This window comes from Arachis stenosperma, chromosome 3 (assembly GCF_014773155.1).
Source record: "Arachis stenosperma cultivar V10309 chromosome 3, arast.V10309.gnm1.PFL2, whole genome shotgun sequence".
Taxonomy (NCBI): Eukaryota; Viridiplantae; Streptophyta; class Magnoliopsida; order Fabales; family Fabaceae; genus Arachis; species Arachis stenosperma.
In genome coordinates, this window is record NC_080379.1 from 158,641,214 (window position 1) to 158,713,302 (window position 72,089).

A 72,089-nucleotide genomic window follows, 5' to 3' on the forward strand; every position below is an offset into this window, starting at 1 on the left:
TACTAATTCGAAAGGGAAGGACAAGATTAGGTCTGATCAGGATGAAGATGAAATTATAACCCCTTCTGATGCTGTTGTGGGTGAAACATGTGAAGGGGAGTCTAAAATGGCAGTTAACGATGCAATGAATGTTGGCTCGTCAACTGTATCAGATCCCCACAAAGCTGAAGTGATGCCAGATGTATTGCCTGAAATTAAGATATATGCTGATGAAAATGTGAGAGATTGCGTTTTTACATCTGAACTGGGGACTAGTTTGAAGGGAAAGGATGAGATCAAAACAGATGTTGAAGAAGTTGAAATTATAGTCCCTTCGGATACTGGTGTTGGTGAAAATGAAGATGACTCTGCAAGATCAGTTAGAGATGCAGTTAACTTGGATCCTCAAGTGGCTGGTGGAGTTGTTAATCTGAAGGAAAAAGACAGTGCCGAGTTCCCTTCTGTGCTTGGCCAAGATGATTCCCCACTTGGTTCAAATTCTGTTGTAATAACAAATGCTTCAATACGTGATGTACAGTTAGAGTCTGCTCATGTTCAGTTTTCTAATTCTAGTGATGCTCAGACTTTACTTGAAAAGGAAGAAGAAAATACTAATTCTAATATCCTTCCTACAAGTGTTGATAGAACTGAAGAATCGCCTTCAGCTCAAGCTCTGATAAACGACGCTGCAAAAGAATGGAACTCACCGGCAAGATATCCTACGGAAATGAAGAGGGAAAAATGGAAAGCCAAGAGCAGACCATATTGGATACAATTAGTATGTTCCTCATCAGTGGATCTTCAGAGAAGGCAAAAAACTGTCATATGATGGTTATGGTTATAGTTATAGTTATTTTCATGCTATTTGGGGTCTTGTCTGCTTCTAGAGTTGAGATACATATTTTGATCATGCGTCTCATTCTATTGAACTGGGTAACCTCCTAGAAGTTTGGTTGTATATTTGAAACATGTTCAGTTGCCATTACTGTTTATGTTATTTTAATGTATCATTATCATGGCTTTGGTGCTTTTTATATATTGAAAATTAAGAAAACGTTGTGATCTTGTGAGCTTTACAAGTAGGGAGGATTTTAGTCGAGTATGTAAGGAGTCATCCTTTTATTATTGTTGTGTTTTGAACTTCCATCCAAAAACTGATAGATGATTTGAAGTACATAAATAAATAAATACTGTCGATAATAGGCTCGCTATTTGGTCCATAAAAATACATGTGAGTATGATCCTTAAAAGTGCAGTACGACTGGGTATATCATTATCCTTGAAAGTGTCACTGTCAAATGAAAATTATGCAAAATTGGAACATTCTCCTTCCTAAACTTCAGATGCGAACTCTGAAATTTCATTATGTAGTTTTCAGTCGATTGTCTTCAAACCCTAGATACTTCCTCTCCCTATTCTCCACAAATTTCGCTTCTCAGCCATCCCAATGCTCGAAGCAAATCTGCCCAATGACGACCATCAGTTTTTCTTGCAACACTTACAACAACATCAAGGTACTCCGGAAAATTCCTGATAAGATCACAGGTTTTCTCCAAAAGTTATCTTTTGGCATGTTTGGGAACTGAGAGCTGGTTCTTGTTTGCATTAGGTCTGGGGTAATCAGCATGAAAAATAAACAGCCAGAATAAACATTAGAAATGGACACAGAAAATTGTATTTGTTGATGAATTAAAATGATAGAGTGGATATTAAAGAGACCTCTCAATTCTCAAAACAATCACAATTACTCACAGAATTTGAAACCCTTCTCTGTATCCTATCACTTCTATTTATACTAATCAAATGACTAAACCATTGTAACCAAGTACTCCTAGCTAACTCTTACTAATGGTAATCAACTCATATACCAATGTGATCCTAACACTGAAGGGAGCTGCATACTTACACTGCCAACAACAATTACGTCAACTGAACTACTACGGATTAAGGTATCCACAAGACTAAGTGCTTGTTCACCACAATCTGTGGTTCTCAACTCATCCTCTGCCTCTTGTCTGAGCTTTACTTCCTGTGCATGAGCAGATTCAAAAAATTGACCTGAAGAAAAAACATACAACCCAAGTTGGAACAAACACCATGATGAAACTCTAAATCTATCTATTTAATATTATCATTTGTCAATAATTTGAAGATATGCAGCTAAATCACATAATATGGTGTCAAGAAATTTCTGAACAATACATTTGTAGTTTCACAGTTCTGACAAGTTTCGGAAACATGTACATAGGATCCCAGTAATTTGTCAAACTTCATTTAGCACTATATTTCATCCCTGACCCTCACAGCAGGCAAGATTGTGTTTGGCTACATTCCTTACAAGTTACAACAAACACAAAGTGAAAAAATAAAAGCACAAAAACAAAAAAACCTTTTGCTACACAACTCTGAATCAATCATTAAGTTATCCTTACCTTCCTTATGGCCTCAGTGGCTTCAGCTTCCAACTTCAATAGCTCAACAAAAGACTCATCTGCTGCTTCATCAGCTTCTTGTTTGACTTCAACAAGTTGACTATTAACTCTTTCTTCTTCAGCCTCTAAATGAGTATCTGAAGAACTCTCAGCAGAATTTTGGGGCAATGGACCGCTGGATGTAGTTGATTCGGCGGCAAAAGTGCCTTCTGTTTCAATTGTTTCACACGGTGATAAAGAACAAGGTTTTTCAGAAGCTTCTCTTGTCCAAATATGTTTACCTCTATAGATAAACCATATTTTACAGAAGGGGGGGTGCATTTTTGGCAGCATAATTTGCTTTCCTGGAATTCCTTTTGACTTTCATCCAACTGCAGTTTTCCATTATGGTTTTGTAAGAGGAAAGGTTATTCATTCATCCCTCCAATGAAAGAAAAAGGGAACCAAAAAAAGAAACGGAAACAAGCAGATACTGTGCTTCTAGCTATTAGTTGTAAGTCTCTAGAGCAAATAAAGAGATGGAAAGGAAGAAAAAGGAAAAGAAAATTCTCAGACAGTTTCCACAGAATATTGAGATTCAACAGCAAGTTAGCTGACAATCAAAGCATTACTTACCCTTCGGGTATTGCTCCAATAACAAGCCTCCTAATATTATGCCCGACAACCAAAGCAACAATCCCTTTCTGGACTTGATCAGCTTCTGTCATCATAAAGCTTGCCTTAACCTGGGAAAGAAAGTTACACGAAGACCGTCACCATCAATGATGGATCTCTTTCCCACAGCTTGCATATCACATATTTGTCTAAAACGAACATTTTAACAACACATACATAGAAGGCAGTTATAATCATTCACATATTCTGCAGCTACAATACATAAAACAGAATGGCAGCCAATAAGATTTGATAGGTCTTGCTCAATATGATTGATTCCTGAGCCACATTTCCCAGGCGGTAAAAATAGTTCTCCTTTAGAAATATAACTAAGAAAAAAAATCACCATAGTAGTGTAAATGAACAAGCAGAAATCAGCATCAAAAGAAATACCTTAGCTGCACGGCAAATTCTCAAGTAATTGTCCAAAAGCCTCATGGCCTGTTCTTTTTCCTCTCTTCTAAAAGCAGAGACCACTTCAGGATTAGCCTGAGATGCTGGTAACTTCCCTACTGCTCAAAGATACCAACTTTAAACCAATCAAATTCATGGGATACCACCAGAATTTAAAAGCAATCAAGATAATCGAGTTACAAGACACTGGGATAGGCATTCATTCGGTGTTACAACAGAGAAGAATACATCCACTTTATTATCACAATGTATACAGAAAATCAAAGGGAGGGAGATTAAAGCAAATGCCTCTTGTGATTGACAATAACATATTGACAAGTTGACAACTATAGGGGTTATGGTCACATTACAACCAAAAACAATATAGACATTATCATCAGGGGCAAAAATTAGCATCTATAGATAACCTCCTTGCTTCTGTGCCTCTGAAATCACATGTAAAGCAAGAGTTGTTTTCCCAGAAGCCTCTGGACCATATATTTCCACAACACGTCCCTACAACAGTTATATATAACAATCAGCTTACAACTATCACCCAATGAAACAATGAACCATGAACTAAGAGACAGATTTCTTCTTTATTTCTCTCTTATCGTATCAGATGAAATTGTGGAAGCATAATTGTCATGCAGTTGCCAAATTAACATAGCAAATTAAACGTGGAAGGAAAATCAGAAGTCGGAGCAAAGTAGAAAATCTTTTCACCAACGACCAACTAGATTAATCTATAAAAAGGGTTCAATGTTTGCAAAAGCAGAATAAATTAGCAAGAAACTTCTTTATACAAGGATTTAAAGATACCTTTGGAAGTCTACCAATTCCCAGTGCTATATCAAGAGCAAAAGGGGAAGAGGAGAGAAGAAGATGAAGAACACTGAAACATTTAGAGGCATGAACGGGAGGGTTTTTGAACCCAGATGAAGAACAATTTTAGTTTTTTGTATTTTTAATATGTTTAACTCAGACGAAGAATAATTTTGATTTTTTGTTTTTTTAATATGTTTTTGTTTTGTTGTTTCAATTATTTGAAACTATAAAATTAGGATTAATTGAATTCTAAAATTTGATTAATTTAAAAGGATATTTTTGTCTAATCAAATAAAGAAATGATGTTTAAGTCTTTTTCTAAAATTAAATAAATAAATATTTTTTATTTTTATTTAATTAAAAGGGTGTTTTAGTAAAAGTGATGATATACTATATATTTAAAAAAGAAAAAAATTAAATGCTGACGTGGAAAATAAATTCCACATGTCTTATTGTTATTTGTCCATATTTTAAATGTATCGGTACGTATGAATTTATCATTGTACCGTAGCAATCACCAAATTTATTTTAGTTATTCTGAGATTGAAGAGTAAATACTATGTTTTGCTGTGTTTTATTCACTGATTTTAAACAGTATCGGAATAAACAAATTAAAACAAAACATAACATTTGTTCTTGGAGTAGACAAATTGACCCTAACTCAGAACAAAATTTTAAACATGCGAAACATACAGCTTCAGAACTTATTAAGATTTTGGTGCACATGTATAATTAATGAAACTGCATGCATGGATAAAGCTATGCTAGATGATCATATAATCCGTAGCTTCATAAATCTAGGTGGCTGGATATGGCGGCAGGAGCAGCAAGCACCAGCTTCTGAAGCTGATCAATGAGCTCAGTCAAACTGTTGTACGAGGACCCACCTTTCTGGACCGCATTCCAAGCCTTCTCCTTCATTTCTTTGGCCTTACTCTTTATCCTCTCCGCTTCATCTCCACCGTCCATCAACTTCTTCACCGCCTTTTCTATCCTCTCCGCACCCACCACCTTCGTCTTCGGCTCGAACGGCGATATGCTCCATTCTGCTGCACCAACCTCCACTCCAAAACCATGCACCTGAGTTATCAGCTTCTCGTTATAGTATTGGTCTGCAAAAGCAGGCATCGTTATCATCGGAACCCCCGCACTGATAGCTTCCACCGTGGCGTTCCACCCACAGTGCGTCACAAACCCTCCAACAGCCGCATGATTCAAGATCAACGGTTGTGGTGCCCATCCTTTTAACACCATCCCTCTGTCCTCCTTCTTCATCCTCTCTTCAAAACCATGGGGCAACCACTTCTCATCACCTTCACCTTCATCATCATTGGTTTTCTTCCTATGCACCACCCACAGAAACTGGTGTCCAGAGCTCTCCAGACCCAAGGCTAATTGGTAAAGCTGCTCATCCGATAAAAGACACATACTCCCGAAGCAGATGTAAACGACAGAGCCGTTTTCCTTGGTAGAAAGCCACTTCAGGCATTCATGTTCTTCTTCACTAACGGAACTTGTAGCCGTCTTTTGCACCATGAGAGAAGTAGGACCAATAGGCCATACTTTCCTTCCGGTGTGATTCTCGTAGTGCTCGGTGTACTCAGCGTCGAGCTCTCTGAAGCTGTTGGCAATGACGCCGAGGCTGTCCTTCTCGGCCTCAACGAGTGGCTCCGTGACTCTAGCGAAACCCGGCGATGGTTTTATCGGGATCGTTAGAGAGTGAGGTAACCCTGGGATTTCGTACGGACCTGAATTAGATTCGAATACTTCTGGGTGAGCCTTAATGGCTTCGATCATGCAAACGTCGAAGATAGAGATAGGGTTAAAGACGACCCTCGGGAGGTTGAATTGTTTCGCCGAGGCTACACTCCAGGTGAACATGATGTCCGGGATGAACACATCCGGCGGGGATTCGGAGATGAAGGAGTCGACGGCAGGCTTGATGAGATGTGCCGCCATGTAGATCTTGCTGGCGGTGACACTGTCTGAGACGGCGAAGAGATTCTCGATGCCAGCGGGGATGCCGAGGCGATCTGACGGGAACTTGAAGATGTGGACGCGGATGTGGTGGCCGGCGGCGGTTTCTTCGTCGATGATCTTGTCCAAGAGTTGTGCGTTGGAAGGGGTAGTTAGGATGGTCACGTGCTGGCCACGTGATGCGACGAGGCGGGCAAGGTGCACGAGTGGGATGAGGTGTCCCTGCGCGAAGAAGGGTAGGAAGTAAATCTTCAACGGCCTTGATATTGGCATCCTTCGGTAAGCCTCGGTTACAGGGTTCACTTTAGTTTTGACAGCTAAGTTAGGTGTTGTGTTTCGTTCCATTTATAGTCATGTCATGTACAGGATGAACGAAGCTTGTCCACGAGGCCACGAGGTGCTCGCATTTAATTATTTTATATATTACTTTTAAAATATAACAAAATATGATAGACTGCATGCATGGCTTCAATCCCTCGCTTTTGGCGTGGTAGGGAGTATTATATTCGAGATCCAATTATAGAATGACATAGCATGTTTTTCAGTGTTCAATTGAATTTCTTTTATATATGTCTTCTTTATCTTGCTTCAAATAATTGTACCTAGTGCTGTATTTTTTTTTTTTAATTGTGGCTTTCTGCTATAGTGCATCCAACAATGCATGATGTACATATTAGAAGTTTATACCGTGACATACACACACTAAGGACTATGGCTGCTGTGCAATTATATTATAAAAGTCCATCCAAATCACAATAATTTTAGCTATATTTAAATTGATATAATGTAAATAGTAATTATTTAACTAAAGTTGGATTAGAGTAAAAAAGATCACCACTCCGATTTTTTTGAATTTCTTCCCTCTGCATACAAATATTTTTACGTTAATTGATTTTAAAAATATTTGCTTTTTTATTTTATTAATATCAATTATGATATATGATTTTTTTAGTGTCATTATTTTTTAGTTTATTAAGTTTAGTCCTATTTTTTAAATTTCTTTATTTATTTATAATCAAAATTGAACTTTTTGTTCCCTGCATACATGAAAAGCTTCTCATACCACTACCATAAAAGTGGAATTTAGCCATCAAATTCTAATTACGAACACTAAATTATGGTAAAAATAAATAAGTATGTCTTCTATTTATCACGAAACATTGTCATGGTGGTTAAAATATAACCTTTTGTTACAAACAATATTTTTCGTAACTATACTTATTGTAATTATACTTCCTGTTTATATTAATGTACTATGATTATACTATCTTGAATAAATTAATTTTTTAAATAAATTTATTAATGTATAGTATTATTTTTTAAATATTTTGACATTAACACATATTTATGAAATTAAATCTAAAAATATAAAAAAATAAATTTGGATAAAATAAAAATTATAAAAATAAAAATAATATTCTAATATTTGAATTAATTATAAAAATACAATTTATTTAGCTAAAATAATATAATTTAAATAGATAATAAAATGTTCAATCATTTTTAAGTATAAAAAAATTTCAGTTTTTATTAAAAATAAATTATTTTATTATTTTTTAATTAAAAAATAAAGATAAATTAAAAAAAATTAGTCTTTATTTACATGGTTTAGTATTCACTGTATATTTTTTTATGAATATTGTACTCTTATTATATGCATAACTATTTTTTTAAAAATTATTTTGTGAAATTATGAATTAAATTTTTTATATATACTATTATTTAATTGGTATATTCCATTAATTAATTATTTTACAATTATTTGTAGTTATAAAAAAATTAATACTAATTAATTTATGAGTCACCTAGATAAAAGTTTACAATTTTATTAAATAACAAAGAAATTGATTTGTAATTTTTTATAACAATTTTATGTGATAATTAATTTGTCTAATGTAATAAAATTTTAGTAACTAATTTAGTAATTAAAATTTAGGACAATTTACTTATTTAAATTTTTTCACTCTCAATATTACGCAAATACATTGTTTCAGAAACTGATACGTAAATACATTGTTTCACATATCTATATAAACCGCTACTGTCAGTAGTGGTTTACAAGAGAACAGAAACCGCTAGTACCAGCCGCGGTTTACATGTACGCTAGGTTGTTCATAAACCGCTGTGCCAGCAGCGGTTTATGTTGGTTGGTATGCGTGCATAAACCGTTGGTGCCTATAGCGGTTTACGTTTAGTGTGTGTCATTGGGCTCCCTATATAAACCATGGAGGGGCCAAATGTGGAGAGGTAGAGTGTTAGTAAGCAGATGAGACACAAACTTGAAAAACACAAAAGAAATTTAAAACGGTTTGAAAAAAGCATAACTCATACCTAGATGCCAGTGGAAAAGAGAAAACATCAAACCCGGACGGCCTCAACGAGGGGAAACGCCAGAATATCCAACTCTGTAGCAACTGGAGGGACCCGCAAGGTTAGTCACATTTTTGTTCGCTACCCGACACATACATCGGTACAACCAAGCCAACGCAGTCGAACCCCAGCTATACCGCCCCATGTCATCAAGGTTCGCCACAAATGGCAACCACCGTATATGTACCCGATTCGCACTCTTGTCCTCAAATAACTGAGTAGATAAAAGCATCATGATGTAGGCACGTGCGTAGATGCGGACTGTCTCCTCATTCGCATCTGGTGGTAGCACACTAAACCTCTCGTGAAACCATGTAAAATGGACCGTCATCTGCTTGACCTTATTCGGTGGTGGTAGTTCACCGAATAGGTCCTGAAACCACTCCCAGGCTGGTCGACCACCCTCCATGTATGTCTCAAACTCACCAAGGCAACCACTCACAACCTCCCCATCGACAGGCAACCCAAGCTGAAAAGCCACGTCCTGCAATGTCACTGTGCACTCTCCAAAAGGCATGTGGAACGTGTGCGTCTCAGGACGCCACCTCTCAACGAACGCACTAACCAATGACTCATCCAACCAGAACCATTGGTTGTTTAGCCTGGCCAAATGGTACAATCCAATCCTCTCTAAATACGGGATGATCCTTTCATGCATGGGCATGTTCTGTTGCCGTCTCACACTGTATATACACCTAGTGGGCTGCACATAACATAAAAGAAATGCAGGATACAATTAAATTCTCCAATCCATAAGAAAATTCCCTATCTAATAATAACAAATATCTTAAACCGTCAACAACTTTTGAACCGATAAACAAATTAATCCCTAAATCCTATAACTAAGTCGTCAATAAACCAGTGAGGTTCAAATTATACATACTTATTACAAAAACAAAAATGACAACACACTAAACTGATTAAATAACAGCCACAATTATAAAAGTATAACAAATCTTTAACAATAAAATTCAAAACAACAAGCCAAACCAATTAAACTAACATCCTAACATGCGAAGCCTAATTTAAAACTAGAGGTACTAATCTATAAGCTCTGTATATTCTACCTTACATACCATTTTTCTAACTAAAAAAATCCTAACCCTAAAAAATATCTAAATTATTAACTAACCTCGTCACCAATGGTACCGGCAACATGCGCAACACCGTTCAGTCGATACATGCTCCTTCTGTCTGCCATGATATCCCGCCGGAAGTCGCAACTCAAATACCTCGGACCCGCTCTCAACTTTCTCTGACCTCTCTCTAGAATTTTCTCTCTCTAATCAACCTTACAAAACCTCAAAATGAATAATCCGCGGCTGGCTCCGCAGTTTATATAGGCAGCCATCCTCTACGTAAACCGCTATAGGCTCCAGCGGTTTACGCACACACACCAATGCACATAAACCACTGCTGGCAGCAGCGGTTTATGACCAATCCGTTTCAAACATAAACCGCGGCAGGTCATCGCAGTTTCTATTGTGCAATTTTTGCTTGTAAACCGCGGCTGGTGCTAGCGGTTTCTGTTCTCTTGTAAACCGCTACTAGCTGCTAGTAGCGGTTTATATAGATATGTGAAATAATGTATTTACGTATCAGTTTCTGAAAGAATGTATTTACGTAATATTGAGAGTAAAACAATTTAAATAAGTAAATTGTCCTACAATTTATTAAACATTAAATTTTTCAGATAAAAATATTTACAAAACTTACTTAATGTATAATAGATAAATAATTAAATGATAGTGCATTGTTTAAATCTTCAACTATCAACGGCATGAAATGAGAGATTGTGAGGGTTATATATTTGAGATTGTGAGGATTATATATTTATTAAAGTAGTTTTTTGGTTATTTATTGTTATAGTAAAAATTAAAGATAAAAATAAATAAATAACTATTGTATTAAAAATAAAATAATTTAAAGTATATTTAGTAAATAATAAATAGTAGAATAGAAAGAAATATTCTTAAGATTAAAAAAAGTTAAAAGACGATCTAAACAACAATGATTAGGCTAAATTTTCAAGATTTAACATCTTAATGTGAGCTTAACAACTTTTGGCAGAAAGTTAAAGTAATCACGGACAAATTTCAATATAACTTTCCATCATTCACGTTGTCTTTTAACTCCTACTTTTTTGCAACACTTGAAAACACTTTCTTTAACCACACTATATGAATAGTTGTTGGAACCGAACAAGTGATTTAACCGATTAAGTTACTAGTTCACTGGTTTATTAGTTCAATCGATAAATTACTGGTTGAACCGATAAAACCGATGTCACGTAAATAAAAAATAAAAAATAGTTAAAAGTTTAAAATTAAAATTTAAAATGCATATCTTCACTAACATTTTATGAAAGAATTAAGTCTCAAATTTTAAAAATAATCAATATAAAAAATATATACTTTTTCAGTAATACTACAATAGTGTTTTAATTTGACACAATAAAAATAATCATTAATTCACAAATTAACATCAAAATAAATAACCTTAATCACAATATTAGCATTGAAATAAATCAAGCAGATTAATAAAGTTTTAGTAAAATTTATATTTATATTAATAATGGTATATAATTAAGATATAATTAATTTGAAAAATAGAGAATTTAAAATTAAATTAAATTAGATATCTATAAAATTATGTAATTGAATGTATATTATATAATTAATATTTGCCATTTATAATAGCAAGAAGCTTTATATAAATTTAGATTTGTATTATCAAAATATAGTGGTGTATTTAATAAATAATAGTTGAAATTTTAAATATATTTATTCTATAAGGAATTAGAATTTATTTTATTTATGTTAAACTTTTTCTTATTTCTTATTATATATAAATTTAGATTTGTATTATTATTATTATATTGAATCTTTATTAGTATTTTTCACAAAAAAAATTGTGGCTGAAAAATTCGACATGCACAAATTAGCTACGGATGAAATGTGGTAGAATTATACTTTTCGATTTAATTATTCTTATTTAGCCACGGTATTATGCGTGGACAATGATATACAAATTATGGCTCTTTGAAGATCTTCACAATGTTTAAAACGGTAGTTAATAACACTAAAATCGTGACAAATTGAAAATACAATCTCTCAATTAGTCATAAATATTTTTTCGTGACCAATGTATAGTTGCTACGGTTATCTTAAAATTTAGCCACAATTTTTTTCGTGACTAAACCCTTTATTTCTTGTAGTGGACATTGCGAACAATACCGCCGTCGTGAGGCTCACCATTGCGTCGCACCTCATCCTGCCGTAGGTGGAATCCTTCGTTGAAAAGGAAGTGGATAGAAAAGGCCGTGAAGAGGTTGATGGGCGGCTTTGATGAAGCGGAGAAGATCAGGAAAAAAGCCAAAAAGATGCAAGAGAAGGCTTTGAAAGTGGTTGAGGAAGATGGATCCTCACACAATATTTTGATGGAACTTAGGTTGTGTTTGTTTGTTGAGACATGAATATTAATTAATAGATATAGTAGTATATGTTTAATTTATTATTTGTTTGTTGAAATATGATGGTATATAAATATACACAATATATATATATATATATATATATATATATATATATATATAATTTTGTTTTAAATTGCAACACTGATATCCAATACATAGAACATAAAATTTGATCTTTTTATTTTTATTAATTATTTTAAAAATTATCAATGTATAAAACTCGGTAATGCATAAGATACAAAAAATAAAATTAACATTTAATTTATACATGTGTGTCTTATACATTATTATCAAACACATTACAAAATACAACGTATTAATTAGCTTCAGAAGTTCGTGATGCTCAAAGTGTTTTTTTGTCCACTCACTTGGGGAACCTGCCACTTATAGTGCTAAAGTATTTGCAAGTGGGAGCCATTCAAATAAAGACGTTTAAAATGTCTTTTTTAAAGATGTTTTTTAATAATTAAAATTTAACACATATAATCGATTAAATTATGTTATTTTTGTTAAAATTAGGTTACATAAAATAATTTGACCGCAAAAATAGTGAATCAAATTTTGAATTAGTCTAAATTAATTATTTTTTTTTATAGAAAATGACTACAATACTCCTATTATAGAAAATGACTAAAATACTCTTATTATATATATTAATTTTGAGAATCCTAAATTGTAGCCCCTTTTCTTCTCTGTTGTCATAGGGTTAGGATTTAGAGTTTTCAAAATTAATATACATATACATACATACATACATACATAATATGAGTATTTTAGTTCTTTTTTAAAATAAGGATATTATAGCCATTTTTTATATAAAAAAATATTAATTTAGACCGGTTTAAAATTTAATTTATTGGTTTTTCAGTAAAATTGATTTGTTTGGTCAAATTTTAATAAAAATAACACAATTTAATCGGTTATATACGTTAAATTTTAATTATTAAAAAATATATTTAAAAAAAGACGTTTTTGATATCTTTATCTAAATGACTCATTTTGCAAGTACTACCTAGCTTTAAATATTTTTTCTATCATAAAATATAAAAAAATTAATTATAAAAAAATTAAAAAATATCATTTTTCAGGATTTATCTTTTTTTTTTTGATAAAGTTCACTTAACAAATAGGCGAACTTTTGTAATACATGCCAAGTGGATAAGGATACTGTCGTGTATTCTAGTGGTCTAAAACAGATACCCATCCACATAAATCTTTTTTTGAATGTCTGAATTACAACATGAATTTTTTTAAAGATTTGTGTTGAGTTCTTTTATGTTAACTGTATATTTGCTATATATATACTAGTAAAAAAAGATAGTGTAATTTTTTTTTTGGTTGAGAATGTAGAATAAAATGATAATGGAATAGAAAATGCTGCTCCCAATAATAATGAACAAGCAAGTGTCAATCTAGCTTTCAAAATTGGTAAGTTGAGAGTTGAAGTGAGCACTCATGTATAATATAATTGTTAGGATTGTTGGTTTTTCATGTTAGTTATTATTTTAGTTGTGATGGTAAAAGTTTGACAATATTAAATGTTGTATCGTTGCTCAACCCTTGGTCTACAAATTGTATATATCTCGGAGTCTGATATAATTGGCAGACACCTTCTCTAACAAGCTCCCCACTCAGACTACCACCATCCTAACAAACCGGGATGATAACAAACCATGAACCCCATCAAACTTGCAACAAAGATACGAATAACTAACCTAAATAACAAACCACTCGAACAACTCATTATATATACTGATGAGCTAACAATCTAAAGGTGCACAATTCATTCCAGTCTTATTCTGAACTCTCCCACACTCATACTTACTTGAGCGTTGGAGTCCCTTTGCAGGTACCCAACGCCGCCTCCCCAGGAGAAGACGACGTTCCATTCCCTTTACTCCAAGAAAAGCCAGTTCAAGCCTCACCAGAACGAGTTATACATCGGAGTTCACTTTCACACAAGAACATTTGGTGCTCACCGTGGGGCCAAAATTTCTCTAACCCCACAACTTTTTACTCTGCATATTTTTTCATTTCTTTTTGTAGGACACAGACATGGCGGATGAAAACAGCCACGCCCCTTCCGACATCAATCAAGCCGAAATCCTGGCGATCAATGAGGCCCTCAGGGCCGAAAATCATAGAATGGCCGAGCTCCTACGACAGATGGAGCATGACCGTACCAAAGAAGAACACAAAAATGCTGAAAACAAGGACGACAACGACGAACACACCTCGGAAACTAAACACACCGTCCCCAAAACCACAAAAAAACCACCAGAAGAACTAACCCCTTCACAAAAGAAGTTATGAGCTTTGAAATGCCCAAAAATTTCACTTTGCCTTCAACCCTAAAACCCTACCAAGGAATAGGAGACCCAAATGTCCACGTCACCAAGTTCCATGCCATGATGTTCATGTATAAGGAGTCTGACCCCATCTTATGCCGAACCTTCCCAACCTTCCTAGATGAAGCCACCCTAATTTGGTTTTCCAACCTACCCAGAGTTCCATCTCAAACTTCGATGAGCTGGCCGACCAGTTCGTCAATCATTTCGCTGCATCCAAAATATACGTCCACAATTCTAATTACCTGAGCACCATCAAACAAGGGTCGAATAAAAGCCTAAAGGACTACATGACTAGATTCGTTGAAGCAACCAACGAAATACCCAATCTAAACCACGAAGTACATCTTGACGCCCTAAAAAGTGGCCTCCGGCCAGGAAAATTCCAAGAATCCATAGTAATAGCGAAACCCAAGACCCTGGCCGAGTTTCGAGAAAAAGCGACAACTCAGATCAAAATTGAAGAATTCCGAGCACTGCGAAGGGCGGAAAAACCTACACCAAACAGAGAAGAAGAAAGACGAAACAGGCACTCAGCCAGCAGGACAGATCTGAAATCATTCAGACTAACTCCTAAGTTCGACAGCTACACCCCCTTTAACGCAAAAAGGGAGGACATTATAAAAGACATGCTACATTCAAAACTCATCAAACTCCCAAACAGAGCCGGTACATATCAGGACCAACGGCACGTGGACAGATCCAAATATTGTGCTTTCCACCAAAAGTACGGTCACACTACAGACGACTGCGTAATAGCAAAAGATCTCCTTGAGAAGCTTGCCCGCCAGGGACTATTAGACAAATACATTGACATCCGAGGACGAAGGCGGAACACGGAAGACCTCGGCCAACAACCGAAAGCAACTGACAATTCCCGAGATAAAGGGGAAAAGGTAGACAGTGATATCAATCCACCACGTAGGATAATAAACTGCATTTCTGGTGGTTTTACAGGTGGCGGATGTACGAACTCGGCAAGAAAAAGGTCATACCGAGCTATGATGACAATGACAGAATCAACTCTATCTCAACCTATCAACAGGGACAAGCCAGAAATTTTTATCCCCAAAGACTATAAGGCAAACAATCAAAACCTGGACGACCCAGTCGTCATCACAGCATAGGTCGGAGAATCACTGGTAAAGAAAATCTTGATGGATCTAGGGAGCAGCGCAGACGTGCTGTTCTATTCAACATTCCAGAAGATGAAACTGAGTGACAAGAACCTCCAACCTTCATCCGGAGAACTGGTAGGTTTCTCAGGTGAGCGTGTCTCCATTCGAGGTTATATTTGTTTACAAACAACTTTGGGGGAATATCCTAACAGTAAGACAATAGATATACAGTACCTTGTCGTGGATTGCAAAAGCCCTTATAACATCATTCTGGGCAGACCATCTTTGAATGCATTCAATACTATTGTTTCTACTGTGTATTTGTGTGTTAAGTTCTTTTCGCAGGACAATAACCAAGTTGTGACTATCCACGGAGACCAAAAGGAAGCCAGGCACTGCTATAATGCCAGCCTAAAGACCGAACAACCAAAACAAACTGAGCAACAGTATGTTCAAGCAGTATACAACTCGGAACAACTGCCCCCCTGGCCGAGCTGGACCCGCGAACCAACCATCAAGAACGACCGATGCCAACAGACGACCTTGCTAAAATCCAGTTAACAATCGACGAAGGAAAATATACATACCTCGGCAATGCGCTACAAAACGATAAACAAGGTCAACTAGCCGAGCTATTGAGACAAAACGTCGACCTATTCGCATGGACCCCAGCAGACATGCCAGGGATAGATCCTAAAGTCATCTGCCACAAGTTGGCCATCAACCCATCAGTCCAACCTATAGCCCAGAAAAAACGACACCTTGGCACAAACAAAAGGGCAGCCTCTCTGGAAGAAACCTAGAAACTATTCAATGCCGGTTTCATCAAAAAACTCAGATACTCCACTTGGTTAGCCAACGTGGTAATGGTAAAAAAGAACAACGGTAAGTGAAGGATGTGTGTGGACTATATAGAGTATAGACTTTAACAAGGCCTGTCCAAAGGACGCATACCCCCTCTCATGCATTGATAAACTTGTTGATAACTCCTTTAGTTTTCAATGTTTAAGTTTCATGGATGCTTATTCAGACTATAACCAAATCCTAATGCATGAGGCTGACCAAGATAAAACTGCTTTCATCACTGACAATGGTAATTTTTGTTATAAGGTCATGCCATTTGGACTAAAAAATGCAGGTGCTACTTACCAAAGACTCATGGACAAGATTTTCATAAATCAAATTGGCTGAAATATCGAAGTCTATGTTGACGACATGGTAGCAAAATCCAAACATACAGCAGAGCACATCAATGACTTGAAAGAAATATTCCAACAACTTCGAAGATATAACATGAAACTCAACCCAGAAAAATGCGCTTTCGGAGTCCAAAGCGGAAAATTCCTCGGATTCACGCTAACCTGCCCAGGTATAGAAGCCAATCCCGAAAAATGCCAAGCAATCCTAAAGATGATAAGCCCAAAAACAATTAAAGAAGTCCAACAATTGACCGGCTGACTTGCAGTATTGGCCAGATTCCTACCCCGCATAGCGCACCGATCACATCATTTCTTCAAAAGTCTTAGGAAACAAAAATAGTTCCATTGGACCAACGAATGTGAAACAGCTTTTACGGAGCTCAAAGCCATACTATCAACACCCCCAATCCTCCGGACTCTAGAAGTCGGTAAACCACTTTATATTTATTTATCTATCACTAATTACGCTATCAGCTCTGTCTTAGTAACATAAATAAGAAAGCAACAGTACCCGGTATACTTCATCAGCAAATACCTTCAAAACGCCAAAGTCAGGTACCCGAAGCTAGAAAAACTAGCTCTAGCCCTTGTAACAATCGCCAGACGTTTGCGACACTACTTCCAAAGCCACACCATCGTGGTCAGAACAGAACAACCTTTAAGACAAAGACTGACGAAGCCTTAGCTAGCAGGAAGACTAATCAAATGGTCGATCGAGTTATCAGAATACGACATCTAATACCAATCCTGAGGAGCCATCAAATCACAATCACTGGCCGACTTCGTCGCAAAATTCACTTTAGCAGAACAAGATCCTAAAGACAACATATGGACCCTATACATCGACAAAGCCTCAAACAGCAAGGGTTTCGGAGCAGGAATAGTCTTCAAAGACAAACACAAAACGCAACTAGAACAATCCCTACAATTCACCTTTCACGCAAGTAATAACCAAGAAGAGTATAAAGCTCTAATACCAGGACTGCGACTGGCTCACACAATGGGCATAACACATCTAAACATCAAATGCGACTCCCTCCTCGTGGTACAACAGGTAACATGTAATTTCCAGGTAAAAGAGCAACTATTAAAAAAATACAATACCATCGTTAATAACCTCGTCAGTAATTTTCAAAAATTTAATATATCCCATATACCTCGGGAACAAAATGGTCGAGCAGATATCCTTTCAAAATTAGCAACAACAAGTCAAACTGCAACACCCGTCTTATCCCAACTAACACTCGAAGAACCTAGTGTTATGCTAACATCAATTTCGAGTATTTCACAGGAAGAGGACTGGAGAACACCTTTCATAACTTATTTGCAAATGGGTAACATCCCCAACAACATCCAAAACCAACGAAAGTTTAAACGAAGAGCAAGCTTCTACACCCTACTCGGCAACGAGCTATACAAAAGAGGATTCACAAGACCTCTACTATGGTGTTTAAACACTGCAGATGCCAAGCTAGCAATGGACGAAATCCACGAAGGCGTCTGCGGAACACACATAGGCGGCCGAAGTCTAGCTTAAAAAATCCTCCAAGCAGGTTACTATTGGCCAACGTTACAACAAGACTGCATGAACAAAGTCAAATATTGTAATCACTGCCAACGCTATGCACCAATCATCCACAACCCGGCCGAGCAGTTATGCGCATCCGAGATATGCTGGCCTTTCAACAAATGGGGGCTAGATATCCTCGGACCATTTCTACCTGCTTCAGGCCAGGTTAATTTTTTAATTGTCACCATTGATTACTTTACAAGATGGATAGAGGCAATACCTTTGTCAAAAATTACATCTGAAAAAATGATTTCTTTTGTATGGAAAAACATACTATGTCGATTCGGTATTTCTCAATTCATTATAACTTACAATGGTAGACAATTTATAGATCAAAGATTTACAATTTTTTTAGAAAAATTTCAAAATAATCCAACAATTATCTTCTGTCGAACATCCACAAACTAACAGTTTAGCAGAAGCAGCAAATAAGATCATTTTGCAGGGTCTTAAAAAGAAGCTCCACGACTCAAAAGGAGAATAAGCCGAGCTCATCCCCGAAGTATTGTGGAGCTATACCACAACTGAACAATCATCGACAAAGGAAACACCTTTCAAGCTAGTCTACAGATGCGACGCCTGATACCAATTGAGGTATCCATACCAAACACCAGAACCACAAATGCAAACGAAAGCAACAACGTTGAAAACATAAGAGCCGAGCTCGACCTCGTCGAGGAAGATCGAGATAAATCAGCACTACGACAATTAGCAGCAAAACGAGCTATAACTCAAAAATACAATAAGAAGCTCAAACCAAGGACATTCTTAGAAGGAGACCTGGTCCTCAGAAAAGTCGAAGACATACGAAAGCCGCAAGGACACGGCAAGCTAAGCGCTAATTGGGAAGGTCCATTTAGAATACATCAAGTCATCGGCAAAGGAGCGTACAAAATACAGAAACTCAATGGAACTATTCTACCAAATACTTGGAACACATATGTATTTTAGCTAGTCTATAAGTCGAACATAGTGATGCACTCTTTTTCCTACTACCAGATTTTATCCCTAAGGAGGGTTTTGCTGGAGAGGTTTTAATGAGGCACACCACCCCACAATCTTCCATTCCAACATAATAGAATACAAACAATTATTTATGCACCATCTCATACTCTAACAATACTAATGAAACGACAAATTCAAAACTTTTCGCCGAAAAATATATCAGGGATATAGCACAAATATGAATTCAAACCCTGCACATTACCAAGCCTGTTTGGCCAAAGGCCATCAATTCAAAACATCTAATATCAAAAGAGCTATAAGCCTAAAAGAGTTCCAAAAACAAAAGCCAAACAGTTAAAAGTCAAATCCTACATATCCAACATATTTCACTATAATTCAAACATCAGGGTTTTCACCCTCCCCCTCCACACCATCCTCATCCTCAACCAACTCATCGCCTACAACAACTTTACAAGGATCCATTTTCGACAAATCAGCAGCAGGCGCCAGAAGTTTCGCCTGATAAACCGCCCTTTCAAACCCAGCCGAGAACATCTACAGACCATGATCCTCCTTCTCAGTCTCAGCTTGTTTCTTTTCTACACCAAGCACCACCAGTCTGGCTTCAAGAGACACATTTTTCTCTTTCAATTCCTTTTCAGTTTTCTCATAAGCTGTCAACCTCTCTTGCAACGAATTGACTAAATCAAGTGCATCATGCAGCTTACTCGATTTCTCCACGTTCTCTTGCATCAACTAAGTCATGGAAGCCCTATCAAAGGAGTCTCGAGCATGCTTAAGTTCTTGAGTCCAACCAATACAAAGCAACCATAATCCCATTACCTGAATAAAATAGAAAACAAATCCTATCAAACGAACAATGCAACAACAAGCTAAAAGCTCAACTAGAAAACAGATAATACCTGCAAGTACTGTGCAACGCCAACATCACCAACACCATGCACAAGTTTCACATCAGAAGGATTTTGAGCCTGCTCATCAGCAACAACAGGGAAAGGGAAGTGCTCACACCAAACTGACGTCAAGTCCTCATCCCCCCTATAACCATGCAATTCCCTCTGATTATCAGCAAATCTCTTAACCTGTTCCAAATCCATGCTTTTCACACTGAGCTTATCCTCGGCCACATTAGCCTCTTTCTCTTTCCTCTCCCCCTTTTTTCTCTTATAGCTAACCTTCTTCGCTAGGGAACTATGATTCACCTCGGCACCAACCTCAGCCACAACCTGACTACTCGAACCTTGCTTCTCAACATTCTTTGATCGAAAAAATACCCACAAACTACTCGACGTCACCTTGGGGGATTTCTCCACTACAAAAGTCAAAATAATTAGAAAACAAACAGCCACACGAGTATACAAATACATAAAAGAAACTAGATTATTTACCTATATATTCAGATAAAACGTCTTTATCAAATTCAAGTTCAAGTATATCCACAACAGAAAGCAGAGAGGACGATGATATATGGTTTACCAAGAACTCAACAACCATTTCATTCCTATACTCCATCCTATCTATACCTAGAATTTGCCTAGGCCACGGAACCCAGAACAAGGGAAACCTTTCCAGCAAACAATGATCAATATACCATGGAAACTCACTCTCAACTACCCCAACTTTCAGGAACATGGACTTGAAACCTTTAAACGACGAACGGTATAAGCTAAAAATAGCACGTCCTGGGGCACTAGCATGGTTCAACTAACACCCCTTTTTCACACCCTTACATTGAAACAACGTAAAAAACACCTCCAAAGACGGCTCAATTTCTAAAACACCCATCAAAATTTCGAACGCTCTAACAAACGCCCAAGAATTGGAATGCAATTGCGATGGAGCACACTTCAGCTGCATTAAAACACCACACTCAAACTCAGAAAAAGGAAACCTAACCCCTAACTCTACAAATACAGCACTATACATATAAAAAAACTCAAATCCCTCACCACGATGGAAAACCCTATCAACAACACTACATGGCGAAAACTTTAGTTCAATACCACTACCCTCCCTAACCCAAGAAGACGGCAAACCCAATTGAGAGACGCTAAGATCATCATCAAAAGCGGACACCCAACCCCTCACCGACTTAGCAACCCAACCGTAAGGATTCAGAGGGTCGCAAACGAAAATCTCTTCCACAATCTTATCAGTACTATCGTTAACCTCCCTTTTCTCTTACCCTTAACCTTCTTATCAACCACCACCATTTTCCCTTATCTATCAGTAAGAACCACAGTAGAACTAACAAGGAAGAAAGTAGAACAGAAACAAAAAACTAAGATTTTTTGCTCATCTTTAGGAAACGCAGAGAAAAAGTAAAAACGACAGCAGTAAACCACATGTCCAAGTAAATCCACTAGCCCACTAACCAAATCTTCAGGTAAAAAACCAAAACTCCAAAATAAACTACAACCATTGATTCCGAATACCAGTCCACGAAATAATGGTCCTGATTCAAGATTGTCCCTATTCTCAATAAAGCATTAAACCACCTAACACGTTCTCCGAAAATTTCTCTTTCTTCAAAACTCCCAAATTAATTTATTGCCAAAAACGCAACCTTGACACATTTTTTCAAACAACCAAGGAAAAACAAATCGACCTTGGGGGCTGCCTTTATACCCACCTCCGAGCTATACATTAAGCTCGACCTGTTATACCTCGGTTTTGAAATACAGGTCAAGGTTGGGGGCTATGTACCGTTACTCAATCCTTGGTCCACAAATCGCATATATCTCGGAGTCTAATATAACTGGCAGACACCTTCTCTAACAAACTCCTTACTCAGACTACCACCATCCTAACAAACCATGAACCCCGTCAAACTTGCAACAAAGATACGAATAACTAACCTAAATAACAAACCACTCGAACAACTCATTATATATACTGATGAGCTAACAATCTAAAGGTACGCAATTCATTCCAGTCTTATTCTAAACTATCCCACACTCATACTTACTTGAGCGTTGGAATCCCTTTGTAGGTACCCAACGCCGCCTCCCTAGGAGAAGACGACGTTCCATTCCCTTTACACCAAGAAAAGCCAGTTCAAGCATCACCAGAACGAGCTATACCTCGGAGTTCACTTTCACACAGAAACAAATGTAATTTGTTTATGGATGAATGAAAGTATTTGAGGATCATTTTCTATTTTATTAATGTGGTCTATATTGATAGATTATAAAACCTAAATACCAAACTGAATAAAAATCACAAATAAATTAACAATAGCAGTTTCTTATCATAATTATCAAAATGTCAATGCAACATATAAAAATAAACACCATAGAACAGCTACAAAAAAAATTACAAAAAGATCTCAAGATTAAATCATCACTAAAATATGGACTACCAAAAAAAAAGCTATAAAGTTTGGTTGATGTGGTATTCATAATTCTAAATAAATAAAAAAAAGCCCCAATGCTCTAGCTAATTCCATATATGATCAAACATCATCAGCAAGTGTATCTAATAATAGGTGTTTTTTTCTTTTTGGTGCTTTGAATCATAGACAAACTTCATAAAATTGGACAAGTTAAAAACTATTATTGCATACTTGCTCTTTGTAGGAGATCAATATTATAGAGGTGAGATCCTCTTTTTAGTTAGCAACTTCTGTGATATTATTGTACTAGTAGTGCTGGTGCCAATACAAAATTAGAGAACTTATTGTTAGTTTGGATTAGTGTGACAAAAGAACTATGACAAAATAGTGGTAACAAATTGGATTCATTACTCGAACCTCATTTTGCGATCCGCTACAATTTAATTAAGATAAGTCAATCTTTGCATCTTGGGGTACAATTGTTGGTGTTGAAAAATTTTCTATGATAGTAACACCAACAAGATGAAGATTTTGAATACCTTCATTAGGAGGAGTTTAAATAGCTTGTGGTGCATCAGTGGTAGTGTTGCTTGCAGCACCTTCAGGTGCACTCCCACTAACAGTAGCAACTACATAAGCTCTCTTCTTTGGACCCCTCTCTTAGTATGACCCCTCTCTTGTAATAATTTCTTGCAAAGAAAACATCATGTGTATATTCATCTAAATCTTTTAAGTAATTTCTATTATCAGGTGAATAAATTAATATTATATTAATTTTTTTCTTAAATATTCCACTATGATGGAACATGATATCCATCAATTTTTTTATCAGAATGATAAACAAAAGTAAACACTTTTAACTAATGAAGTTTCACACTATTAATAATAGAGTTAGCAGATCACAACACAACACAAATAAAAATTGTCTGAAATAGCTATCATCATTGGCATTGGTCTGTGAAAATAGAGCATACTAAAAATTTCCTATCCACACGAGACACAAAAATCCTAGCTAATAATTTAGTTTAAATATATTTCATCAACCTATACAAAATCCTAAAGTAACATTCATAATGACACATACCTTAACATGGTAAGAGATGGAAAAAGATTAATTTTATCTACTGTACACCTGCCTCTATGTCAGGAGATTTTGCTAAGAAGCTTGGTTCTTCTCTCAACGATTTCAGTCGTTAATGATGAGTAGGGTTCCAATAAACTCTAAATTGTTTCATCACAATAATCCTAACGAGCAATTGCGAATGTCAGGATTTTGACCACATAGTGTTTTACTTTTGAAGAAGATGAAGTGATTACTTTATTTTGGGGACATTTTAACTCTCTTAATCTTAAAACAACGTCATTCTATTGGGAGTTTAGTACCCAAAACCAACACGACAATGTTTTATGTTATCCAACGTACTAGTCATTTGCGAGGTTTACTATGTTACTACCGGCAACAAGCAAATAGGCCAAAAATTAGATAGGAGACTAACTAAAGACATTTTTTGTTTAAATTTTGGAGACATAAATAATATAATTAAGAAGTCAATGACAAAATTAGTAACATTTTGCAAATCTCAAATTATATTTTAGAGTTTAACTCCTTCAATATATTTAGATTCACAGTGATTATTACAAACAGAATTAACTCTAATACTCATTCAAACTCTTCATGTTAATAATTTCAGAAGTCATCTTATTAAATGAAAAAATTTATAAAAGCTCTCAAGACCAAATAAATATTCTTGTTTTATTTGTGTCATTTACTTTATGATTTTATATAGTTGTTATTTTGTTATTATTTGTATCTTACCTGTCATCATATTAATATGATAGACAATTAATAAATCAGAACAAATTAAAACCATACATTTGCTTTCTAGAATACTTAACTCATCAAATAATCCATATTTTACCTTTATAATTTTGTTAAGATATGTTTTAAAAATACAATTACAATTATTAATTATTTTTTTATAAAAGATATGTAAAATTTAATTTTTAATATTTTTGTTATATATTTGTATGTTAAAGTAAAAGATTTACAAAGTTTTATTAATAATAATTTTAACATATATTTTAAGAGCACATAATAACTAAATACTTGTTTCTATTATTACTTCATTTTTTTTCCTAGAAAGTTTCTAAATGCTTTCGTTTTTCTTAGATTTGTTCTTTAATTCATGTGTTTAACGCAATGGAGACCACTCAGATAAAGACGTCTAAAATGTCTTTCTTTAAAGATATTTTTATGTTGTGTTTTAATTGGTTTCTGTATAATTTATTTAGTGTTCCTCATCACATATTATTAAATTTCTCAAAAGATTTTCTTTCCAAAAACAATAAAAAATATTTAATTTGGACTAAAACAAAAAAGGTAATAGATTAACTATTAGATTTTTTTTAAAAAATTATTTACATATATATATAACAAGCTCAAGCCTCTTAAAATTTTTATAAATAAAAAATAATTCATTTATATTCGTACAATATATAAAATAATTACTATATTATTATTATATTTAGATTAAGATTCACTAATTTAAATTTTATTTTTATTTTTAATATAAGCATTAGAAATAAATAAAATTTTTATAACTAAATGTAGTGTAACAAAATATATATAATATTAATTAGTTCTTAAAAAATTCTAAAAAAAAATAATTTCTTTCATTTTAGTAAAATAACTATTTATTAAAGTAGACAAATTAATTATTTTCTTCTCATATACAATTCTTTTAAGACATAAAAATAATTAATTAGGACATTGGTTAAGATAATTAAAGTCACTATTTCATTAAATTTTTAATTTAAAGAAAAATCCTAGTTAATTTTGGTATAGAAATTTCGAATTTGAAAACATTGATAAAAATTGTTAAATTTTGATTTATTTGATTCTCATTTAAATTAATCACTACATAAGTTAAAGTTCTGTTTTGAAGTTATATTCGAGCTTTAATATGATTTTTAAAGTTTCAATTTACTTAGTTTGATTTTTTAACTTAGGTATCCGTGACTCATATTAGGGTTTTAAGTGTTTAGCTGAAAAAAAAAGGTAAAAAATTTTAATTATCACATCAAATAGTCGCTAGAATGTATAATGTAGCAATCGTTAGTCCATCTCAGTATGTCGTTAACGATTTTGTGAGACAGTGACAAAAATAAGATTAGGAACCAATGTGATTCATAACTATTAAGTTGGGAGACTAAATTAAGTAAATCAAAATTTTTGAAATTAGATTGAAACATAGTTGTTAGAACCGAACCAGTGATCAAACCGGTCAAACTACTGGTTCATTGATTTATTGGTTCAACCGATAAATCACTGGTTGAACCGATAAAACCGGTCTCACGTAAATATAAAATATAAAATAGTTAAAAACTTAAAATTAAAATTTAAAATACATATCTTCACTAACATTTTATGAAGAATCAAGTCTCAACTTCTAAAAATAACTAATATAAGAAAACTATAAAATTTTAATACTACAATAGTATCTTATTTTGATACAATAAAAAAAATAATTAATTCACAAAGCATATCATCTAACTATAATATCAGTAGATTTTAACGCTAACATCAAAACAAATAACCTTAATCACAATACTAGCAATAAAATAGATCAAGTAAATTAATAAATTTTTAGTGAAATTTATATTTATATTAATAATGGTATATAATTAAAATATAATTAATTTTAAAAATAGAAAAAATAAAAATTAAATTAAATTAGATATTTATGTATACTATATAATTAGTATTTGTCAAATATAGTACTTAGAAGTGCAATAGCTAAGTGGCAAGTAAAGGTTGTTTTTGCTCCAAGATTCTTGGTTCGAGATCTTGTAGAGACATTTTAAAAATTTTTTCAAGCAGACCAGTTCGGTTAGACCGGTTTGCACGGGTGCATACCGGTTTTATTCCTTAAATAGTCCAAGGAGTAAATCGAACCGGACTAGGGTCTAGTTCTAGTCCAGTTCACTAGTTTTTCGGTCGAACCAACCGATCCAGTTCGATTTTTACAACTATGGATTGAAATACGAACATAATTTCAGAGACTAATAAGTATTATCTCTTTGTTGACAATTAAGTTGTTTAATGGTAATTAAGATCTAATAATGGTTTATAATAAAAGAAACATTCTTTTGCAACAATGAACCTATAGTAGTAGTCAGGGGTGTTCATAGATTAGATCATATACATATAAATCCACAGTATTTATCCGTATCTGATTTGTAATTTGAGGATATGATCTGATCTATAAGATGATCGGATTGGATCGAATCGGATCCACACTCTAATCAGATAGAAGTAAATATGTTTAAAAAAGTAAACAAAAAAAATTATTGACTTTTTTTTATAAAAATATAAATTTTTAATATTTTTTATTTTATGGATATATTTGATATCTGATCCAAACATAAACAGTGCGAATATCGAATTTGATCTAATGAGTTTAGTGCGGATTGGATCGAAATTTCAGCCATATCCCATCTGTAAACACCCCTAACAATAATAACTAAAAAATTATAATGATTATATTTTTAACTAAGAGGAAGTGCAAAAAAAAAGTACTAAATACAAGAACGTTTAATCAAATATTAAAAAAAATTTTACTTTAAAACAGTTGGACTTTTTTTGCTCATATATATATATATATATATATATATATATAATGTAATAATAATAATAATAATATGATAATTATTTTATATATCACACAAATATAAACGTTTTTTTTCTATGATCTTAAGAAAGGTTTTGTAGGTCCCTAACCTTGTTATCGATTTTTGTAGTGTTAGTCCTCATATTATCAATTTGATTCATATATAATTCAAATGATAAATTATTTGGCGACGTGCTTTCTTTTTTATTGTGATATACTTATTATTATTATTATTATAAAATTTTATTATTATTATTATTATTATTATTATTAAAAAATAACAGGCCAAATTATTGCCATAACGTAATAGAAGTATGGAAGTTTATCATTCTTCTCTAATGGAGAAAACAAAATTCTTTTCAATAGTTTATTTAACATTTAGTATAATAAAAATAAATTTTATTAGAATAAATTTTAGTACGAGTTTAATATTTTTATTCATCATAAAATATTTATAGAATTACTCGTAGATAAATTTTGAAAAAAAGAAAAAAAATCATGATTTTTAATTTTATTTTCAAATAAACTTTATTTTTAATTTTAAAATAAAATTTATTTTTATTTTTTAATAATATTAATTTTTTACCGTATATAATTATTCAATTATTTTTTAATCATATATAAATAAATTACTCTTAATAAGACTTTTTTGTGTTATTCAATTATCTTTTTTAAAAAATAATTAATTATTAAAATAATTAAACTTTTCACAACAAAAATAAAAAAATTAACCATCCTGATAATTTTTTGTATTTTTATTCATATTTTAATTATAAACATAAATATAATTTAATTATATTATTTATGAAATGTGACAATAGATGTAGATAAAATTTAGTTATATTACTTATATATAGTTTCATTGTATTTTATTACTTATAAAGTTAGATTATAATTATGACAATAGAATTGTTCTTGTATTTTTATATGTGTGACTAATTGATGGTGTTAAAACATTACTCTTAATTATAAATAAGGTTTATAATTTTAAAAATCAAAGACTCAATTAAAAAGATACAAAAAAATGATGTTAAAATATTTTAACTCTTTAAAATAAAAATATTCGAAATTCAATTAAAAATTATTTAAAATTTAAACTCAATAAAAATTTATATTCAATGTGTTTTGTATTAAATATATTTAATAACCTATTATATCATATTGATTGAAATTAGTGTTTATAATGTTAATTTTTTAATAACACTTTATTAGAAAAAATCATCTTTTCAAAATTTTTTAAAAACTAATTAATATTATATATATTTTGTTACATTACATCTTGTTATAATAAATTTATTTATTTCTAATGCTTATATTAAAAATAAAAATAAAATTTAAATTAGTAAATTTTAATCTAAAATATAATAATAATATAGTAATTATTTTATATATTATACGAATAAAAATTACTTATTTTTTTATTTATAAAAATTTTAAGAGCTTGTTATATATATATATATATATTTTGATGAATGTGATATATTTTTTTATGTAAATAATTTTTTAAAAAAATCTAATAGTTAATCTATTACTTTTTTTGTTTTAGTCCAAATCAAATATTTTTTATTGTTTTTGGAAAAAAAATCTTTTGAAGAATTTAATAATATGTGATGAGAAACACCAAATAAATTTTACAGAAATTAATTAAAATACAACATAAAAACATCTTTAAAAAAAGACGTTTTATGCGTCTTTATCTGAGTGGCCTCCTAATAGAATATGCCACCTTATGTTTTAGCGACACATGCATTACTCCAATATTTAACTCCCTTAGCTTGCGAGTGAAGCCACTGATAATTTAATAGTTTTACTTTGATTCCCAAATACCTAATACCACTAATAATTAAAGGAAATATAAATCGAGATCTCATCGGAGATTATTTAAGACATTAATAGTTGTTGCATTGCAACATTAATTAACTGAGCAATGCTAGGAACTAAAAAGGTATTAGTCAAAAATCAGTCAAATACTTTTAAGTAAATCTAAAATCTCTAGGAATTAATATATATATGGATGTTTTTTCTGTTAAGTATCAGAATGTTTCTTTTTCATACTAAATGGATGTTCTTTGATATATTTTTCAAATTTTTTTGTATTGCAAATGTGAATGTCTCTATTTCTTTAATTATTTTTGTTAAAATATAATTGAATGTTTTTTTTTGTTAAGTATTAGGATGTTGTTTTTTCATATTAAATGAATGTTTTTTTTTTATATTTTTGTAATTGTTCAAAGATTCTTTTTGACTAAGATCAAATGTGTAATTTGCAGTCTTTTTAATCATCAAATCAACACCTAATATTCCAAAACGAAGGAACAACGTCAACATGAAATAGTAAACTCTTTTATTAATAACATAATTGAAACAACCGTACAGCAAATTAAGATACATATATAAACAAAATAAAAAAAATCACTAAATTCGCACAATAATAATTATTGATTCAACAGGATTGAAAAAAAAAAACCGAGTAAAAAGTTCATAATTCCACAAACGCCAACAAAGAGAAGGAAAGTGGCTTTCAGCTACAATACCAAATAACAAAGTCTCTGTCGAAGGAACTGCTTCAATTTGCCAGAATGTCAAAAAATTATATTCCACAAACTTACACCCCGGATACTTTTTCATTGGCACCACCATCTGTGCCAAATTGGTCTCAAGCTACGCCAAATTTGTCTACATCTGATGCAGTATATGGTTCGTTATCATCGTCCTCGACAACATTCGGCATGAGATTTGTATGTGTAATTATTAGAGGTAGATAGGTTAATGTGAGAGAAAAAAAAAAGTTTTTATAGGTTTTAATTAAGTTTAATTAATTAATTTTAATTTTTTTAAATTTTAAATTTAAAAAATTTAAAATTAATTATTAATATAAATTAATGTGATTTTGTTTAATTTTTGGCTAGTAACCTTTTGGTTCACCTACTTTTCCTAATTAATTAATTACACATGGACATGGTAGAATCACCTTATATTTCATTACCTTTAGAAATGATGATGGTAGCAAACTTGAATTACAGAAGAAAGCAAAGGGAAAAATCAATCCAATGAAGATATGCATCCTTCCCTTTCTGGCACCGGGTCATCAAATCCCCATCGTTCACGTAGCACAACTCCTTGCCTCACGTGGCCATCACGTGACCATTCTCACCACCCCTTCCAACACCCACCTCTTGGCGGAGGCGGACAACGTCAACATCCACACCCTCCCCTTCCCATCCGACCAAGTAGGCCTCCCTGTCGGCGTCGAAAACATCTCAGCCGCCACCGATAGCACCACGGCCAGCAAGATCTACACGGCGGCGCACCTCATCGGGCCGCAAGTGGAGTCCTTCATGCAGCAATCGCCACCGGACGTGTTCATCCCAGACACGACGTACACGTGGAGCAGAGCCGTGGCCAACCGCCTCGGTATCCCCAGGCTGATCTTCAGCCCTCACCTCATCTTCTTCGTTGCCATAATGGAAGCCATTAGATCGCACCCCGAAATCCTCGTTGATTCCGATGACACTGCTCCTTACACCATCCCTGGCCTCCCTCAACCCATCACCCTCTCCGTGAAGCCTTCACCAAGCCACCGTCGACTGATGGAGTCCATGGTTGACGCCGAAAGGGACAGCCTCGGAGTGATCGTGATGAGCTTCAAGGAGCTCGACGGCGATTACGCCCAATACTACGAGAAAATCACTGGTGGGAAAGTGTGGCATCTTGGCCCCACTTTCCTCATGGTGCAAAAAACATTACCACTTCAGCAGCCAAGTAGTGACGCTGGTGAAGGTGAAAACGAGTGCTTGAGATGGCTTTCTTCCAAGAAGGAGGGTTCCGTGGTTTACGCTTGCTTTGGCAGCTTGATTCGTCTCGCGGACAAGCAGCTTTTCCAGATAGCGGCGGGCCTCGAGGCTTCGGGGCATCAGTTTGTTTGGGTGGTGCGTAGGAACAAGAGCAACAAAGAGAAGTGGTTACCGGATGGGTTTGAAGAGAGGATGAAGAAGGAGAAGAGAGGGTTGCTCATAACAGGGTGGGCGCCGCAGTCGTTGATCTTGAAGCATGCTGCTATCGGATGCTTTTTGACGCACAGCGGGTCCAGCTCTGTGATAGAAGCGGCGAGTGCGGGGGTGGTGACCGTAACGATGCCGGGATGTGGGGACCACTTCTTCAACGAGAAACTGATGACTGAGGTGCATGGGTTCGGGGTGGAGGTGGGTGGAGCTGAGTGGAGCTTATCGCCGTTCGATGAGAAGAAGAGAGTGGTGAGTGCAGAGATGATAGAGAAGGCGGTGAGGAAGGTGATGGACGGTGGAGAAGAGGCGGAGAGGATGAAGAAGAAGGCAAAGGAGATGCAGGAGAAGGCTTGCAGAGCGGTTGAAGAAGGTGGGTCCTCTAAGGAGAGTCTCTCGGAAATGATTCATCAACTCGAGCAGGTGGTGGTCCCCACTTCTGCTACAACTACTTACTAAATTTAGGTTAAAAATTTTTAATACGGAAATAATATGAGTGATATATTTTAATATGTTAATTTTTTGTGTTTTTTAAAATTATGGAAGCATACAAATCGGAGGGTTTGATTTGTGTTAAAAATTAAAAAGAACTCAGAGTACATAATTCGGATCATGCGAGTTCTTTGATGATGAAATTTTACTTCACAAATCGCATGGTCCGATTTGCAGCTGATGAAATTTAAAATCTGAAATGTGGAATTCAGACCCTCCTTTTTTCTTGTTCTGGATAATTTTTTTTTTTACATTTTGAGGGACACAACTCGCAGGGTCCGAATTCTGCTTCTTTGATCCCACAACGAGGTGAAACACCCCTCCTCCCCATGCGCAAGTCCAACACTTCTTTTGCTTTCATATTCAAATTAAATTTTTCTAAACTTCAACCCTTTTCTTAAGGGTGAAAATTCAGGTGGTGCAATACACTTAAATCAAATTTTAGTTAAATCAGTTAAATTATCTAACCATTCTCAATTATTAATTTTATTAAAATTGACTGCACTTAAATTTCTACTTTTTTAAGTGGAAAATAAGATTCCAACTCAATATTTTTAAGTGAGAATAAAAAAATTATGTTATTTAAAATATAATTCATGAATTTTAGACTTCATTTTTTTCTTCCCTCTTTTTGTCAATTGAATCAAGTATTCAACTATTATTGATTTTGTATTTATTTTTAAATATTAATTAACTGTTTTACTAAAATTATTGCTTTATTCTAATATTTAAAAAAATAAATGTTTTTAGTTCTTATGGTTATATTCTATTTTAGACCCACCTTTAAACTTTTCAGATAATTTACTCCAAACAGCAATAAAGTAACTTTGGGTGGTGATATTTGAGTGAAATTCTCAAATCTGCCCTAACAAATAAAAATTAAAGAAAAATGACAAATAGGTTACTAAGTTTTTGTCTTACAGACATTTTCGTTTTTGATCATTAAAAAATTTTTTAAATTTCTGATTTTCATAAAACTTGGACGGATCAATTCTTCAATCCAAATACCTCCGTCAGACCTAACGAAAAAGTCTGACGTGACTCCCATAATGCTTGTCACGCGTACGCGTGGGTCACGCATACGCGTCGCCATAAATTTAATTTCTTTATTTCTTTATGAATTCTCCACTTTTGCATGCTTTTTTTCTATTTTTTTCAAGTTATTCTTGCCTTCAAAACTTTAAATCACCCAAACAAACATATTAAGACATCAAATGGGAGAAAATATATGAACAATCTCCAAGAACATATATGAACAAGTAGGACTAACTCTTGTTCATCAACTAATATGCAAAATGTGTCTACCTATTTAGTTAAAATGAATCAATCACCAAGAATATATATGAACAAGTAGGGCTAAGATGGGAGCCACTCAGATAAAGATGTCTAAAATGTCTTTTTTTAAATATATTTTTTAGTAATTAAAATTTAACACATATAATTGACTAAACTATGTTATTTTTGTCAAAATTAGGCTAGACAAATTAATTTGATCCAAAAAATAGTGAATCAAATCTTGAATTAGTCTAAATTAATATTATTTTTTATAGAAAATGACTACAATACCCTTATTATAAAAAATGACTAGAATACTCTTATTATTATTATTATTATTATTATTATTATTATTATATATATATATTGAGAATCCTAAATTCTAAATTCTAGTCCTTTACTTCTCTGTCATTATAGGGTTAGAATTTAAAGTTTTCAAAATTAATAGGAGTATTTTAGTTATTTTCTATAATAAGGGTATTGTAGTCATTTTTTATAAAAAATAATATTAATTTAGACCGATTCAAGATTTGATTCACTAATTTTTCAGTTAAATTAATTTGTCTAACCTAATTTTGACAAAAATAACACGACTTAATCGATTATATGTGTTAAATTTTAATTAATAGAAAACATCTTTAAAAAATATGTTTTAGACGTCTTTATCTGAATGACTCCCGACTAAAATAGTATGATGATTAATGAATTCCACTAATTCAAATCTCAAAATGAAGTATAAATATACTTGTAAGAAGAAAACTCGTGAAAATAAAGAACAAGGGATTGAGCATCGAACCCTTCATCGGAAGTGTTTGCACTCTAATATCTTTAGTGTTTGAGGGTCGATTCTCTCAATTCTCTACTAATCTTGCTTTCTAAGGCTTGCTATTTTCTTCCATTCGATGCCTTGATATGTTTGTTTGAGTGATTTAAAGTTTTGAAGGTAAGAATGACTTGAAAAAAATGAAAAAAAAACATGGAAAAGGGAGAATTCATGAAAAAATGAGGATTTATTAAATTCATGACGACGCGTACGCGTGACCAATGCATATGCGTGAGAGAGAAGTTTAACAGACAACGCATATGCGTGACAAACATTACGAGAGCCACGTCATATTTTTTTGTTGGGTCTTGAATGGAAGAACTGATCCGTTCAAATTTTGTGAAAGTCAAAGACTTAAAAGTATTTTTTAATGATAAAGGATGAAAATATTCGCAGGACAAAAAATCAAGAATTTGTTTGTACTTTTCTCTAAAAATTAAACAGCAGTTTTATTTGTAATGTATAGAATTGATATTTTTTTTTTCAAAAAATACATGAAGAATGCCTATTATTGAAAATGACGTCACAGAAAAGTACTGCACGAAGACATTTTTGGGACGTTGTACGAGTAGAAAATAGAATAATAAGATGGTGACTGTAATGAGATTTGGTAGTGTAGCAAATAAAGAAGAGAAAGTACGATGATAATAACGGGGAAGTAGTTGGTAGGGGCTATGGTGGGCTAGTTTGTGTTTGTTTTTTTAATTTTTTTTAATTAAATAAAACAAAAAATAAGATACTAAAAATTAAAATATAAAGAAATATGAGCTAATGTATTATTTATTTTTTTGGTATTTTTTATTAAAAAACAGATTATTTATTTTTTAACTTTTTTATTCAAATAAATTACATATAGATAACTTATTATAAGAAAAATAAAAAATATAACAACAAAAAAATTTACAGATAATCGTCATTTTTGATGTGTTAAATAGATTGACTTGTTATTATGCCACCTGTTTCTACGTCCGATAGTTATCTGAAATTAGATTGTTTTTGAATTTGTATGAAAGGCCCAAATTTTTAATGGAGCAGATCCCGACTTAGCCTACGTTCAGTAAACGTCATTCGAGTTGTTTGTGAGAAGGTGGGGTTAATATCTGTAAAATACTCTGATTCTTAAGTCACTAAGGGTCTTAGCAAGTTTAAATGTACTTGAACTTAAGTATACCTAAAGAGTATTAATGTATTTATAGGTGATGAGCCAATAATTATCGTTGGAGTAGTTTCACTTCTGATAGTAGATAACTGTCTTTTTTATCTTAGGATTGTTGAGATATTAGAGGTTAGTTATAACTTATAACTTCTCTGGGAGTGAAGAGGTTGTCATGATTCGACCTGTAAAAAAATCGATTATAGTCAGCTGTATTTTAGATTTTTTCTGGTTTTGAACCTAACTTATGTTTTAGGCTAGGTATAAACACCACTCTTAATGATAATGGTAGTGATCTAATCTCTATAAATTATAAAGGGAAAGTATGAGGAGCCAATGAGATATTTATACAATGTGTACAATGGAAATTTATAGAGTATTAGAGATATAATTATTAGTGTTACATTTTCCGATCAGCTGAAGCTTTTGGAATGAGTGGTATCATGACATGGTATTAAAGCTTTAGATCCCAAATGTCAAGAGTTCGATCCTTGGTTATTCTAAATAGTATAGGGATGTTCATTTTATAACTCAATAGTCATTGTACAAATAGTCCATTGTCTCCCTAAATAGTCCATTGTCTCCCTAGCGGGATCCAATTATAAATAAAATTGCTACTAAATTGATTTTATTAGTATTGAAAGATTTTTTAAGGAAAGAGTCACTTTGTTTTAAAATAAGAATGTTAAAATCTATGTTGTTTTTGCTTCAAGAAAGTAAAATAAAGAGCCACTTGTATCTTTAGTGTAATTAAACACAAAAAAATTAGGACCAAAGTTTGAGAAACGTAACCATTATATAAAACTGGATGTAGTGGGCATGGATTTTATTCGGCAAAGATTACTACGAATACGAGAACTCATTCTTGAATAGAGGCAAGTGTTCGCGTTAGAATTCTTTTGATAATTGTATTTTAAGCTTGAAGTTCTGTCTCTTCGGTATATAGAAGAATAATACTCAATGGGTTCTTTGAAGTTTGAATTTGCTCAGAATAAATATATCTGGAGACTTTTTCACCATGGAGAGGTCAAACGTATCAGTTGACAAGACTTGCACCATGATGAACAATAAAACGACATGGAGAAGTTTCGTTTGATTAAATTGAAATCGCTGAGGCAGAAGATAAAGATAACATGTTATACTTCTTGAATTAAGGAAGTAGAATTGGTGTATGATAGAAATCCTATAACATTAATACATTGAAAAGAAGATTATTTTTGTAGTGAAATTTTAACGTGTCATCTCTTATATTTATTCTAAGTTTCTATCAAAATATCAATGTTTTTATTTTTCACTTATCATGACCCTTATTATCATACTACTTCTACATGAAACCATTTTCATTACACTTTACATTACGACTCTTATTACCATACCACTCCTATATGAAATTATTTTTATTACACTTTATATTTTATGATCGTGTCAAATTTTTCTTTTCTATTTTTAAACTTGCTTCGCATGTACATACTTCCCTAAAATTTTAGTTTTTTTTTTAAATTTTGAATTTAAATTCAAAATTATAAAAGGGAATCTCTCCATTTTCTATTTCCAATTTTTTCTCTTCCTCCTCAAAATTAAAAAAAGGGATTCTCTCCATTATTTTTGTTCTCTTCTATTTACTTATCTCTTCTTCTTTAGTTCTTATTGGTCTCCTCCATTCACTTTCTTAAGACACACCCTCACTATCAGGCGGTAGCACAAAGTTTTGTAGGGGATCTGCTTCAATCACAAATTCGTAATGCTTTGCGATAACGAGTTATGTATATTTCTTATTATTTGATCTAATGTATATCTTCTAATTTTGGTAATATTTGAAATATTATTGTTTGTTATGCATATGCGTCTTTGATTGATATGTAGTTGTTCATGCAAAAAAGACAGAATCTCATTGTTCTTGTTGGGAATCTATTTTCAATTTGCCAAAAGGTCGGTCTTAACCTCTTTTTCTCTTATATTCAATTTGCTTACAATATACAAAATCAAATGAGATTTCTTATGTCAATGTACGTCAAAAGGTTGGACCTTCTTTCACAATGAAACTTCATTGGAAAGGTTCTACATCATCAGAAATTTTTCTTATCAGGAGAAGGCACAGATTTTGTCTTTAACATAGCATAGTCAAAGGGAGTAAGGTCAAATTTGACGTTCCTGTTGATGATAAAAAATCAATGAATTTAGAAGTTTTTAAGTATTTAATATTTATTAGGATTTTTTCTTCCATCAAACACTATAGACCTTTTTGGTTATTCATTATGCAGTTAGTTTGTTTCTAAATCTCATTATTTTTTTTCTATTTATATATATAATGAATATATTTATTTGAATACAGTAGTCTAATTATCATGCTTATTATTTTCTTCTTTATTAATTTTTCTTCTCAAATGCTTTATACATAGCTTTTATTGTATTCTTACATGGTATCCAAGTTCCTACTACGAAATTGATGTATTCTAATTATCAGATGACCCTGTGCAGCGATATAATAATTTTTTAACGATAAAATTTTGAATTAAATTATACTCGTGTAATCAAGTCAGCTTAATCATCACCAGTTTTAAAATTTCTCTTATATCATATGTAACGGTAATTTATATACTACTGAAAAATTATATAATTCTCATAATACGTTTCTACCAGATTTTTTCAATAAATATATAACTATTTGTATACATGTATCATCCTGTATGCCTAAACATAAAGCGAATTATTATAACCCAATGCACCCAAACCATATATCCATTAATATTGAACTTGCTATGATAACTCAAATTGTTATTCTTAAACACAAGGGTAAATCACAAAAATAAGCCAGGGTGAGCAAAATTTTACAGGAATCAGCCAAACCAAAATGTGGTTCATGAATCAACCAATGCAAGTTTATATGTAGTTCGAACCAGCTAAATTCAAACTCCACTTGTACATAATTCGAATCAACTGGATTCGAATTATATACAAACACACGCACACACTAATTCGAATCTACCTGATTCGAATTACACACACAGTAATTCGAATAAGGGTGATTCGAATTACTCCCCAACTCGCAATCCCAAGTAATTCGAAATAGGTTTATTCGAATTATACAATGTATGGTTCGAATTATAAAGGACCAAAGGTGTATATATATGGTGTGAACGTGAATTGATTTCATTAGAGTGGAAAAATGGATAGTGAATAGAGTTTTGTAGTCTTGGTTCACCACAGAAGATCGATTAAGAGGAAAACACGATCCAGTGTGAAGTTCACCGATAAGGATCCTCTCAGTATTTTCATGAGGCCTACGACGAGCTATGATGACCTTGTTAATTCTGTACTATAAAAACTTGGTATGGTAGGCATGAAACGGGTTAAGAAGTTTTTCTATCACATTCCAATCTCGGTCCTGCAAGAAATCGTGAAGTATGATTGTTTCACGATCGGGAGTGATGTGGACTTGCAGGTCATGTTTCATTGTCGTCAGCAATTTCCCGAAGTTAGGACACCTGAACTGTTGGCGAAGTTGGTTGATGTGGTATCTAGCTCGGGGGGTTCCAACCGGTATACCTCCATTGTAGGCACGGTAGCCGGTTCTAGCTCCAGACCTGCTAGCGCATCTTCGTCCGTACCTGTGTATGAACCTCCGGTCGAACCTGTCGCCTCTCCTTTGTTCGCTGTTGATCTCAACCGTAGTGGAGGCGGCGATGTTGGAATAGGGGATTTCGTGCCGACCTCTTTACAGTGTGCTGCACCGGCTGGTTTGGGAGATGCAGTGTTGGATGATCCAGACGATGATGATGTAGAGCCGGATATAATTGCTGATAACAGTGGCGACGATATTGGAGCCAGTGAGCCAGCTGGGGCCGGAGGTGGTTCAAGCTCTGGCACACAGCAGTACCCTCCGCACTTTTCATCTTGGACTTGGAGGCCATGAGGCAAGAGGGGGTTCCTGGAGAGGCTGCTGGATTTGGAGCTAGAGATACCAAAAAGTTTGCAGGTCTGACAGAGTTTTAGGTTGGTCAGCAATTTCAGGATAAAGATGAGGCTGTGTTAAGTGTGAAGACGTACAACATTCGATGCGGGGTACAGTACAAGGTGGTGGTGTCTGACTATCGCCGATATGTTGGGAAGTGTTCTGAGTTTGGGAGTGGGTGCACATGATTGATTCGGCTTAGTCTCCGGCAGCGCAAGGGCATTTGGGAGGTCAAACGGTACAACGGACCACATACGTGTTTCGCAACCTCCATCTCGAGCGACCACAGGAGTTTGGATTATCATGTGATCTCGGTATTCATCATGCCAATGGTTAGAGCTGATGCATCCGTTAGCATCAAGGTGCTCCTGAATGCTACGGCCGCACACTTTGGGTTCAGGCCGACGTACAGGAGGGTTTGGTTGGCGAAGCAGAAGGCTGTTGCCTGGTACTGTTGTAGTCCTTCGAACGAGCCCTGTTCGAGTTGGGGGACATGTGGACGAGTCGCAAGCTTATTTTCACCGACTGTTCTGGACGTTTTCACCATGTATAGAGGCATTCCGTCATTGCAAGCCGTTGGTCAGTATTGACGGCACCCATCTGTATGGCAAGTATGAGGGAACGTTGCTCGTCGCCATTGCACAGGACGGGAACTCCAACATTCTGCCTATTGCATTTGTGCTGGTTGAAGGTGAGAATGCCGAGTCCTGGTCCTTCTTTTTCTCTCACCTGCGTCAGCACGTGACCCCGCAGCCGGACCTGCTAGTTATATCAGACACGCATAACGGCATCAAGGCCACACTTGAGGCTCCGGACGGAAGATGGCTACCTTTCGCGGCCTACTGTGCATTCTACATTCGACATGTCACAGCAAATTTTGCCCTGACCTTCAAGGGCAAGGACACAAAGAGGCTGCTTGTGAATGCAGCGTATGCTAAGACCAAAGTGGAGTTCAATTATTGGTTTGATATTCTTCGATTTGAAGACCTTACTATGTGTGACTGGGCGAACCGGATTGAGTATTCATTATGGACACAGCATCGGGATGAGGGTCGGCGATTTGGGCACATGACGACAAACATCTCCGAGTGTGTTAATTCAATCCTGAAGGGGGTTAGGAATCTGCCTGTGTGCTCGCTAGTGAAGGCAACTTACGGGAGGTTGGCGAAACTATTTGTCTGCAAGGGGAGAGAGGCTGAGGCGCAGCTTGGTACCGGACAACAATTCAGTCAATACCTGGTGAAGTGTATAGAGGCCAATCTCAAGACGGCGAGGTGCTTCACGGTGAGTTTGTACGATAGAGATAACTCGGAGTTCACCGTCTCGGAGACTACTCCTACTGGTTCGTTCTCACTAGGTAGCTATAGGGTTTCACTTGGAGCTCAGACATGTGACTGCGGATACTTTCAGGCACTTCATTTCCCGTGTCCTCACGCCCTGACATGCTGTGCCTATTCACGGCTTACTTGGCAGCCGTATGTCCACCAAGTGTATTGTCTTAGCTCCGTGTTTAGTGTGTACCGTATGGGGTTCACACCTCCCATTCCCGAGGGTTTCTGGCCACCATACGATGAGCCGACAGTGATTCCGGATCCCAACAAGAGACGTGCGAGCAAGGGACATCCCAGGTCAACTAGAATACAGACTACTATAGACGAGGCGGATCCGAACAGACGAAAGAGATGTGGGCTCTGTCAGCAACCAGGACACACACGTCGAAGTTGCCCACAGGTTGGAGGACCAACTCACACGGAGGGGACATGAGTCGGTGTATTGGTAGCTTTATTACTACCTTGTTCTTACTAATGTATTTAGAGTCCACTATATTAGGGTGTCTTATTTGAAGTTGTTAGCTTAAAAAATTTGTTTACCTTAGTGTTATGTAGTTTGCGTAGCTTATTAATTAATCAATGTGTTCTGTTTCTGAATTGAAATATCACATCTGTGATAAATAGATAACGCAATAATGCAATCTTCAAAATAAACGATACATGATAAACAAAATAGCTAAGTCCTTCTGAAATAAACAATGTACACTGGTGCACGAAATTGTGATTTCAATGGTGCCAACAACTTGGTCGCACAATTGTAATCTCAACTCTTTTTCACAACTTCGCACAACTAACCAACAAGTGCACTGGGTCGTCCAAGTAATAAACCTTACGTGAGTAAGGGTCGATCCCACGGAGATTGTCGGCTTGAAGCAAGCTATGGTCACCTTGTAAATCTCAGTCAGGCGGATTCAAATGGTTATAGAGAGTTTTAATAATTTAAATATAAATAAAACATAAAATAGAGATAGAGAGACTTATGTAATTCTGTTGCATCAGAGAAACGAATTAAGGCTTTAGCTCAAAATTGTTTGTTCCAATGGCAGGGATTGAGATGCTTCTTCCATGAAAGTTGGAATTTGGTGCAGTAAAGTCACCAAGCATCTTCCTTACACCTCCACCATTGTTATTGGTTTCGGCCATCTCTACTTCGTTTTCAAAAATTTCAGTAAAGTCCTCTTCAGAGTGTTGCGTTTTAGCTTCTCTTAGCTTCCTCTTCAGAGTCCTTTCAGGTTCCGGATCAGCTTCAACAAGAATGTTCTTATTCTTGTTCCTGTTCATGTGAAAAAGAAGAGAACAGAAAAGAAGAGGAATCCTCTATGTCACAGTATAGAGATTCCTTTATGTGAGTAGAAGAAGATAAGAATAGGAGAAGGAGAAGAGAAGAATTCGAACACATAGAGGGAGAGAGAGTTCGAATTATAAGAGGAAGAGAAGAGTGTTAGTGATTAAATAAAATAAATAGAAAGAGATGAGAGGGAGAGAATTTCGAAAATTGTTTTTGAAAAATAGTTAGTGATTTTCGAAAATTAAGAGAAGAAATAAAATTAAAATTAAAATTTGAAACAATTAGTTAATTAAAAGAATTTTGAAAAAGGGTAAGGAATTTTCGAAAATTAGAGAGAAAAGTAGTTAGGTAGTTTTGAAAAAGATAAGAAATAGTAAAACAAACAAAAAATCAATTAGTTAGTTGAAAAAGATTTGAAAATCAATTTTGAAAAGATAGGAAGTTAGAAAAGATTTTTGAAATTGATTTTGAAAAAGATATGATTTGAAAAAGATATGTTTGAAAAGATATTATTAAGAAGATATGATTGAAATTTATTTTGAAAAAGATTTGAAACAGAAATTTAGAAAGATTTAATTTTGAAAATTAAAGTTAATGACTAGACTAACAAGAAACTAAAAGATATGATTCTAAAATTTAAAGTTTGAATCTTTCTTAACAAGAAAGTAACAAACTTAAAATTTTTGAATCAGTTAATAATTTCGAAAATTATGAAATAAAGATAAGAAAAAGATTTTGAAAATCAATTTTAAAAAATTTTCGAACATATAAAAGAAAAATGAAAAAGATTTGATTTTTGAAAAAGTTTTGAAAAGATAAGATTTTTAAATTTGAAATCTTGACTTGACTAACAAGAAACAACTTATTTTAAAAATTTTTGACTAAGTCAACCCAAAGATTTTGAAATTTATGAGAGAAATAAGGGAAATATTTTTTTATTTTTTTGAATTTAATGAGGAAAGAGAAAAACCACAAAATGACTCAACACATAAAAATTTTGGATCAAAACAAATGATGCATGCAAGAACACTATGAATGTCAAGATAAACACCAAGAACACTTTGAAGATCATGATGAACATCAAGAACTTATTTTTGAAAAATTTTCAAGAAAAGAAAAAACATGCAAGACACCAAACTTAGAAATTTTTAATGCTTAGACACTAACAAACTAAAATGCATATGAAAAACAAGAAAAGACACAAAACAAGAAAATATAAAGATCAAACAAGCAGACTTGTCAAGAACAACTTGAAGATCATGAAGAACACATGCATGAATTTTTTTCGAAAAATTTTTTGAAAATTAAAAAGATGCAATTGACACCAAACTTAAAATATGACTCTCGACTCAAACAAGAAACACAAAATTATTTTTGTTTTTATGATTTTATAAATTTTTTGGATTTTTTTTTCGAAAATTGATTCTGGAAAAATGAAAAAGAAGAAAAAATTTTTTTGAAAGATTTTTAAAAACTTTTTGAAAATAAAATAAAAGTTGAAACAAGAAGAAAATTACCTAATCTGAGCAACAAGATGAACCGTCAGTTGTCTAAACTTGAACAATCCCCGGCAACGGCGCCAAAAACTTGGTGCACGAAATTGTGATCTCAATTGCGCCAATAACTTGGTCGCACAATTGTAATCTCAACTCTTTTTCACAACTTCGCACAACTAACCAGCAAGTGCACTGGGTCGTCCAAGTAATAAACTTTACGTGAGTAAGGGTCGATCCCACGGAGATTGTCGGCTTGAAGCAAGCTATGGTCACCTTGTAAATATCAGTCAGACGGATTCAAATAGTTATAGAGAGTTTTAATAATTTAAATATAAATAAAACATAAAATAGAGATAGAGATACTTATGTAATTCATTGGTGGAAATTTCAGATAAGCGTATAGAGATGCCTCATTCCTTTTGAATCTCTGCTTCCCTACTGCCCTCTTCCAATCATTCATACTCCTTTCTATGGCAAGCTGTATGTTGGGTGTCACCGTTGTCAATGGCTACTTCCCGTCCTCTCAGTGAAAATGGTCCTCTACGGTTTCTGTACGGCTAATCAACTGTCAGATTGCTCGTCTCGGATGAAAAATACCATGCACAGATATCGTATGGTTAATCAGCTGTTGGTTCTCGATCGTGTAGGAATAGGATTTACTATCCTTTTGCGTCTGTCACCACACCCTACAGTCGCAAGTTTGAAGCTCGTCACAGTCATCCCATCCCAAATCCTACTCGGAATACCGCAGACAAGGTTTAGACTTTCCGGATCTCAAGAATGCTGCCAATGGATTCTAGCTTATACCACGAAGACTCTAATCTCGGATTCAGATGTCCCATTGTTAGAGGGGAGTCGATGTGAATCGTTGATTAGAAACCCAAGAGATATACATTCAAGTTTGTCTTCATGTAGAACGGAAGTGGTTGTCAATCATGCGTTCATAAGTGAGAATGGTGATGAGTGTCACATAATCATCACATTCATCATGTTCTTGTGTGCGAATGAATATCTTAGAATAAGAATAAGCATGAATTGAATAGAAAACAGTAGTACTTTGATTAATACTCGAGGAACAGCAGAGCTCCACACCTTAATCTATGGTGTGTAGAAACTCCACCATTGAAATTACATAAGTGAAAATAGGGTAGGCATGGCCGAATGACCAGCCTCCACAAAAGTCTAAGATAGCATAAAACTGATCGAAGATCTGGTCAAAGACCCTGAATACAATAGTAAAAAGTTCTATTTATACTAAACTAGTTACTAGGGTTACAGAAATAAGCAAATGATGCAGAAATCCACTTATGGGCCCACTTGGTGTGTGCTTGGGCTGAGCATTGAAGCTTTCATGTGTAGAGGTCTTTCTTGGAGTTAAACGCTAGTTTGTAACTTGTTTCTGGCGTTTAACTCTGCTTTGCAACTTGTTTCTGGCGTTTAACGCCAGAATAGGGCAGAAAGCTGACGTTAAACGCCAGTTTGCGTCATCTAAACTCGAGCAAAGTATGGACTATTATATATTTCTGGAAAGCCCTGGATGTCTACTTTCCAACGCAATTAAGAGTGTGCTATTTGGACTTCTGTAGCTCCAAAAATTTCATTTCGAGTGCAGGGAGGTCAGAATCCAACAGCATCAGCAGTCCTTTGTCAGCCTCTGAATCAGATTTTTGCTCAGGTCCCTCAATTTCAGCCAGAAAATACCTGAAATCACAGAAAAATACACAAACTCATAGTAAAGTCCATAAATATGAATTTTGCTTAAAAATTAATAAAAATATACTAAAAAGTAGCTAGATCCTACTAAAAACTACCTAAAAATAATGTCAAAAAGCGTATAAATTATCCGCTCATCATACACCAATGGTCAAAGTAACCGATACACGATAAATAGCTAAGGCGGGTAACATAAATACCAAAATACAACTCGGATTCTTGACATACATAAGTAAAATAAACAAAGGAAGCTAAAATACAACACTGATCATAAGAATAAGTCATACACCATAAACAAATCATCTAAATAGGTGCGATCCGGTGAAGCAACAACGGGGAACCCATGTCCTCTGCCCTCTCCGGATGAGCGGCTCCATGTCCTCGATGTCATCCTCCTTATCATTCAGGTCTGCATGTGCAGGTGGCCCAGGCTGGACGGGTACCCTGGACGGTCCGGCAACTGAATGTGACCCAGCAGCATAGGCGGATGGAGGGGTACCACCCAAGGCAAAATACTCAGGAGCAGGAACGGAAGGAGGCTCGTTCAGATCGACACCTAACGGTGCCTCTGTCCCCGTCATCTGGCCTCGCCAACGTGCCGCATCATCCTCCATCATAATGGCACTGATCTCATCTAGGAAGTACGACCCACCGAAATCCGCGTCAAGACCATCACTGGCCAGCAAGTCTGCGTATAGCGTACCCGGACTAACCCATGGCTGACTCTCCTGAAGTGTGTGGTCGTCACCGGGGACACCAATGAAGTAGTCGCCTAGCGGCCCTGATCCAAGTCCACCGTCCCCAAGGTTCGAACCATCTCCTGTGCTGGACCCGTACCACTCTCCACCATGACCGCCATGATGAGGACTAACACCCCTGACACCAGCATGGCCTCCAGCGTCTCCCCCACCAAGCCCGTGGTGATCACCATCGTCGTCATCGTCACCATGATGACCGGGATTGTCAACCGCAGCACGCGGTCTGCGTCGGCCTCCACGTCTTCGTTGTCTACCTCCACCCCTACCCGCCGCGTCACCCTCCTCCATGGCCTGATCGAGCCACCTCCACTCACGCTGGCTCCGTTGTGTCCCGATACGGACTCTCCTCTCAACCCGACGCCTATCCGGAACGTCATCAACGCGGTCTATCTCAGGAACTCGTCTGGCACCCCTCTGCGTCGCCTCAACAGGAATATGCACGGTTCTCGGATCACCCAGTTACATCTCTGCTGACAAGAACCTCTTCCCATGCTGACGCCACCAGTCCAAGAAGTCGTGTGAGGGACCCGGGTTTGCGACAACATCAAACCGGAGGACGTGATCCGCACGGCACTACCAATGAAGATGCTAGAACTGCAAACTGTAGGGAAATCAATGATCACCGCCTCTACCATCCTTCGACATCAGGAAGTCGATGTTCAGGGCGGGCTGGGGGCGGGGATGTACTCCGCCGAACTGAGGTAACACCCTATCAATCTGATGCCACTCTATGATGGTAAAATATATCAATGCCGTCACACACCGCCATAATATCGTATGACGAGGCTCCAACACCTCCGGATGCACAACCTGAAGTACGTCGGGAGAGCTATACGGCATGCAGATAAACTGCAAAAACATATCAACAATGTTTAGGCAACCCGTGATTCGAAGTATAAAAGGTTAACTAACTAAATCTAAGTGGTTAGTATACTCACATCCTTGGCCTGTAACAGGTCTATCCTCAGCCTCCACATCTGCACTCGAGGTCCCTTCTCGCTACTGGAAGGATTATGACCTGACCACCTGCAACTCACATCGATGTTATCACGAAAGGAAAGTATGACAAAATAGTATAACATTCTAAGCGGACATGGAATTAAATAATTTAACTCGAAATATAAAAGTCTGACAACAGTACCTCGAGGCCAAGGGCCAACTAAACGTATCGTACCCAGCAAGTGTAAACCCAGGAAAGCGCCAAACGATCCAAGACTAAAGTAATTGTAACGGGCCTGCTAACTTCACCACATGTCTGTTGGCCACTCGACACATGCACCGGTACAATCACGCTAGTGCTGCCGACCAGCTGTAGCAACCCATCTCCTCAAGCCTAGCCACATAAGGTAGCCATCTGATGTGAATACAGTTGCCAGACTTGTCGGCAAATAGCTGAGTGCCCAACAGCATCATGATATAGGCACGAGCATAGTGCCTCACTATCTCCTCGTCAGCTCCCACGGGGCACTCTCCAAAAGTCTCCTGGAACCAGGTGCAATTCACTGCAAACTTCTGAATTTGGTTCGCAGGAGGTAACACACCAAGCAACTCCTGGAACCACTCCCAGGCTGGACGGCCACCCTGGATGTATAGGTGGAAATCCGTCAGGCAACCACTGATGTAGCATCCATCGACGGGCAACCCCAACTGGTACGCCACGTCCTGTAGTGTGATCGTGCACTCGCCGAACGGCATATGGAACGTGTGCGTCTCCGGTCGCCATCGCTCGACAAATGCACTGACGAGGGGCTCATCCAATCTGAACCATCTATTGTTCAGTCTCACAAGATGGTATAATCCAGGCATTTACAAGTATGGAACGTACTTATCGTTGAGTACCATGCCTTGCTGTCGCCGCATGCTCGATATGCATCGCTGGCGCTGCGAATAAGATGGACCGCATAATTACAACCAATTACAAAACCACTAACAACATAAACCACTAGCAGAGAGCAGTAACAGAAAAAAGCAACATAAATCACTAACAAAAACCACATGCAAAACCACTAGCATAAACCACTTGCAAAACCGCATGCATAAACAGCTAACATAAACCACATGCAAAACCACTAACATAAACCACATGCAAAACCGCTACCATAAACCACTAATATAAACCACATGCAAAACCACTAAGAAAAATCGCATACAAAACCACTAGCATAAACCACTTGCAAAACCGCAATCCTAAACCACTAATATAAACCACTATCATAAACCACAGGCAAAACCACTAACAAAACCACTACCAATACCGATAACGTAAACCACTAACATAAACCACCACCAAAACTGCAAACAAAATCACTAAATTGAACCATTTGCAATACCGCTAACATAAACCACTAACATAAACCAACAACAAAACCACAACCAAAATCACTAAAATAAACCACTTGCAAAACCACTCACATAAACCACATGCAAAACCACTAAAATAAACCAGAAAAAAATAAAAAATCAAACTACTAACCTCGTTGTTGATGACCCCAGCTATATGAGCAACTCCATCCAAACGATATAGTCTTTCCGGATCGTCCCCCATCAAGTAGATATCCTGCTCGAGCCTTTGTCGCAGAAAAGTGATTCGAATGAGGTGGGTTCGAACTTCTTATATAGCGGAATCCAGTGTAATTCGAATCAACCCCATTCGAATTACTACTAGAGGCAAAATGTGAGTAACTCGAATCAACCAGATTTGAACTACTTGAGAATTCGTGCAAACGTGTAATTCGAATTAACCTAATTCGAATTATGCAAAGTGTAATTCGGATCATGTATATTCGAATTAGTGTGTGCGTGTATTTGTGTATAATTTGAATTCAGCTTATTCGAATTATGTAAAAATGTAGTTCGAATTAACCTGTTTCGAATTACATAAAAACGTGATTTGGTTGATTCATGAAGCAGTTTTTCATTTGGCTGATTCGTGTAAAATTTTGCTCCCCCTGGCTTATTATTGTGATTTGCCCTAAACACAATTTAACACTTTCATGTCGTATATATTTTTTGTAGTATTGATCACAATTATATATTTAGTTGTTACTTCAAAGTATTGGATTAGTTTTAGTGACTTCTCATTCATTTTACACATAAAATAGCTCAATCAATGTTTTGACACTTATTTTATACTAATTTATTTTAATGAATTTGCACTCCTCTCGATAGTTTAACCTTTGTCTGAATCATACATTTTTGTTCTTTTTTCACTATTCCATAATAATACATAATACTCAATTCTTTATCTACTTTACTATTGACATCATTATTTCTTTGTTTTCATATTTGGTTACATGTGTCACTTAATTCGTATATTTTACTTGATTTTTTTTGTGTACAATATCATTACTTATAATTTCAATCATCTATTTAATTTTCTTTCAACCAATCATTTTAATTGTACACCATGATTATCTTTATATTCTTCCTCATTATTATTGATTTTTTTGTGAAAGTCATGATTGTTGTTCACATTATAAATATTGCCTTTCTTCAATTTGTTTGACCACGCTAAAATAACTTTTTCAGCACGATCATCAAATTAGCTTGATCATATTTTTTTATTGTCTTTTTTCTATTTTAAATAATAACTTCATCTTTTAACTTGCTAAAAGATATTAAAACTGCTAACAAAAATTAAAAGGAAAAGTCTAGGAGACCAGCAACTTTTGTATTTTTTTTGCCAGTACTTAACCATCAAAACAAAAGTGATAGATCTCCCACCATTAGATATCATTAGATATAATCTCACACCATTAAAAACACTATTGATGGTCAATTGATGGTTACAAAACACCAAAATTGCTGGCCCCTAACATTCCTCAAATTAAAATTACAGGATAAAAATCAAAATTTTAAAATTGTGGTTAATCTCCCCAAACAATCCAATTTATTATAGAACACTCATGCATATGTTATTAATATAAAAATATTTTCTTAATAAATAATTTTCATTAAATTTACCATACCCATACATTGTATGGGACAATAATTCACTAGTTACATGTCTATAATGATTAATTTTTTATTTATTGCTTTAAATTTTGGCTTCCTGTAGCCGTTAAATTTCTCTCTCTTTTAATTTTCAATAACCATCCTTCAACATTGAATTAATATTTTTTAATTATTACAGTCTATAAAATTGTATATAAAAAAGAGATTGAGACGGTAAGATAGATATTAAAAAATAAAATTTGAATTAAATTTTATATTATATTTAATATAAAATATATTGAACTAAATTATATTTTAATATTATATTTAATTTAAAATAAATATAAAAATTAAAGAATAAATTTAAAATTAAATTTAAAAAACTAAATAAAAATATTATAAAATTTCAGTTTCTATTCTTAAAAATTTCAAACTCTTGTATTCCTATTTTTTGGAAATATTAAAAAGTAAGACTGAAATTTTGTATCCCTTAATTAAAATTAAGGTTCTAACATATAATCATCAAACACAATACTTAGTCCCAAAAACCAAATATTGCCCAAGTGAGAATGGACTCCACTTCCCAACTTTTTGTCCTCTTTTCTCAACCATATAGTGTTCCATAATCACTCAGATACACTTATATTCACAAATAAACCAATTGAAGCCATTGCGTGACAGCCAAACAACCAAATGTATGTGAGAGCAATAATAAATTCGTGCAACAAAAAGCATGGAGCATCTGGTACCTTCATATCTTTATTATCTATAAGAACAGAATAAGTTCTCCAAGTTCAAAAGTGTGTGTAGAAATCCAAACAAAAAATTTTAGAAAAAAAAAAAGAGAATGGAAAGAGGAAAATGAAGATTTATAACTAGAAATTAGTTATATGCATATTTTGTTAATAAAATTATAACCTCTTAAGTCTTAACCATTATTGCACCCTTAATTTAATTGTTATATATGAGTAATTTATGATAAATCTCATCATGTAAATGAACTCTGGTTGACATGCAACTACAAGTAAAAAGTTGGCCAAGAATAATCAAGGGGTTAAAAAGGTATGGCTGATCGGTCCAGTTTAAAAAGATTGGAAGTGCACTTTTTATATCCTATTCCTGGTATTTGATTCCTTTCTTAATGTGTTATACCAAAACATGCAAACAGGTCAAAATATTTTTTGTTCAAAAAATTAGAAGTCAAAATCGACATGTTTAGCTAATATAAAAAGGACAAAAATTTTATTTGTTCAAGATCACATATGATAATTATAAGGTGAAAATTCAAGTGCAGTCGACTTCACGTAAAATTGATAATGGAGAGTTATTTGATGAAAATTTAGTCAAATCATCTAATAGCTCTCCCTTATCAACTTCACGTGAAGTTGACTGCGCCTGAGTTTTCACCTAACTATATATATATATATATATATTGTGTTGGAAAATAAGATTTTAAAATAATATTTTAACTACTTTAGATATAAATAAAATTTGTGCATAAACATCATACTCTAATATATAAAATCTTATAGTTGCACCATTTCTTTCTATGAATTAAGATTGAAACACAAACATAGAATATAAAAAGTCTATCTCAAGAAAAAGGTAACATAAGATACTTGTACCACAAGTGCAACCTATATTTTAAATAAATAAGAAAATATTCCAATAATTGGTCACTTATAAGGTCGAGGAGAAGAGAGGATTGGTGTAAGTTTGGCACTTTATGGAAAGTAAATGAAGCAGTTCCTGATCTATTATCTATATATTGAGATATGCGAACTTAATTTCATATCTTGCTCTCTTTACAATGGAACATAGAATAAAGTAACTAACAACTATATATATGATCTGGACATGCATGAAGTTTAGATTAAATTTGAAACTAACCAGTAAACTAAATTGGTAGCCTAAATAACATTATTTTGCTTTCCCAGCCACACCATAGCCTAAATTTAGTTTTCTCTTTTCTTTTCATCAGGCCGGTTCAAAAATGATTAATTATGTATGTTTATTGACCATACACCTTATGCAACAGCATAATAATGGATGCCTGAATCTGACCACCTTATTACCTAATGCAAAAAGACAAATATTCTTATGCCCGATCAAAGTGTGTAGGGAATAAATAAAGGACCCAATATATTGCTATACTTTCTAGTCTAGTAATAATGGGAGCATAATTTATAACATGAAATTAACCAGAGAGATCATAAACACAAGGTCCCCTACATTACCACATTTATAACAAACACATGCAACTCACTATCAAACACAATAGTAACAATTGGACTAGGTAAACCAAGTTTCCCTTCTCTCTTACCATGCAAAAAAACATAACCAAATTACGTAATAATGCTAGATGGATCATAATAATGTTTCATGACTATTAGAAGCACCTACATTCTTCTAAACATAAAACATTCATACTCATATTCTCTCTTCTCTGTGTCTCATATTTTATACCTAACCTACCTTTGGGTTTGGCTCAAAAGAAGCAAAACTTGCAAGTCCCTATAACTCAGAGAATGGCTTCTTCTTCTTCAGCACATATCATAATAGTGCTTATCTTTCTTTTGTGCATTCCATCATTTTCATTATCTCTTGTTCATGAAATCACTTATTCTAACAAGTTAGACCAACCAGCATCAATGGTTGCTCTGCCACCAGACACCGCTCAAATCAAGTGTGGATCATGTCCTTGTGGGGACACATGTGATCAGCAACTTTCTCCACCGCCGCCGCCGCCTCCTCCACTTCCACAACCTTGTCCTCCCCCACCGCCACCGCCATCACCACCACCTCCTCCTCCTAAGTCTCCATCCTGCCCACAAAACTGCAACCCGTCGTCGCCGCCGCCGCCAAGGTTCATATATGTGCCTGTGCCAGGGCAGGTAAACCAGCCAAAACCAACAACATGGATATACTACTACTCTGGTGCTAGGAACAGAGGAGTGGGGTGGTTGGTTATGGTAGGTTTGGGAGCACTATCATTAACAACTGTGTTTGGTTGACATCATGATTCATGAAGCTATGCCTAAAATGTTAGATTCTCTTCCTTGTTCATGTTCAAATTCTTTTTTTGGTGGTTCTTTATTACTTCAATTGAGATGTTGTATTTTGAATTATTCATGCAATTTGGGCTTTCTTGATATAAACTTAACAAGAGATCAGAATTTCCTGATGTAGAACAATTCAATTCTGACCGGGTTACTACTTTGCTTTAATATGTTCTTGTTGGGGTTTTATTTATTATTCGGTGAAAACTCAATTGCAGTCGACTTCACGTGAAGTTGAAGTTGATAACTGAGAGCTGTTAGATAAAAATTTAGTCAAATCAGTCAAATTATTTAACGACCCTCAATTATCAACTTCACGTAAAGTTAACTGCACCTGAGTTTCTACCTTATTATTTTTGAGTAATACTCGGAGTTTTTTTTTGTCAATATTAATTTTTTTAAAATTATTTTATTTATTTTAAATTTTAGATTTTAAATTACAAATTTTTAACTTAAATTTTAAACTCTAAATTTTTAGAAAATAAAATTATCAACCATATATATCCTTTCTCATTATTTTTTCCCTTCCATTAGTAAAGTTGGTTTTTAATATGAAATTTTGTTACAAACTTTTTCTGAAAAAAGATATGCAGTAATTCTCAAATTTTAAGACATTTCGTTTTTCTTTGGAGAAAAGAGAATTGTAAAAATAATGCGAACTGTTGATAAAATAACATTTCTAGAACAAATATTTATACGCAAATAAAATTTACATATTTGATATGGGCATTCATGATAGTAGAACAAATCATGGCTTGTTTGGGAAAAAGTAAATAAATAAATAAATAAAAGAAAGACATGCTTATCCAAAAAAGAATAAAATCCCATGATGAATTTTCATAAGAAATTAAAAAAATAAATAAGAAAAACCTAGCTTGAAATATCGAAGCCTTTCTATATAGCACACAGTACTGGGTCAAATCTAGACATATATTAATTGATGAATATGAGAATTATTGTCGCAACTCACCATTTTTTATTTTGATATTAGATTTACAATGTTGATTTTTTTAGATTGTAAGTGGTTAGAAATCAGAATATTAATCTAAAATGTAGAACAGTTTAATTTAGAGCGTAAAAATCAGATCCTAAATCCAAAAATCAAACCTTAAATATAATGATCAGATTTTTCAATTTCTATTTAGTTTTCTTGTTTTTTTAGACGTTTCTGCCCGATGTTCATAAAAAAAAAATTGTACCATTTAATTTTTGTTTTAAAAAAATTAAAAAAATTGAAGTACAAAAATGCAACCTCCAATTTTGATTCTTCCCATCTTTTTAAAAAACATAAAAAAAAATAATATTAAAATATATTATTGGTCTGACTTCCATGAAAAAGAAAATTAGCCGCAACTGACAAGCAATGCTGTTATCACCATGTAAGCAGGGCACTGATGACACCAACACCTCTTTATGGTGTTGTGACTATCTTCATTATTCCACCACAGATTAACATTACCTATGGCGCACCAACGCCAAGTGCGAAGAACTTTGCACCTCCACTAATCCCATTCTTCCATATCTTTTATGGTACTTCAGCTTCTCTTCTCTTTTTTCATTTTCTGCTGCTTCATCTTCTGCTGCTGTTCAAGGATCCATCATCATGTTGCCATGCATAACTTTTCCTTTCTTGTTTAATCTTTTTGAAGGAAAAATTATACTCTCACGTTAATTGTCGGTGGTTCTTTAATTATTGAGAATCACGATGTTATATTTCGATTTTGCGACCATGTATTTAAGTCACTAAATTTCATTTCTTGCCGTTTTTTACTTTTTTTTTTTGTTTTTTAGCTAAATTTATAGAATTAAGCCCACTTTTATCTTTGGCAAGTTATTTAGTCCATAACTTTTCAATTATTACAATTTAATTTTTAGATTAAAAATAGTCTACTAATATAGTCTTTAGTATATTTTCTGTCACCTAAACTCAACATTGTTAGTAATAGTAATATGCCTCAAGTTTTGTCACGTCAGACATATTAAAATGATGTCGTTGTGGCGCTAAAGAATGCATTAAATAATTCGTTTGATGCTGTTTTGACACTAAAGAATGCATTAAATAATGTCGTTTGAGGATTATGACAAAAAATTTAGTTATTACAAAATTGTTTCAATCCTCAAATAATATCGTTTAATGTCTTTTTTAGTACAATATCGTTTTAATATGTTCAGTATAACAAGACTTGGGTAATACTAGGTAGACAAAAAAAAGCCATAACTTATTTTATTAGCATTTATTAATTATCGCAACAATTAATAAATGCTAAATAAAAAAAGTTATGGCTGTTTTTAGTTGATTTTCTTTTGCTATCAAACATTTTCGATAAGACTGAAACCATATTACTAACGCATCAAATTCGAAATATACAAAGAATTATATCAATGTATTTTTTTAAATTTAAAAAGCTAAATTATAACAATTACAAAATTAAAAACTAAATCAATATAACTCACCAAGAATTAAAGTGAGACTTAACTCCGAAATTACCACTAAATTGAGCTGGAAACATTAATTGTGAAAGAGAATACATACAAATTGAATTGATTCATCTCATTGGGAAAATATAAACTTACATAAATTAAAAAAAAAAACTATTTTCGATACACATACATTGTCACTCGGATATTTTAGGCCGTTTAAAGAATCACTCCGATAATAGTTATACTTATACATTAACTTTTGTTAGTATGATAATACGTGAGTGATTTATGTCCGTGAAATTTATAATTGAACTCATACTCTATCGATGTAAGAGCATTAAATCAGGTGCTATCTGTCAATACACCACCAGATTATATGTTAGTCACGCATAAAAATAATAAAAAAATATTTTAAATTCTAAAAAGACATAATAAAAATTTTGGTTTTTCAAAAACCAAAAACTTGACAAAAAGAACTAAAAAAGACTCTAAATGAAGTAGTCAGAGAAATCTAAGCATAAATAAATTTAATGTATGTATGACATTTTTTTTTTATGAGAAAGGGGTCAAAGATCCTAAACAAAAGAAATAAAAACAGCAAAATAAAACTAGGAGTCTCTAGGACCCATACAGCCAAAGCAATCCAAATCTAAGGCTAAAGATATATCAGGAGGGGGCACATCATAAACATGGAAGCCAAGGGGAAGAGTCTGTCTTTTTTTTTGCAAGGATGTCTGTGACATAATTTGCTTCTCGTAAAGTGTGAGTCCATTCAGAGATAGTCAGACGTTAAGCTTGAATGTTGATATCTGCTAGGAGGGATGACATGGGTGTCTTGTAGCGCAACCGTATTTTATGAGCTCCAAAACTGATGTAGAATCTGTTTCAACAATGATTTAGTGGAAGTTCTTTGCCATTACAATTTGAAGGCCACGCACAACCCCCCAAATTTCAGCTTACATTATAGAGCAACTACCCAAATTGCAAGAAAAACCAGCAATATATCTCCCCAAGTGATCTCTAAAAACTCCCCCACATGCTGCATTATTCTGATTTTCATAAAAGAAGCCATCAACATTGAGTTTAATAACATCTTCTGCAGGAGAAAACCAGCGTATGAGGTTGTTGTGGGCTGGAACGGTGTGCTTCATTTTCCACTGGTTCTCCATAACTCTTAGGTATTCCTCATGTCTCGCTTTAATATTGAATAAAGCCAAGGCAGAAGGAATCAAGTTATTCTCAAACACCAAATTGTTTCGGCAAAACCACAGGTAGGAAGTCACGTAACCAAACAAATTTGACCAGTTTGTTTCTTTCGATATATTGCTTAAAAGCCAGTTCGAAAGATCAGAGCCGAAGAATGAAGGCAGTTGACTTGAAGGAAGGAGATTGCGCCAAATGCTCTTGGCGAAAAAGCAGTCACGAAGGATATGTAAAGTGGATTCTTCATTGCTACTACACCTGGGGCAGCGATCATCACTTGTCATGTGTCGTCTTTTCCTTGCTGCATTAGTAAGGATAGCGTCATAGGCCACTAACCATAGGAACATGCAGATGCATTCTGGACCTTTCCACTTCCAAACAAGGCTGAAGATGTTGTTGGATTGACCGGTGGTATCATATATGTATGACATTTGGTCGGACACAATAAGATTCTTTGATTTATGTAATTAATTCCACCAACAAAAAAATAGTCAAAATTTTTCTTATTTAACATTCATTAATTATCGATAAATTATAATTATTTTTTACTAATCCAAACATTTTCGTTATTTAAATTTCTTTTCCTTTTTCAAAAGTTTTGGAGATTGTATCAACAATCAATTATTAGTCATTGCCTCCTAATCTTTTTCCTATTAATAAAAAGAGAGATTTTCTTTTCTTGTCCAATTCTACAACTAGCTGCTTAGCGAAAACCAATATAATATATAACCATATTAGGTGTACATCAAAATTAACTACTAAAATCAACCAACAAAATAAAATATACATTAGAATACAAAATATACATTAAAAATAAATTAAACTAAACATATATTTATACATAAATATATAATGACTGATTTTAGTATACAAATAACATTTTGTATAATATAATGAGTTTATATGCTATATCTACTCAAAAGAGAAAAAGAAAAGAGGAGAGCGGAAAAAATGCCATTTTGTGCCTAAAGAGTGAGCTCCACTCTGGATTCAAAGAAGTTTTTGTTCATCAATAACATTCATTCAGGTTGATTTTGGGTTTGGACGAGAACAGAAATACTTGGCATTCCCGTTGTCTTATTTACTAATACAAGTCCCCAAACGTTGAATAAATGGCAAACTGCAAGTAAAAGAGACGCTGAAAGGCTTGGTTGAGTGGCATATATCATATATGTATGCCTTGCTAGAAAGTGATTATAGAAGCCATGGGGAGAAAAATGGGGGTGTGTGTGTGTTAGGGTGTAACTTATTCCCAAAAAAAAATAGTCAAAAAGGCCAAAAAGCCGGAAAAATGACAATCGTCTTCAAAAATTACATTACTACTACCGAATTTTTCCATCACATTTACATTGAAAGAGCAAGTGAGGATGCTAAAGGCATCATAGTTTGATAAGATATACAAAAGCCAAGAGAAACCACACAGAAGCTTTCTGGTTTCAACAACCTAAAAAATGATAAGTATATATTTATTTTTAATTTACCTTTTATTACCCAACGTTTCCAGCATATATAGTATAATTAAGCGACGGGTTCAATGATGCAGTACATGATCCAAAAATAACATTGCCAGCATGGATTGAATACTCTATAACTCACCAATCAAGGCGATGCAGTAGACATCTCCAGGCAGAGCATCAAATCTGCAACACCACAACAATTTTGAGTGGCATGTCTGAAAACCTCACAGATGCCTTCCACAAGATTTCAGGTGCTCTCAGCTGCTGGTTCTATAGGGTTTTGTTTGCCAATAATATACTCTGCTTATACAGTACTGCATTTCAACGATTTGATTATATTGCGACACCAAATTGCAGTGTCTGGATCAAATCTCAATTCCCACGTAGGCCAATAATGCAGATCTTGCTTCAATGTTAGGACCCGTGGCTTTCCATTTAGGTGAATTGTCCTCACACGTACAAACTCCCCATGCTCTAGTTCCTGCTAAAATCAAGAAAAGATTACAAGGTGTACATAATTCTAGAAAATACCCAAAAAGTAGAGTCGTAACTTGTAGGTATTAATATGCATCAAAAACCACGATGCCTTGCAATGAATAGTAGAATCAAATTGTGAAATCTAACAATATTCTTCCTAAAATACGCAATTTCCTTGTCGTCAGAAAGAGTCAACAGAGATTTATAGGCCGACACCCAGAGTCCCAACAAAATCATCAGAGGTTTTAATAAATTCCATAGATGTTATATGTTAAAAAGTAATCACACTATTTTTGTTTAAGATAACACAGACTAAATCAGGTGAGTAGGTAGAGTCCCTCAAGTAACATAAGACACGATCACACAAATTGCACAATAGCTGGAGATGCATCAAGACATGACATGCCTTCTTAATGCACTAAGATTCACCAAGGACACCATATCATGATGAAAATATATGCTCTACCGAGGAAGAAGGCAATATAAGTGAGTGTTAATCGTTACAATTAATCGTGCATGGTACTTTCCTACCTTTGTCACATCAACAAAAGCATCTAAATTTGGAGTTGGCTTCCCATTGATTTCAACTATCCACTGTAGAGCATATAGACCATATCTATGTACAGGGCTGCCATGACACCACCTGTGAGAAACAAATTACATAAGCAGTAACCAACCAAATGTGTGCATGTAAGAGAAGCTGCAGCTGTATAGTATGTAAATACAAAGCTATTTACTAGTTTACAATTTAGTATATAATTTTAACAAAGATTTATCTACATAAGAATATTCATATAAAGTTAAAAAAACATTAAGTAAGAAAACAAAAAAGGATAACAATGTTTTATTTTTTACTATCATATATTTTTATGTTTTCAAATTAAAAAAACACTGTCTAGATTCCAGATTAATACACTGATATTAACAAGATATGATCAGAGTGATCCAATCATGAAGCAAGTGCACATTTAACAAAGTCAGTCTTTCAGACTTGAATCCGGTCCCAACATAACAATCTTTGCAATGGTTCTAAGATGTACCAAGAGCTAGATGCATAAATTCTGTAACCATGCAGATTAGGAAAACTTCTGTGTGGAAGTTGACTGAGGATGTTGGATAAATATATTTTTTAAAATTATTATCCATTCAGACCTTACATTAATTATTCCAGTGCATGGCTGAAGCCACAATAAAGCCGTTTGCAAAATTACTTTCAATATAAACATCCTACCTTGACTTTACCATTTTGCAGAATTAAGAATAGCACAAGAATGAGTCAAAATTATACCTTGCCACATATACACCATGGCCTTCTTCAGGAAGAAATCCAAGAGCTCGTACTGCGGGGTGTGGATCTTGAACAATGCAGCCACACCAGTTAATTGCATGTGTTGTGCCATTTCCATCCCTAACATCTGTTCCCACCTGAAGCTCGACCTCTTGTCCCTGAACAACAATTATATCAATCATTAAGATCTGCTCCATCCATGGAGCTTACTCAAGAAGGGAAAGGATAGGAAAAAGTTCATTCAGCAGGCAGAAAGAAATAATATAACTTCAATCACCAAGGGTAAATACTCTCACAGACCTGCCGAAAAATAGTTATGTGAAGCTTCCCATCATTGGCATTAGATTTGTCTAAAGCTTGGCAAGCATTTTCAATGTCACGGAAGCATGTCACTGGTTCTTTATTAATAGCCAACACCATGTCTCCTTGTTCTAAAAGATTCTCAGCCTTAGATCCAGCCAAGCAACCTTTAACACGTAGAACCTGCCGTCTTACTGGGTCTTTCTTAACAAGTGCCTACAATACCAAATGATAACAACGGAAATAACTCGGATATAATTCTTTCCAGCCAAATTTAATCAGTAAACCAATTAATGCTACCAAACAAAGTTTCTAGCATTGGCAATATCTTTCCCAGATATATCTTCACAAATAATGCCAGAATTTTGCATTCTTTGAATTGCATAGCAAAAAATATTCTTAATATCATAGAAAGAAGGACACCCTAAAGTATATGAGAAAGATCTATACCTGAATCCAGTCATCACTCAATCCAAAACTCCGAGCCTTAGAAAGCAATGTGGGATAAAGTTCAACCTCTAAAATTCTCACAACGGGCATAGGCCGTTTGACACCATTTATTAGAAGAGGTGGCCCATTTGCACCGGATACAATCTTTTCAAGAACTTGACTTATCGCATAAATTGGAAGGCCCCTCACAAATTGATGATCCTCTGATGTACTGCAACCAAATTTCAGCTGGTACAGGGGATTCAGCATCAGCATCAATAAATACAAGTTATGTAACAATTTAAAAATATATATATATATATTTTTTCTTTTGGTAAAAAAAGTCAGGATGGATCATATAAGCACCCCCCTTTCTTTTTTCAACAAAAGTTAAAAAAAAAAAAAGAAAAAAAGATATAGACAGTAACTATTCAAAAGTAATTCCTTAGGCCCTCCAATCTACAGCTACTCAGTCCCCCAAAGGAAACTTAATCATGTATACAAAAAAGATTAAAACAGTATTGATTATTGAACCAAGACAAATACTGCCAAAAGGAAGAATATATTAATTAGTATCACACTTAAGTTTTTTTACTCCTCTCAATCTTCAATTGTACCTAACTTGTATATAAATATTTTAGTCATCCCATTTATCATATTCGTTACTTGCAACGCCTGACTGCCAATAATTTATAATTAAAAAATTTCCAACTGTCTCCATTTTGCTACTCTGTCTTTGCCTTTTAACCAATCAAGCCTGTCTTGGAAACAACAAAAAGTTTTACATACTGAACTTTCTAAAACTTAGACTTAAGAAATTACTTTCTTTTAAAAAATGTTATATTGTTTGACTTAAAGTTCTTTGATTCACCTTTAAAAGAGCCATACTACTTCAATCAGTCAGAGGACTTCCTCAGTCAGAGGACTTTCTAAAAGAATTAATAAAACTTAGCCATACTACTTCCTCAGTCAGAAGACTTTATTTTATTTATTTTATTATTTATTTTTTCTAATTTTCTAAAACTTAGACTTAAGAAATTACTTTCTTTTAAAAAAATGTTATGTTGTTTGACTTAAAGTTCTTTGATTCACCTTTAAAAGAGCCATACTACTTCAATCAGTCAGAGGACTTCCTCAGTTGATATTAAAATTTTAAATGAAAAATGCGACAGACTTCAAGGACCAACCCACCATCAGGTAGCCTCTTGAAGTTTGAGTAAAATTTGTCATCTCTCGTCTCTTTCCAGTTTTCGTCTTTCTTCTCTTTCCCTTCTTCTACGAGGACACAACTGTTTGAAGTTAGGTTTTACTAACTTAAACAAATGGAAAGACCAAAATCTACCATAGAATATGTACACTATTTTAAGTCTCTCGTGTGAGAATTTTTATTCATTATGATAATATGTATTGATAGAGTCTAATACTTTTTCCTCCCACTCCCAATTAGAAATTAGTCCATGGTTCTCCAGTAATAGGTCATCTATGCAACAACACTATTGTAAATTCTTGCTAAGGCTATTGCAAAGCTTGAATTTGAAATAGAGCAACTCCCCTCCCCTCCCCTCCCTTAGATTCCCGTCCAAAGAGAGAAGGAGAGAGAGTTTTAAACAACAAAAAACAAAGAAAAAGAAAAAAGCAATTGATGTTAGGTTCAATTGTGCACCAAGGAGAAGACTAAGGAGAAGTTATTAAATTTTCTAACACTCCCTCGCATAAACCGAAAAAGGAAAGCTTTGATTGGGCACAATGCACACACCCAGCAAAGTCTAGTTCAGAAACCAATTTAATAACTAATGAATGAATAGGAGCATAAAAAAGTTGAATTCTTGGCTGTCTCACCATAAAAGCAGTGATGTTATCCCTAATGAGCAAAACAATTTAGAGAAGGCTAAAGAATTACGTTTGTTGATGTATTTAAGAATTTGTTGTCATCAATTTACTATAATAACACTTTTTATCATCCGGATTCAACCCTGCAAGCAAAGAATAAGTGGTAGAAACCTGAGTAGAGAAGCTTCCCCATATAGCTTGGACCCTTCCTTGTTCATCTGTTAGCACACCTGAGAATGTACTACCAAAATCTGTATTTTTAGACAGGGTCAGACATTAATCTGCATGAGTAACTAGCAAGTTAAAAATAAATAAATAAAAGGAGGAAGAAAAAACATAACATATTTAAACTTACCAGTATCGAGCTCAATTACTTCCATATTAGTTGCTCTGTAACGTGGGGAATCAGCAGATCCTATATTTAGTGCAGCACAAGGATTGGTGACAACAGATTTCCTAGAGGTTGCTTGAAGGCTTCTACTCAACCCAACTAGGTAAACAGAATCCCCTCGACGTAATGCTGGCTCTGAGCAAGGAAATGTAATAAATAAGTCTTTCATAAATTTGGATGAACGATTGCATGTGCAATTAAAACATCTGCCTTCGCACATCATCAAGATCTAAAATTTAGATTTTTTCCAAACAGGTTCATTTTACCTTTAAAATATTCCCTCATCCCTTACCAGGGATATCATTTCATATACTAGCTTTTAAATTCCGTGTAAAGTAGTAAATCTATCAAACATTGACTAGAAGTATTAAGTCCACAAAAGTTAATCATCTCCACACTTGTCACTTACCCATCCTCACTAGGAAGAGGAGTAATTCCCTGACAGGAAGGGGACTCAAGATCTTACACTTTGCGGTAATATGAAAACATAATTTTCTCCCAATATTTCTTTTTACCTTTCAGTCCCAAGGTGGAGCTTGTCCAAAGCATGGAAAAATAGTATCTATGGCAAGAGAAAAATCCCCTTTATCCTTAAATCTAGATATGGCAAAGTCACATCAAAATGATACAAATAAAGCAATTTCACAACCAAACTGACCTGGAAGTAACTCTGCTGCATGAACGACTGAAGCACCAACAGGTCCCAAAGCAGAGGGGTCATATGATATGAGAGCATAATTGTGAACAGGATGGAGAAATACCACCTGAAATTAGAACGAAGCAGGAACGACGTGATAAAGAAATACTGCCTTATTGTTTATTCGCTTAGTTACAGAACGGAAGTTCTTAGAAAGCTGTTACCTCTCCTGGAATTTCAACTGGGAAAGCAGCAAATGATAGCATCACATCAGAGGCAGAAATTGCAACTGTATTCTTATCAACTGCAACCAGTCCCATATCTTTAGTGTGATATATTATGACACCAGTTCCAAAGAAATGCTGTGAATGAACACCATCAAGCATGCAAGATGGAGGAACATGGACCTGCATGTACAACAGGATTTTGATATAACAATAACAATAATTGGGGAAAACTGGAACGATAGTAAACCACTGATTTTTTACTTGAAGATGCTAAGAAAAATGATTGGTAGTCATAGAACAGACTATCTAATCCCGATTTTTTACTTGGAAGATGCTTAGAAAAATGAACTTGGATACTCAAATATGAAAGTCATGAGGAAATGAAGAGAAAATTAAACGGAAAAAAGTTGAAAATTGAAAAAATAAAAATCAAGGGAAGCCATAAGCCATATTGCTGTGTTTGGCTTCAAGCAGAGCAAAGCACCAAATCGCAGTTCGCACACATATCACAGCTAAGACAATTAGACAGACAAGAAGCAAATGAACTTAAGCTTACCACAACTAGAAACACAACACAGGCAACATTTCCAGACATCATATGGAATTCCCAGGCTGAGGCATCCATCACAAGTTACAAGGTCAAAGGTAATATTTAGTTAAGGGATTTGAACACAGAAACATCAAGGAAATCATCTAACACCGCAGAGGGAAAAAATGTAAATCATATGGTACCTTATGCTGAGGATATAATGAAACTCAGGGAAGAGATGCACCATATCTGATCACTTTCGTATGGTGCATGTCCATGCTTTTAAGAGAACACTAATTTAATTGTAATTAAATATTCAAAATAATACCTCAAACATCACAAGAGTAGGCTCAATGACACGCTCAGCAACTGATGCATTTGCTGCTGCAGCAGTTACACCCTGATAATCCATTAAAACATCATCCTGCATAGCATTTGGTTTTCCGACCTTTGTTTCACCAGTTTCATTTAAGGAAACATCAGCAACACTTCCATCAGCAGGTAAATCTTCCTCCATTTTTCGTTTCTTCACTCCAGCATCAGATGCATTGTGGTGAGATACATATGCAGAAGGATCTTCATAATTGGTTTCCATGCTAGTGACACCATCAGCCAACTCATGATTGTTATCTTCAGGCACATGTTCCCCACTTAGTGAAACTGGATGGTTGGCGATATTTCCAACATTTTTAAAACCAGATGATAGAAAACAGGAGTCAGGCTGAAAAGCTGGCCTTGGAATCCAGAGGCCTGTACTGTCATCCCGAGTGTATATCTGGGGAGGGGCATACCACTCATGGCGGTCAACTGTCACCAATACAGACTGCATGTTTACAAAGCAAAATTAGCAATGACCAATTGGTTATATCTTGGAGACGTTGTGTAATTAGGTATCAAAGCAATATAGAAATTTAGACAAATATATATTATATACACCACAGCTTTAATCATGAAAATATTATTGTGTCAGGAGGTCTCAATCTGCTTCTAGAATCAACATTAAATTTTTAATTTCAGTTATTAACAGGAACAACAGATAAAAACATACCAAATCTTTACATGAATCCAACCTTTAGATTAAAAAACACCAAATCTTCCTCTGATTTCTAAGTTAGTTATTTGCATTTGTGCTAAAAAAGATCAAGTTGCCATCTGTTTTTTAAAATATCTAATTCATACAAAATTATAGACTTCACTAATTTGATAATATCTGATAATTGATAGTCAAATCCTTAAACAACACACATAAGCATTATTTGACAGTGTGGTCAAGTATTTTCCCTAATCCCTATTAACCATGGATCTTAACAGTCATACTCATCATTCAGCATTTGTGAACTTTAGTGACACATAATCTGTAAAACTAAGGAGCATATTCTAAAAATTTACATTAACCACATGTATATAAAGCTACAGCTATATTAACACACATACTAACAAAATCATGTTTCCTTAAAATACCATACTATCATACACATTTCATTGATTATGGGTCGTATTTAATTGATGAAAAACTAACAGTATTTAGGTCTAAAAAGGTAAAGCACTTCCCTACAGAAGTCACAACAGACGTGTATCTAAAAATATACAAATTTTCCATAGTTCATATCTTTGATTAACAGTAACCATTACCTTCCTTCGATGACGATCCATGTAGCTTATGTACTCCAAAGGAACTCGAGCACCCCTAGATAGATTAGAGAGAACTGATATCAATTCCTCCACACAAGATATCTCTTCCCCAGCAAATTTCTTAATTATTGCATGGCGAGGAACTCCTGCCCTAAAGAGCATATATCTGCAAAAAGGAAGAATTAGTGATGAAAGTGCATAGAATCTTACACCAGGTCAATAGATACTCTCCAATTATACTTTGGTAACAAAAGCCTATTAGTGTAGCCAACTTTTATTTAGATATACATACCCGGGTTCTGTCACATACACAAGACCACAGTGAAAACGGAAGTTCCTAGCCTGCATTAACAAAGATGACAAAAAAACACCATACTGAGACAGATAGATTAAAATTAAAAAAAGTAATACAGGAAACCTTGGGAAAGGTTTAGAGACATAATGGAATTTCGGAAAATGGATTGAATCTCAGGTGTTGCATATCATCATATCAAGATATTCCTGCTGCTCTAACCACATTAAGAAACTTATATATTATATAACCAGCAAGATCTGGAAAACTGACAATTTATAGGAAATAGTAATGTAACAGAAGATAGGCATACAGATAGAGAGAAGAGACAGACAAACAGAATGAATCAAAAAGCTACATTTTCTATAGTTTCTTAAGTATCACAAACAAGGTAAGCATTCAAGATCGATTTCTTCATTGAATCTAATTGGCCACCTCCTTCAGCCTCTCAACAGCAAGCAATTCAAAGTCAAACATCTCTGCTTCAGAGAAGGCAAAATAAAATATAAAAGCTAAAAGACAGTCCGAGTAGAGTCTAACTAACCTGCTGATAAGAAAGAGGATGTATCACTGCCCCACTTACTTCTAAGAAATAATCAGGAGTAATAGCGTGTAAATCTTGCACCTGAGATGAACATTAAAAGAAGGGGGGAGGGGGGGATTAGCACACAAGTAAGCAGTAAGTTGATTTTAACCAATTGAAGCTGGCAGCTAAATCACAGGCCAGGTTCAAATTAGCAACAAAGAACCCTAATATTCGCATCAATTTCATTTTACAAGTAATACTGTAATACTTCACAGGTGGCAAAATGCGAGATGCTGGATTCAGTTGGTCATTCTGACTTCATTCCAACAACTGCCCCCCCCCCCCCCCCAAAAAACAAAAAAAAAAGAGAGAAAAGAAAAGAAAAAAGTGATTGGTAATCAGATCACATGTAAATATCATGTTATGTAAGTCCTTCCATTACTTTCAGAACTAGTTTAGTGGTACTAGTAAACCGTAGGACGTACAAATTACAAATTTATGATGCTTTAATGCTTTATAATTATTATTTACCGTTTTCTATGTTCTAGTGTCTTGAACCTCTCTCATCAGAGAGAAGAGGTTGCAGTTTGATCACCACTGTACTGATATTCCTTATTCCCATATAATAAATAAGCACTTGAGTATGCTAATATCATTCATAATCCAAGGGGGAAAAAGGTTCTCACCAACAAAGATAATATCTTCGATGTGCCACCCCTTTCAATTTGTAATTCAATATTCTTGTTTACGTTGTCATCAAGTACAGTCTCCAGTTTCAGAAACTGAGTAATGACCTGCAACAAAATTGCAGAGTCGTCAAGCACTAGCAAACTGATTAGAAAACTGGATCCTGATCTTTCACAAGTTATACAAGACCAGAGAAGTCCCTGTTTATGCAGCCTTCAAGCATAAGAAAGTAATTCTTGAAACCAATGATCACTAAAAAAACACAAAACAAAACTCCCAAGATAAAGTTGACCAAGTTATCAAATACCAGGAAGGCATTATTTAGAAATCCATGTCTCAAGAATATCTTCTTTCCTCCCCCTCCCCCCAAAAAAAACAAAAAAAAAAAGTAAAGGTTAATAAAACAGAGAACCAAAGAATGACAGGTAGAAGCAAAATCGTGTATCATGACAAACTTACTTCCCCATTGACACGAACAAGCACATCGCCTGGTTCCAAATGTTTATAAGCTGGACCGCCTGGCACCTAAACAAGCCGAGGATTAAGCCCACAGAATTTGAAATGGATTTCACCCCATAAAAGATTGAATCTTCTGAGTAACAATATGCTTACCGCAGAGTCCACAACTAGCATTCCAGTTTCACTAGATGGAGAAGAATGACGTACCATCTACATTATTCATAAACAGGGTAACAATTCAAGGCATATTTAAATGAAACTGCTTCCAAGTAAAGATAGCTTAATATAGATCAAGCAACCTGCTCCGTCTCGCTTTTTAGACCAAGCCTGCGAGTCTCGTCAAAACCTTTATGCAGAAAGGTTGCCTGTATCATATTTTACACAAGTTAGAAATAAAAAAGAGATTGCACCATCCCAAAGGACACACCAATTTGAGAAACAAGAAGAGGAAAATTTTAAATTATTTCTTGGAATCTTAAAAGAGAAAAATAAGAGCAAACAAGCAGTCAGTCAAGCAAACAGAAGACAAAGCAAATTAAAATGTCAAAAACATGACGAGTGAGAAACTGTACAGTTATATTCATCTGTAATGAGCAGCATATAAAATATACAATGAAAAGAATGATGTGACATTGCTAAATTATAATGGATAAAGTGTCTACAATCATCTCACGCTCCTAAATGTAAAAGAGTTGATGAGCAAACAAGCTGATTCAAAAGTCAGGGAACGAAACTTCTAAATAACATTGGTATTACTAAATAATACAGAAATATGCATACATCAGTATTTCCATGCTTATAGAGAAAGGGATTTAGGCATATAGCCATGTCCATAATAAGTAAAAATTGTGAAAAGGTCTCAACTAAATTCTGTTATCATAAGGTAAAAAGGTGATACAAATGACAAACCTGAAGTGTACCACGAGGTATAGAAACTGCCTTCCATTTATCAACATATGTTTCACTGCCCTTTTGAATAAATCTCAATGCCCTCACTACCTGAAAAGTATATCGTTGTGTTTAGTTGTTCACCAATAGAACAGTCACACTTCTCCCAGTTTACTACAAGAAGCATTAGACAAGTTCAGCATATATATATATATATATAAACTCACTCGTTCTAGAGGTAAAAAGAATGCTGATGCACTTGATGACTTGCTCCCAGCATTCAAGGCCACTGCCCTCCCTTGCCAATCTATAACTGGGGAACCGCTTGATCCTCCTTTGGTCCCAGAGGCTGCCTGAAATGCAAAATAATTAGTAATTTGGTTGCAATAAGCCAATGAACAATTGCTACAGACTATTGAGTACTAAGGGTTTGACCATGAACAGTACTTGTAAAAGACTTCTCTGAAGGACTTAAAAACCAAGTATAAAAAGATCACTCAATCAGTGAATTAAGGTGTCAAATGGAGGTCCATCAGCTCAGAATGGGTCTCATGCTCAGAAGCAAATTCTCTTTGCCTAAAATTTATAGCAATCAAGCTCCCTCTAATCTCTAATTCTACCTTACATCCAAGTTTTAAATAAATATAAACAACTGATGAATCCTTTTATGATATTGGAAAAACTATTTGACATTGAAACAGTCCAAAGACAACCCAGCAAAGAAATTAAAGGAAGGTAAATTTGAAAGAAAACTAATAACTTGATCAAACTCATAATTTGAAATTTTGAAGAAAATGTGCAAATCAGCTCATAAACAGTCATTCTCACTTACTTGCATGTAGAAGGTATTGAAGTCATTGTACCCATCCCTGCATCAAATAATATTTTTAACTACCTATTCATGAAAGAAGAAATACAAAGATATATATATATATATATATATATATATATATATGTATATAACCAGATATTTAAAATATACTTCTTATAGTGAGGAGCATCCCTGTCCAACCGAGCAAGAGTACCAGCCAAAATGGAAACCTGAAAGTAAATTTCAAAATTAAAATAATATTTCAGAATTTAAGTTAGGAAACTGGCCGCGGGGAGGGAATAACCAAGAATGCATTGGAATAGAAGTCATGGTCCTCTACATAAACAAAAAGCTAGTGACAGTTATGATCAGGAAAGAATATCAGTTGAATGTCAATGTCAAACCCAAAAAAAATGCTTATAAATCAATCGATTTAGGAAACCATAGAAAAGAAAATTTATAGAAGACAACAAATGAAGGAACTATGAAGCCAGATGTAAAATTGATTGTGATATGAAACCAATAAAAAAAGTATTGATCAGCATAAGGCTGCTATGTGACCAAGAGGGTGAGCCTTGTGTAAAATTGCTCCCAGAGTCCCAGATGCCCTAGAAGTCACCAGTTCAAATCCAGCTTGCAAGGCTAAGGCTGCGTATGTCTGTTCTTCCTAGACACCACCATGTGGAAGCCTTACAGACTGGGGTGTTCTTTTTATTTCACATCATAAATTACAGCATCATTCTATTTTCCTAAATAGTGCTCTATTGAGTTGGTCATAACGCAAATATTGAGGTAATACCTTCTCACCACTGTCATTGCCAACAACTCTGATTTCTAGTCCAACACATGCAGCCTCAGGTGCAAGAGGTATTTCATCATAATTCAGAAATTGTATAGCACCAGGATCATAACGAAAGAACCCAAAATCATGGACCTGCAAAAGTGTATGTATATAGTAGGTTGTATCAAGAGGCACAGAGAAAATAGAACCCAAAATCAGGGAAAGAAAAGAGTTAAGCAATGATAAACCAATCAAATAAATGAAAATAAATTAAATAACAAGTATCTGTGAACAACATACTTAGTTATTATAGTATTTAAACATATGTAAGAAGTCCTGTGCAAGAAGGTTAAAGACATGAATTTTATTTCTTAGGACAAAGATCTTAAGCTCTTGGAAAGAAATAAGAAAAATGTAACGACAAAACACAACAAAATAGGAATACTAAAGGTGGTTGAGATTATGCATAAAACAATCATCATTTGTACAACAACGTTATACTGATCTTCAATCTGACCATAGGTAATAACCATAGTACCACACAAACAATCTTTTATTATAACTGCTTGTTTCTTAAAAGAAACAGTATGAATACCAATTATTTGCCATGTTTCACATGTCAGTACCAGTTATCACAAAATTTTCCTGCATCCCTCCCAAGTCATGCGAGCATTTGTGCAAATTCAACTAGGTAATTACGGGAAGCAGAATACATTGCAGAAATCACCATTACCCCAATCAACAACGAAAAAGGGATTCTCCTGAGTTACCACCATTACCAATTAATTATGGCAGCACAATGAACTGTCCAAGTCGAAGCTCGGAAATCATCAATTTAACGACAGAAACAAAAGCACAAAAAAAGGAGGGGGGAGAGGGAGGACAAAAAAAAGGTTCACTCACTGGATCTCTGTATATTGGATGCACTGGAACTTCTTCGCGGTTCAAAAACATGGCCTCTGCAACTACAGGACCTAGACATAACAAATAAAAGAATGTATATGACGAAGATATTAACACCAAATAGGTAGCGGAAAATAGAAGAAACTCCGATCATTGATCGTATAGTGTGGTACCGGGCTTGACAACGTGGCGATTGGTGAGGATGATGCCGCGGCGCTTGTCGACGATGAAGCCGGTGGCGTAGCTGGCACCGGCAGACTCAGTGTCGAACGAGCGGCATGCGGTTGTGCGGAGGACGACGACAGCGGGGACGACCTTGCTGAGTGCTCTCCGCCAATCCTCAGCGGTAGCGACGTTCTCCTGCAACGGGGGCGGATCGATCTCCATGCAGAGCTCATCGGCCTTGACGGCGGCGCCACCAGCAGCATCGGAGTCCAATCCATCGGATCCCAACCTCTCGTCGACTTGATCTCCCATTCTCGTGCTAGCTAGGGTTCAGGAGTGAATGAAGGAAGCTTAAAAGCTTTTGAGAGTAGTAACAAACCAGTGAGTTCACGCCAACGAGTCGAGTGAGTTAGTCAGTGAGTGAGTGAGGTAACAGCTACGCCTGCCAGAGAGAGTACAGACACAGCTTCAACAGCGAGTTTGGGTTTCAACTTTCAACTCGCTGCCGTGTAATTGTGTAAACGCGACTCACTGACTCACCAACCAGGCCCCTCTTTTTTCCGAACTCCAATTGCAGCTGCTATCATCACACTATTATTGTAGTTCCAATAATCAAATCAAATAATGAATCAGTCGTCCTCTCAGAAATTTTCTTTATTGTTTCATTATTTCGCTCATATTGTTAAGTACTTTCCTTTGCACTACTCACTATTTTCCTTTTTTTTTTTTTTTGTGACAGCGGACACCGCAGCTCAATTTTTATTATTTGTCACTTGGGAAATGTTAAGTTGTTACTTGTTACACACATGGAAAAAAAACATTAGAAGTTTAGAACACACAATTTTATATTCACATAAAATATAGAAAACTTAACTACTTTTTGGTGTTTTTTTTTTTTACTAAATTTAACTACTGGATTAGTATGAATTTTACTATGTCACGGCATGCTTTTTATTGTGTTTGTTTGAAATTAATTTTAGCATATTTTAAAATTTTCTCTAATAAATACCCTAGAAAATAGAAATATTTATTAAAATATAAAAGTAAAATTTCTTTATGAAAGATTAATAATTTTTTAATATTTATTTTTTGTATTCCTAACATGTCTTCAAATCTAAAATAATGTTAAATAAATAATTGTTTATTTACATACTTTTATTTTTCTATAC

The 72,089-nt window shown here is 34.6% G+C and overlaps 6 protein-coding genes across 7 annotated transcripts; 3 read left to right on the forward strand and 3 right to left on the reverse strand.

Annotated features, from left to right (window-relative positions):
- Positions 1-4,829: 4,829 nt before the first annotated feature.
- On the reverse strand, positions 4,830-6,639 carry LOC130969451 (probable UDP-glucosyl transferase 73B6). The gene has a single exon (XM_057895181.1). It carries the CDS (start codon positions 6,606-6,608, stop codon positions 5,076-5,078), a length of 1,533 nt encoding a protein of 510 aa, XP_057751164.1. The 5' UTR covers positions 6,609-6,639; the 3' UTR covers positions 4,830-5,075.
- Positions 6,640-14,746: 8,107 nt separating this feature from the next.
- On the forward strand, positions 14,747-15,583 carry LOC130967060 (uncharacterized). Its single transcript, XM_057891882.1, has one exon. The coding sequence runs from the start codon at positions 14,747-14,749 to the stop codon at positions 15,581-15,583; it is 837 nt and encodes a 278-aa protein (XP_057747865.1).
- A 5,356-nt stretch (positions 15,584-20,939) lies between these two features.
- Positions 20,940-32,066, forward strand: LOC130967061 (UDP-glucose flavonoid 3-O-glucosyltransferase 7-like). Its single transcript, XM_057891883.1, has 2 exons — positions 20,940-20,968; positions 30,306-32,066. Exons 1-2 carry the CDS (start codon positions 20,940-20,942, stop codon positions 31,771-31,773), a joined length of 1,497 nt encoding a protein of 498 aa, XP_057747866.1. The 3' UTR covers positions 31,774-32,066.
- A 7,315-nt stretch (positions 32,067-39,381) lies between these two features.
- LOC130967062 (uncharacterized) lies at positions 39,382-40,773 on the forward strand. The gene has a single exon (XM_057891884.1). It carries the CDS (start codon positions 39,382-39,384, stop codon positions 40,771-40,773), a length of 1,392 nt encoding a protein of 463 aa, XP_057747867.1.
- Positions 40,774-46,207: 5,434 nt separating this feature from the next.
- Positions 46,208-47,401, reverse strand: LOC130967064 (protein MAIN-LIKE 1-like). Its single transcript, XM_057891885.1, has 3 exons — positions 46,887-47,401; positions 46,534-46,621; positions 46,208-46,444 (listed from the first exon to the last, which is right to left on the reverse strand). Exons 1-3 carry the CDS (start codon positions 47,399-47,401, stop codon positions 46,208-46,210), a joined length of 840 nt encoding a protein of 279 aa, XP_057747868.1.
- A 10,100-nt stretch (positions 47,402-57,501) lies between these two features.
- Positions 57,502-71,578, reverse strand: LOC130970717 (protease Do-like 7). 2 transcript variants are annotated; one of them, XM_057896884.1, is made up of 25 exons: positions 70,929-71,578; positions 70,756-70,826; positions 69,871-70,005; positions 69,243-69,301; positions 69,093-69,129; positions 68,488-68,613; positions 68,282-68,371; positions 67,672-67,737; positions 67,526-67,582; positions 67,373-67,438; positions 66,913-67,020; positions 66,245-66,325; positions 65,701-65,750; positions 65,409-65,574; positions 64,105-64,599; positions 63,245-63,427; positions 63,042-63,147; positions 62,348-62,518; positions 62,164-62,243; positions 61,354-61,437; positions 60,184-60,411; positions 59,734-59,949; positions 59,434-59,591; positions 58,677-58,788; positions 57,502-58,149 (listed from the first exon to the last, which is right to left on the reverse strand). In XM_057896884.1, exons 1-25 carry the CDS (start codon positions 71,230-71,232, stop codon positions 57,973-57,975), a joined length of 3,426 nt encoding a protein of 1,141 aa, XP_057752867.1. In that variant the 5' UTR covers positions 71,233-71,578; the 3' UTR covers positions 57,502-57,972. The 2 variants fall into 2 exon arrangements, with proteins under 2 accessions (XP_057752867.1, XP_057752868.1); XM_057896885.1 differs by lacking the exon at positions 61,354-61,437 and having other exon boundaries at positions 70,929-71,577.
- Between the last annotated feature and the right edge of the window lie 511 nt (positions 71,579-72,089).

What these genes read in the sequence shown, in the direction of transcription:
- LOC130969451 (XM_057895181.1), bottom strand. Translation starts at nt 6,608, where the DNA reads ATGGAACGAAACACAACACCTAACTTAGCTGTCAAAACTAAAGTGAAC.
- LOC130967060 (XM_057891882.1), top strand. Translation starts at nt 14,747, where the DNA reads ATGACTAGATTCGTTGAAGCAACCAACGAAATACCCAATCTAAACCAC.
- LOC130967061 (XM_057891883.1), top strand. Translation starts at nt 20,940, where the DNA reads ATGGACTTGAAACCTTTAAACGACGAACG. An exon ending in AAACCTTTAAACGACGAACG is followed by an intron (nt 20,969 to 30,305) that starts GTATAAGCTAAA and finishes CATTACCTTTAG; the next exon opens with AAATGATGATGGTAGCAAAC.
- LOC130967062 (XM_057891884.1), top strand. Translation starts at nt 39,382, where the DNA reads ATGCTACGGCCGCACACTTTGGGTTCAGGCCGACGTACAGGAGGGTTT.
- LOC130967064 (XM_057891885.1), bottom strand. Translation starts at nt 47,401, where the DNA reads ATGCCTGGATTATACCATCTTGTGAGACTGAACAATAGATGGTTCAGA. An exon ending in AGCTGGTCGGCAGCACTAGC is followed by an intron (nt 46,622 to 46,886) that starts GTGATTGTACCG and finishes TGTGAGTTGCAG; the next exon opens with GTGGTCAGGTCATAATCCTT. An exon ending in ACCTGTTACAGGCCAAGGAT is followed by an intron (nt 46,445 to 46,533) that starts GTGAGTATACTA and finishes ATGTTTTTGCAG; the next exon opens with TTTATCTGCATGCCGTATAG.
- LOC130970717 (XM_057896884.1), bottom strand. Translation starts at nt 71,232, where the DNA reads ATGGGAGATCAAGTCGACGAGAGGTTGGGATCCGATGGATTGGACTCC. An exon ending in TTGTTCGTGTCAATGGGGAA is followed by an intron (nt 67,021 to 67,372) that starts GTAAGTTTGTCA and finishes ATTTTGTTGCAG; the next exon opens with GTCATTACTCAGTTTCTGAA. An exon ending in ATCCTCTTTCTTATCAGCAG is followed by an intron (nt 65,751 to 66,244) that starts GTTAGTTAGACT and finishes TTGTTAATGCAG; the next exon opens with GCTAGGAACTTCCGTTTTCA.